The sequence below is a fragment of the Alnus glutinosa genome, chromosome 10 (genome assembly GCF_958979055.1).
Source record: "Alnus glutinosa chromosome 10, dhAlnGlut1.1, whole genome shotgun sequence".
Taxonomy (NCBI): Eukaryota; Viridiplantae; Streptophyta; class Magnoliopsida; order Fagales; family Betulaceae; genus Alnus; species Alnus glutinosa.
The window spans coordinates 18,086,741-18,158,829 of NC_084895.1; the positions used below are offsets into that span (position 1 = coordinate 18,086,741).

Here is a 72,089-nt window from a genome sequence, read left to right on the forward strand (position 1 = left end):
AGGTTGCACTTAATTTTCCATCACATCAATCATTTCCACACATAATGTGATCTTGGCTGTTCATGTGGTCCTCGTCCGAACAGAACATATCTATGTCTGAATGCATGCAACTCAATAGATTCATGTCCTACAAGCTTCTCGAATGTTTTGTCCTGACAGAAGCTTCAACTCGTCCAAACGAGGTGTTCTGCCTTAAATTTCTGAGTTTCCTAAAGTCAAAATTGTGACTTCTAATTGACCTGATACACTTGGGTCAAACTATACTTAGACCATTTATTGTTCCTAACATATTTATTTATCATTTTTCTTTTTCTTTAAGTTTTTAAATTTATGAATAAAATTACTATTTTATTCTTCTGGAGTTACACCTAGGGTATTTATGGGGCCATGAAAGACTATTGTTTTCAAGAAAACTGAGCTTGGCCCACGGTTTTTCAATCCTACATGGCCAAGGGTGATTGGAGTGTTGGAACTGGTGTCCAAAACTCCAATTGCATTGATGTTTCTTTTCTATAATTGTATAATATTGAACATTGGACATATATATTATTGTTTTACATGTATATATATGTTTGAATATTTTCATAATGATATACATGTAAGGTCCCTAAGTTATATTGTATTTGACTAAGGTGTGAGTAATGAGATTATCACATAGAAGATTATGTCATAGATCCTTGTAATTTATAAAAGATCGTACATAGTCATAAATGGAACTGAGAAATCTATCTAAACTATAACATGTCAACATTAATGATCCATCTTGATTAGGAGAAGTAAGAAGGGCTTTGGGTTGATATGTTGGTGCAAGTGCAAAGTAGTGCCATGCACCTAATGGACTATGTGAGTCATCATTCTTTCAACATTGTGATTAAGAATGATGTACGGGTATGACGACTTATAACATAAACTCTAAATCCTGAGAAGATTGTAAACTCGGATGTAAAGTATAGGTCACTTTGATGTATGAGAATGAGATCAAATCGCTGGTCAACACTTTTGTGCGTTGGGTGATCGCATGTAGCATTATAGGAATACCTTATTCGAGAAGGAATTCGAATCCTTTATCATGGAACAAAGCGATAAGGAATATTCTCCTTGATATAGATTTAATAAGAATGATTATCCTAAAGCTCGGGCTTGAGTGTTTTAGTGGTATTTATTGAAACTTTGATTTATGTAAGGTGAGATGAAAATCTCACAAAGTACAAAAATGATATATCATGTAATTAAATCAAGAATATCAAGGAAAATAGGTAGTGAACAAAGTAGTGGTGTATTGACTTTGGTTCGACTACGAAATGATTTCATGGAGGGGTAATAAATAATAAATAAGTACGTCGCAGGGATTGATTCATTAATTTTAAAATACATATTAGAGTGCAGTCACATTTGTTTAGTGGAATCAATTGTGATTAAATAAGGTCCTGTGATATTGTCACACATCTATTTAAAGCTAATTGTATTTTTTTTCCTTTATGTCATTTTTTGAGCTGATGTAAATTGACCATATGCTATGTGTCTCGGTTATGTATTTATTTATTTGGATTGTTTTATTTAATTAAACATGGGCTAAAGGAATATGATTCCTAAGTGGCTTATTACTTACAGATGATTGAGCTTAGGAATTAATTTTCTATGAGCTTAAGTAATTAGAGTTGTGGGCTCTTGGAATTAATTCCAAATGGCTTAAGTATAGATAAATGAGCATTGGGCCGAAGGTATAAAACCCAAGCTCATACTGAATAGTTGGTAGCAATGGGCTAGGGTTTAAACCCTAGATAGTAGGGATTGGAATTGTAGTTCTCCTATGACTCAAGCCCGATCTCTATATCCTAGATAGTAGGGATTAGAATTGTAGTTGTCCTATGACTCCAATTCTATCTATGCTATAGTTCTATCCTATCTCCTAACCCTATCGTAAGTGTAAATCGAAGTCTATAAATAAAGGGCCGTAGCGTAGTATTTTTATTAAGTTACTACTTCAAGTTGTGAGTCCACACTCACGGTCATATTCAGTCATTCGAAAAGAGAGAAGATCTGGAGATTGAATTAAGAACACGTTCTTCACCATTCAACATACAAAAGCCAAATCAACCAAAGTAAAGCCCATTCAACATGCAAAGACCAAATCAACTGAAGTCAACTATCTCTAGTAGCCTAGGAGAGGTCAGTTTCGATTGTAAGTACCCTGAACAAGTTAGTTTAATTAATCTAGCTAAGTTTATCTTGAAGGAAATTTTTCTGGGATCGGTATTTTGTTGCACATAATTTGATTAGCTCATAATCTCCAACAAGTGGTATCAGAGTCAACTTCAAGAAAACTTGGTTTTGATTTAATAAATGTTTTTTTGTGTTTATCGGCTTTATGATATATTGCTTGTGTTGAATTTTAATTCAACTTCAATCGGAGCAAGTTTAGTTTTTTTTTTTTTTTTTTTTTTCATTACTTATATTGTACCAAACTGTGTTGCTGTAATTTTACAGTAATGGCTGCTATAATTAAGAATTTTTTAGGATGCTTTAAAGAAGTCGTAATATTATTTTGGGATTGGTTTCGGAAGGAAAAAATCGTGATCGACGTAATGGTTCAAACGGATTCAAGTTTTGATGAGAATCGAAAGAGATATGAATCATTCTTCATTCATTGACAGATCTAGAACTTTCTAAATTCAAGTAGCAGCTTCTGTAAGTTATATTTTTTAAAGATGCTTTAAACAAGTCTTAAAATTATTTTGAGATTGTTTTCTGCATGCGAAAATTGTGATTAATGCAATGCTTCAAATGGATTCAAGTTTCGATTAGATACAAAAGAGATATGATTCGTTCTTCATTCGTCAATGAATCTACAATTTTCTAAATTCTAGCAGTAACTATTTGATTTGGAATTTTTTTAACATGAATTGTGATTGTTTAAAAATTGAAGTGACAATTGATTTCACATGTAAAAAGGCTAGTTAACACATTGGGAAAGTTGAAACTGTGTTTTTAATTTTTTTTCTCAACACATTTCATTATGTTTTCTAATGCGTACCAAGTCTAGAATTTTGAATTCCTACATGTTAAGAACTTATACATTATCTTGTTGATGCATAATCAAGGAATTAGAAGTCTGGATGTGGTTTTTAGAAGTTCTTGGAATTAGATTTCAAGTTCTTGAAATAAAAATACATGGAATGAAATCAATCTTGTCTAGATTTATTAGTGCATGGTATTCATGTTGTCAATAATTTGAAAAATGTTTCATATTATTGAAACATGATTGCATTCATAAATATTTTTGGATGCATAGTGATTTGATCACCACATGAATTGACATGAATTTTTGCTCGTGATCAACCAAATGAAGAGCCATGAGTCTTATCCATAACTATGGCATCGCTTAAAATTTTTCCCATGCAGAAAACAATCCTAAATTATAAAATATATTTTTAAATGTATTTATTTATTTAAAAAATTAAAATAATAAAATTTAGGGTTTTACACTTTTATTTCCATTTCAACTTAGGCCAAAAAATGTTGAATTTTTTTTTTTTTAAAAAAAAAGTCTAAATTAAGTCCAAAAGACCTAATTTTTTAAAAATTTTGTTAACCGATTATCCGAACTAGTATAAAAAAAACAAAAAAAAATTAAAAACAAAAAAACAAAAAACAAAAAACAAAAAACAAAAAACAAAACAAAAAATAATAATAATGAGAAATGCATTTGGTATTCTGTATTTCCATTTTGTTATTTATTTGAAGAAAAAAGAAAAAGAAAATGTCAGAGATGTTAAATTTAAAATATTTGTAAACTTGGATATTAAATTAACCAAATGAAAATTGAGATCTGAAACGAAAATCTGTAAAATCTCGATGAGGTTCTAAAATATATTCTCAAATTATAAACCCCATGCCTTTCTCCCTACCTTAGTACCTTTAAGAGATAAGGTGGCCGAGGCTGTCACTAAAAAGAAACAGGCAAAGTTGGCAAACAGCATCATCTGAAAGACGGTAATCAACAATATACTAGATGTCTCAAAATAACAAGCCCGGTGTTCAAAACAATCAGGTAGGTTCAATTTAAACACAAGCAATTTCACACTACTGCCACCCAAAAGGTAATATAGCACCGGTTGGCCTTTTCTGTTTTTGGACACTGGCTCCTACAAAACAACTTAATCTGAGGCGGCAACTGCACCATCAGCTTGCTAAGCCACCATGCCTGGATTATTCCGGGGGTGCCATGACGGAGATATCTGACTCTACATTCTCACTTTTAGTGTTGGTGCTCAAAGAGGCTGGGGCTTCAGACTCTGTGCGGACAGGCTGCGGCTGAACTTTGGCTTCGATCATATCAGTATTTTGAATCTGAGCTTCAGGTATATGCCCCGAGCGTTGAGTCCCCAAGCCTGAATGATAATGATTTTCAAGACTTGATCCCGATGCCAGTTGTGCGGATAATGGCAGTGGCTCCAGCGTGGCTGCTGCTGGTTGTAGTTGGGCTTGAGAGAGCACGTAAGTCATCAACAGCTGAGCCAAAAGGACCTGGGGGTCATTAACACCTTGCTGTTGGACTTGAGGGGTTCCGGAAGTCGATGGAGCATTGAAGTTGAGAGGGTAGACTGCTTGATGCCCTGCTTGTTCATGCGCTGATGGAGCATTAAGGTTAGGTGGATAAAGTGCTTGAAGACCTATTTCTCCGTACAAAGCACGGTGGCCATGAAACCTCTTAAGGTTTGCAAGGTGCTTTTTACCAGTCAAATGACTTTCAAAAACAACCTGTGAGTCACACTTGACATTGCACAACTCACACATTAAAGGAATCACCTGTTTTGATTTGGAGGGCTTAACTGGCCTTCTTGCTCCTTCATAAGTTCTCATATACTTACCACCTCGGCCTCCTCTCATGTTTCGCTTCAAACCACGCCCTTGAGCTGCAAATTGTTCCTGGTGCTTCTTCTGAGGTTCGGCTAAGACTTCAGAATTCCCTACTGTATCTTTCTGCTGCTCTGTTTCATTTCTATTGTCATCAGTAACAACAGCTTCAGAGGTTAGATTTTCAGGAGGGGGTTGTTTTTCCTGAAATTCCTCAACCTTTTCAGACTGAACAACTTCAGGTTTCAATTCAGAATTTGGCATTTGCACATTCTGCTGTCCAGTAATGACTTTGTTGAGTCCCTGCAACTCCTCATGTTTTTGCAAATTCTTTTTATGTCGCTTTCCATTCTTATGCTGCTCAAGGATTTCCGGAGTATTGCAGTCAACCCTACAAAGTTCACACCATGCCATACGGGGAGGTGGCAAGAATGGAGCAGCAGGCACTTGTCCTGGTACAGGTAATGGTGCCTGCCCAGACACCAATGCTGAAGGTGGCTGCACTAAAACAGCTTCACCTTCAGCTGGTGCAGATGCTGTAGTTGTAGTGATTGCAGCACCATGTTGTGAGAAGTGCCTACCACCACCCTGGCCACGTCCCCTGCCACGAAAAGGGGGTGCTGAGCCATCTGGTCTTGCGCCAACATGGCCCCGACCACCCCCTCTGAAGGGCCTACCTCCCCTTCTACCTCTACCTCTATATGGAGAATGCCCAATCTGCAGAATAGCATTCAAGGATAAAGTGGACTATGTACTGATGTATTTGCTAAATGCTTTTAGATCAGAGAGAAAACCAACTGGAAGAATGTGCTCAATAAAAAATTAAAAAAATAAATAAATCTTTGGAAATAGCAAATTAAGCATTGAAAATAAAAATAGCTAATACACAGATCAGCGGCAATAAAATGTCACAACATATACATAATGAGTTACTGTGACAACAACCAACCAGACTGGAAAGTTAAAGTGACTTGGAGGTATGACTGTGAGACACCAAAAGAACAAAAATCCTGTCCGAGAAAAGCAGACCAACCATGTGAATCAGTAAAATAGCTGCAAACCTCATTCACTCAAGTTTGCTGGAGTATAAAAAATACATGATATTAAAAACCCCTATAAAAATAACATGACGAAAAAATGTTCATGAAAGGAGTTATACAAGAAAATATCAGAATAATAGTAAACCTTTATTAAATGCTATGGGATAAAAATTGTCCTTCTTTGGGATAAGATTAGGTATGGGTTATGTCGGATACTTTTACGTTGAAGCGAAATCGTTCGAGTTTCGGTCGGATGTCTGCGTTGGGGATGGAGTTCGGCTAGCTGAGTGGAATAAGGGCCTCTTTAGGGCAGTGTTCCTGAATACGTTAAGTGTAGGATGGTTTAGGAGATCGATGGAGGAACTGAAGCAGGTTGGGGAGATACGGGATTTTTGCAAGACATATCGGGTGGGTTCGACGGTGTTTATCCTGCAACGGAGGGGGAACGATAACGGAAGATTCTTGGAACTGTCAAAGTATGCGTTTGGAGGAAGAAGATCGTCTGTGATGATACCAGAGGGAAGAGTTGGGTGTGGGTGGGCTAATTGTCTAGCGCAACTGAGAAGATTAGAGAAATCCCTCGAGAGAAAAGTCACTGGGGGAAAACCAGGCGGAAATATACCAAGTGCTGCAAGAAAGGATATGAAACCGGCGTTTCGTGATGGCCGTACGTTTGCGGCGGCGTTGATAGGGCACGGCACTGAGCCGGAGAAAGGAGAATCAAGCAAGGGTAATCTGGGTATTTCAGGAGAGCAATCCTTGTCTATTTTGGCAAGATCGGAGAAGCAGGCGGTGATGACGGAGGGAGGAGATTGTACAGCTATTGGTGGAGCGCATTCTTACAGCTGGCAGAATTCAAAAAATTGCTAGTCTCCATTCGAGAAGAAGTTACAAGATGGCTGGGTCGGCTGGAGTTGGGCCTGGTCAAGTCTATCGAAAGCCCAATCAAAGGTCAAACAGACAACGAAGTGGGTCGGGTTGCTCTGGGCTTCATTGCGCAGGACCAAGAGGGGAATAAGGATAAAGGAAAAGAAGCAGCTGTCCAGGAATTTTGTGGAAGCCCACAGTTAACCTACAAGCGTCGGGTTCTACTTAGGCAGAAGGTCCAAGCTGGATCGACAACGGAGTCGATGGAGGAAAAGGCCGAGCAAAGGCAGATATCACCGATGAGTTCGCTGGAGGTAAGTCCCGATCCCGTCCATCCCGGTTCCGGGTCTGGCAGGTTGGGGAGGCGGGATGCTGTGCATGCTGGGAGCTCTATGGAGGATATTGGAGCTGGTTCAGAGGGAGATGAAGGGGTCATCGGAGGGTTGAAATCGGCCACAGAGGAGGCTACACCGATTGAGAACCAGGTTTCGCTCGTCTATAGTCCTGGACCGGCGGAAAATCAGGAGGAGGAGGAGCGCTTTAACAAGGGCAGTGAAAGCGGGAGGCTGGGTAAGCTCGGACCGGATTCTGGTTTGAGTGTAGAGGCAGGAGACGGCAGGGAGGTGGGGGAGCAAGGGTTAGAAAGTCCGGGTTAGAAAGTCCGAAACAGGCAGAATCTGAGATTGGACTGGGAGAGATGGCAGTACAGTGCAGGGGCCTAGAAATGATTGAAGTGAGTGGAAAGGGGGATGTTGTTACGAGTGATCTTGATTGTCGGGAGAAGGGTGAGGGGGTAAACAATTTAGCCTTGATGACTAGCATAGAGGAGAATTTGGGGGATATTGAGTTGCTGGATGTTATGCCTTTGGCAGTCTTGGAGAAGGATTTAGGAGTTGAGTCATCGGATTGGGTGCTTGAGAGAATTAGTGGTTTTTGCAAAGTTGTTGGAATTTCTTGTCCAGGCCTTGAGGAGAAGATGATGGAATTATTCAATGGTATTGAGGCACAGCGGTTTTCTGATAGAGTGAGGCATAACAATAATAGTAGTACTATGGGGAACCGAGGACAACGTGAAGTGAAGAGGTTAGAGTGTTCGGTGAATTATGATGGGAAAGGAGGTCAATCGTCTAGGTTGACTAGGAAGGGGAGGGTAGGCAATTGTTTATGTTGAAGCCAAAGATAATTTCTTGGAATGTGCGGGGCATGAATGAGTTTGAGAAAAGAACGAAGATTAGGGGGTTGTTAAGGGAATGGAAAGCAGACATTGTATGTTTACAAGAAACAAAATTGGAGTTAATTACCAGGGAGTTGGTTTATAGTGTTTGGGGCTGTGCTTATGTGGATTGGGTGTATTTGGGCTCTAGAGGGGCTTCGGGAGGTATCTTGTTGATGTGGGATAGAAGACTAGTTGAGAAGTTTGAAGAGTATGTTGGGAGATATGTGGTAGCCAGTGCTTTTCGTAATGTGTCAGACAATTTTGAGTGGGGTTTTGCGGGTGTTTATGGGCCTAATGATGATTGTGATAGAAAAGGCCTTTGGGATGAATTGGCGGGTGTGAGGAATATTTGGGAGATGCCGTGGTGTATGGGGGGGGATTTTAACGTTGTCCGGTATCCGAGCGAAAGAGGGGGGGAAGGGAGATCTACCCATGCTATGGTTGAGTTTTCTGAGTTCATTTTTGATCAGGCTCTCATTGATCTTCCTTTGGTTGGGGGGAGATCCACTTGGTCTAATTGCCGTTCGTGGTCCAGAATAGATCGTTTTTTGCTGTCTCCAGATTGGGAGGAGTATTTTCCTGAGGTTTCTCAAAGGCGTTTGCCTCGGCTTCTTTCGGATCATTATCCTTTGCTTTTGGACTGCGGCATCGGTAGACGAGGCAGGGGGTCTTTTAAGTTTGAGAATATGTGGTTGCAAGTTGATGGTTTTGAGGAGCTGGTAAAGGGTTGGTGGAGATCTTATGGGTTGGAAGGTTCGCCTAGCTATGTGTTCGCTCGGAAATTAAAAGCTTTGAAATTTGACCTTAGAAAATGGAATGAGGAAGTGTTTGGGAATGTAGGGGCTAATAAAAAGAAACTTGAGACTGAACTGTGCGAGCTGGATTTGATTGCAGAGGAGAGGCCGTTATCTGATGAAGAAAAATTAAAGAGGGTAGAATCTTCCAGAAAGTTAGAGCAGCATGTCTTTCTTGAAGAGGTCAGTTGGAGACAGAAGTCCAGGGCTCTGTGGTTAAAAGAGGGGGACAGCAACACGAAATTTTTTCACCGTGTGGCTAATTCGCATAGAAGGCATAATATGATTGAGGCACTGGTGGTGGATGGTCAATTGACTGAGGATCGTGCAGTTATCAAAGATCACATTGTAGACTTCTACGCGAAGCTTTATAGTGAGCAATATCAGTGGAGACCAAAGGTAGATGACTTATCTTTTTCTTCCATTGAAGAAGTAGATAGAATTTGGTTGGAACGTGAGTTTGAGGAAGATGAAATTTGGGCGGTTATTCAGAATTTCAAAGGGGATAAGGCTCCTGGGCCTGATGGTTTCTCTATGGCATTCTTTCAGAAGTGTTGGGAGATATTGAAGAATGATATTTTTGCGGTGCTTAAGGAGTTTTATTCTACCGGTAAATTTGAAAAGAGCCTTAATGCTACTTTTGTGTCGTTGATTCCAAAGAAGGCCGGAGCGGTGGATATCAAGGATTTTCGTCCTATCAGCTTAATAGGTGGTATGTATAAAATCATCTCTAAGATTCTGGCTAATAGGTTGAAGGTGGTTTTGGGGAAGGTTGTTTCTCAGTCTCAGAATGCATTTGTAGAGGGGAGGCAAATTCTGGATTCAGTGTTGGTGGCTAACGAATGTGTGGATAGTAGGATTCGTTCAGAAACTCCGGGCATAATTTGCAAATTGGATCTGGAGAAGGCCTATGATCATGTCAATTGGGAATTTCTGCTTTACGTTCTAAAAAGATGTGGTTTTGGGGAAAAATGGGTTGGCTGGATTGCTCATGCTATTTCTACTGTTTCTTTTTCCATCAATATAAATGGGTCGCCTTCAGGGTTTTTTCGTAGTTCTCGGGGTCTTCGTCAAGGGGATCCTTTGTCTCCGCTCTTGTTCATGATGGTGATGGAGGTTTTCAGTCGGATGACATATGCTGCAGTGGATAGTGGGCGGCTATCGGGTTTCTCAGTGGGATCGAGTTCCCAGGTGGCCATGAAGGTTTCCCATTTATTATTTGCGGATGATACGTTGATTTTCTGTGATCCTGTTGTTGATCAGGTCCGAGACCTGAGGTGTTTGTTGCTTTGTTTTGAAGCAGTTTCGGGCTTGAGAATCAATTTATCCAAATCTGAGATGGTTCCGGTGGGCGAGGTAGGGGATGTCGAGGAGTTGGCTTGTATCCTTGGGTGTGGTGTGGCATCGCTTCCGATTAAGTATTTGGGCCTTCCGTTGGGTGCTAAATATAAAGATACTAATATATGGAACAATGTTATTGAGAAGATGGAAGCTAGACTAGCAGGGTGGAAGAAGGTGTGTTTATCTAGAGGGGGGAGGTTAACTTTGATTAATAGCACTCTCTCTAGCCTTCCTACGTATTTTCTTTCTCTTTTCCCTATTCCTGTGGGTATGGCTAATCGGATGGAGAAACTTCAGAGAGATTTCCTTTGGGGTGGTGTTGGTGATGAATTCAAAATTCATTTGGTTAATTGGCGTACGATTTGCTCTTCTAAAGCTTCGGGAGGGTTAGGAGTGAGAAGTTTTGGTTAGATTCAACAAAGCCTTGATGGGTAAATGGTTATGGAGATTTGCTATGGAGAGAGATGCTTTTTGGAGAAAGGTGGTGGAGGTCAAATATGGAAGCTTGAGGGGTGGTTGGTGTTCTAAGGAGGTTGGGGGTTCTTATGGGTTTGGCGTGTGGAAAAGCATTAGGAGGGGATGGGATGATTTTGCTGCGCATGTGAGATATGAGATCGGGAATGGCTCGAAAGTCTTGTTTTGGCATGATGTTTGGTGTGGGGATATTCCTTTGAAGATCCTCTTTCCTGAGTTGTTTCTTATTGCTAGAAGAAAGGATGCTTGGGTGGAGGATATTATGCAGAGACAAAATGGCATCATCTCATGGAATATATTGTTTGTTCGTCCTGTTCATGATTGGGAGGTCGAAGCGGTTAGTAGGTTTTTTGGGATTTTGTACAACTTCAAAGTTAGCAGCGAGGGAGAGGATAAGTTGTGTTGGGTGCCAACCCGTAAGAAATCTTTTGAGGTAAAGTCCTACTATCAATTGATGTCGAGTCATTCTCAGTTCTCTTTTCCATGGAAAAGTATTTGGAAAGTTAATGTTCCCCCGAGAGTGGCTTTCTTTGTTTGGACGGCTACTCTAGGGAAATCTTTAACTTTGGATAATCTTCGTAAGAGAAACTTTATCGTAATGGATTGGTGCTATATGTGTAAATCCGCTGGAGAATCCATTGATCATTTATTTCTGCATTGTATGATGGCTTCTGAATTATGGAGGGCACTCTTGCAACTGTTTGGGGTGGAGTGGGTAATGCCGAAGTCGGTGAAAGACATGTTGGGGAGTTGGAGGGGCCAGAAGGGTAATCGGACCTCGTTACAGATTTGGCGCATGGCTCCGTTGTGTTTGATGTGGTGCATCTGGAGGGAACGGAATGCTCGCTGCTTTGAAGATTGTGAGACGGATTTGTCAAATCTGAAGAGAAAGATGTTTCAAATGTTGTATATGTGGAGGGATAGAATTAAGACTATGCATGAATGTTCCTATCTTGATTTTTTAGATAGTTGTTCTCTTTCCCCCTTACCTTAGGGGTTCCTTGTATACATCCTGTGTACTTTGGGTTGCACCCCTTTGCGCCTTTTCAATAAATTTTACTTATCAAAAAAAAAATAACATGACGTTTGTGACAATGGGTAACGACAGGTTTTTAAAATTCAAACAAAAGAATTCTTCAAAATTATGAGAAACATGCGCAATCATGCAAAAGTGGCCATGAAGCTTTTTGAGACAGTATCTTTGAAGTCGTTCCTATCAGTATTGACTAATGCAATGCTAATTATATAGAAATTTCCAGGAAAGCAAGCATCAAGAACTACCTTTCCAGGCAGATCTGAAACAAATCTAAATATCTATGTCCAAAGACTGGTTTTGCTCTCACTCTCTCTCTCTCTCTCTCTCAGATTAGACTTTTTTACTAACAAAAAGGCCCACAAGAAACTCCAATCCACCAAACAATTATCACTTCCCTCATTACCCACATCTTTGGCACCACCAAGATGCATGTTCTGACTTTTTTATTAACAAAAAGGCCCACAAGAAACTCCAATCCACCAAACAATTATTACATCCCTCATTACCCACATCTTCGGCACCACCAAGATGCATGTTCTCTCTCTCTCTCTCTCAAATATTAGACTTTTTTATTAACAGAAAGGCCCACAAGAAACTCCAATCCACCAAACAATTATTACATCCCTCATTACCCACATCTTTGGCACCACCAAGATGCATGTTCATCTAGAAAATATAGGCGACTCTTATTGAAGACCCTGAAAACAGGTTTCAATGGTTAATTAAGCCCAAAACAGATATGAAACACCTGGTTCAAAAAAGTAATGCCATAAAGAATCATATCAGATAATGGGCCAAGCACCATTTCTCCTTCCTGCTTAACTGTTAAGGTGCAACACATACTTCAGTCAAAATTACCAGTCAAGCTGAGGAACAAGTATAGAAACAGCCCCAAGAAATTATAATTATGTGCCAGAATACTAAACCAAGCGATAACAGTAAAACCCAACAATGTGAGCGAACAGAATGACAATGAACACAATTTTGGTTAAGAATGATCACTTTATTTATTTATTTTTTAAAAAAAAGAAAAAAGAAAAAAAGAAAAAAAGCAAATCTGTGAAGTATGCCAACATGCCTACGTGAGCTCTAAAGCAACCAGCAAAGACCCACCAGTATGCATCAATAATATAGCAATGAAAGCTATAGCCACAAAAAAAAATTGCTAAATAAGCAAATTAATGGACCAATTGTCTTTATCTGGTCACTTTAGGAATTTGTGGCCAAGTTTACAAAACTATATCAAAAAGAAGTTTTATTACGCCAAAGCTGAAAATTTAATGCCTATAGTAGGGGTCAAAATGTGGGTGAATAATAACCGCCAACATCCGCTATTCGCATGTCCAAATGCGGATATCGGTTTTAAAGTAATGCGAATGCGGTTAATAACCACATCCACATTCCCTTTATATATAGTATATACATATATATTTAATATAAATTCAATTAAATTCACTAAAACGACGTCATTTTGGATTTGTTAAGTTTAGAACCTTTAGGTTATGTTAGGTTTTTTTGACTATCATCTCAAAGTCATACCACACTACATTTACTTTCTTTATTTATTTTCTTTGGGTAATCCGAATCCTGATTATTCTATGAGACAATGATTCTCTATGGTTGATAATCATGAATTGTGTAACAAATGAAATCTTAATGATGGAGTCCCACGTAGGACTCCACATCTACGCCAAGCTAACCCACGTTACTTAGCCGTGGAAGTTGCAGATCATAACCATGTGAAGGACCATCTAGACATGGGAAGTGGAGTGCTGCAGTTATGACATGGGTAGTGGAGTGCTGCAGTTATTTACTTTGGTTAGAGTCATTATGTTGTTAAGAGTTATCCTTTTGTGTCCTTGTTATCCACGACTAGTCAGCGTGGGTGGAGTATGATAGGAGTAGTTTCCTTATTGCATGGGTAGTTATTTCGTAAGTTAGTATAAGACTAGGACTAAGAGTAAGGTTTGGTATTGAATATTGTATTGACATTTGTCATTGTGGTTTGTATCCAGCCCTAATTGGATTCATTATCTATCATTGTGGTCTCTCCTACTTGAAAGGAGTTCATTATTTATCTATTTCTATTAAATTAGTCATGGATTCCTATCACTTAATTTATTTAAGCTTCTATATAGTAATAACCGCATTATTTAAGCTTGCATATATATTTTGATAGTAATCCAAAACGGCCATTACCTCAAATGCAGATAGCGGATAATAATCGCTCAGATGCGAATAGTAATCACATGATGCGGATACCTAAAAGTAATAGTTGCATTATGCAGATGCGGATATTCCTAATAACCGCATCCGCGTCCACATTTTCACCCCTAACCTATAGGCTATATTTCCATAAGGTCCAGAGGCAGGACAGCAAGGTATGCACTCTAACAGAGTACCAAATGTGAAAACCATTTCAAACAATTGTATAGTCTTCAACACAAAGAACCCTGTAAACACAAAGAACCAACATTTGAAGTTTGACAGCAAAACTGAGTGAAGCCAAGCCGAGCATCAGGCTGATTGAGCTCAAAGGCCACCATCACCAATAATGATTTTGAGCTCAAACCTACTTGAAGGCAGCCAAGAAGCAACCAGCAGTCAGCGTGTCTCCAGAAAACTATTTTGAAAAAATTCATTTAGAAAAGACAAACTTAGGATAATAGGGTGCTTCAGGATTTTGTTAGCATATTAGCTAAGTATCTTATTTCTGTGGTACTGGTTTCCTAGATTTAAGTTAACAGTAGCGAGTTACTTAGGAATGAAAGTGCTTCACCCAGAAGGAGCTTAAGGGTGAACAGAGCTAGTTGATCCTAGAAGGCAGCTACTATTTTTTAATCTGTCCTGGCAGCTAGTGAGCTGTAGCAGTTGCCTTAAATAGAACTTAGAGAGTACTTATGAAGTAATCTGTGCTATAAATTATCAATCCAAACTCTTCTCATGTTGACAGATATGGATTGAAATAGAGTTTGCTTGACTTTACCTGGAATTTCCCCCTCCCTCCCCTCTCTTTTCCTTCTGTTTTCTCTATTCTCTATTACTTGCTGAATTTTTAGCAGCGCTTCCACCCTTTCTTGCTGATATTCTCTCCTATTTTTTCCTCTCTCCTCGATGTATTATCATAAGGTTTTTATTTCCTTCTTTCTTGCTTAAATTCCCAGCAATCTCATTTCATTAATCACTCCTAAGCTTCCATTACTCTTCTCTAAATAATCCATTTCATTCTCACCACCTTCCTAGCAAGACAGCCTTTAATACCAAATTTTCAAAGGTTGTCCTGCGTCAATGAGATATGTAAGAACCAAAATTATGCAAGCCTCGTGAATTAGAAACCCATAAAGCCAAAGCAAACAGAGAAATTAATAGCTGTAACGAGATTCAGCGCTGTAGCTAATTACTCATCAATGAATATACAGTTATTCCATAACGTGAAGACCAAGTAGTGATCCACATTTTGAGAATCAAAAGGTAACTTATTCATATGAAGTCGCTTCCTGGACATATAATTCCTTACTGCCTTAACCTTAGGGATTGGGCATCTGTTTGTTTTTCAGCCTTGCAGTACCAATTAGTCCGAATATGGATGCTCCTCACAGAGAATTAAGTTTCGCTATGGCCAGTGTTCAATTCAAAACTCTAGCAGTCACTTTATGCCAACTTGTTTGGAAACAAATAAAGCAGAGAATATGAGCAAAGCTTTTTGGATTGACAACTGTTTTTTTGATAAGTAAATAGTTCTATTGAAAGCGTAAGGCACCCCTTAGTACACTGGAAGTATACAAAAGGAAACACCTAACTAGGAATAGAAAAACGAACAAGAAAATCAGAATAGCTAATCGACACGGGTGACAAAAAGGCCACCATCCAAAGATACAGTGTATGAAAAAACGAAGTTAAAATATCCTCCATAGAATTCTCTAGATCTTTGAAACACGTAAGATTTCTTTCCTTCCAAACACACCAAAAAATGCAGATAGGCACCATCTTCCAAACCGCAGCACTCCTTGGCCTTCTAGACTTCCACCAACAAGCAAATAAATCGATAACTCTTTTAGGCATAACCCAAGACATACCAAACCAAGTAAAAACGTGAATCCACAGAGCCACATCACAGTGAAGAAGAAGGTGGTCTACAGTTTCCCCAGCTCTTTTACAAAAGCAGCATCTATCCACAATGATGATATTCCTCTTCCTGAGATTATCCACCGTAAGTATCTTGTCTAGGGCTGCCGACCACGAAAAAAAAAGCCGCTCTTTGAGTCCGCCACACACTCTTCTAAGGAAAACGTCTACCTTCAGAGCCAGCCAAGGAGTTAAAGTATGTCTTGACCTTGAACACACCTTTCTTGGAAGGAACCCACCAAAGTCTATCTGCACGATCTCTACTCATTGTGGCTGAGTGTAGCACCTGAAAAAATGAGGCCAAGACATCCACTTCCCAATCATGCGTCTCTCTAACAAATCTCACTTTCCACTGAATAGACCTACCCAAAATCCCCATGTTATCTGCTACGGAGGCATCCTTCACCAGAGCAATACCAAAAAGAACAGGAAAATCTTCCTTTAAAACCATATCCCCGCACCACAGATCATGCCAAAATTTTGTCCTAACCCCATCCCCCACCTCAAATCTAGTAAAACCAGAGAAAATCTCTCACCCTTTCCTAATATTCTTCCACAAACCCACCCCAAAAGCATCAACAAGCTCGCGGGAGCACCACCCACCCCACAAACTGCCAAACTTGGATTCCACCGCAACTCTCCACCAGCATCTCTCTCTATACCAACCACCACAACTATTTGCCTAACAAAGCACAGTTGAACTGCAACAAATTCCGAAAACCCAGCCCCCCTTCTGAAATTGGGGTACAAACCTTCGACCAATTTACCAGGTGATATTTAAACTCTTCACCCATCCCACTCCATAAAAAATCCTGTTTTAACTTCTCAATGCGAGTAGCAATACTCCCACGGATAGGGAACAGAGTAGGCACATTGGCAAGGGTACTCTTAAGAAGGGTGAATCTACCACCCTCAGAAAGGTATAACCTTTTCCAACTAGCCAATCGATGCTCAATCTTCTCGATGACCCCGTCCTAAATAAGAGTGGACTTATAGGAAGCCCCCAAAGGAAGACCAAGATACTTCGCCGGCAAAGAAGCAATCCCACACCCAAGAATGTTGGCTAACCTTCCCACTTGATCAACATTCCCCACTGGAATTAAGTTTGACTTTACCAAGTTAACCTTCAAACCTGAAGCAGCTTCAAACAGGAGGAAAAGCCCCCGCAAATGACGCAACTAAGAAGAATGAGCACTACAAAAAATCAGAGTATCATCGACAAATAGAAGATGCAAAAAAGCGGCATTACCAACTTTGAAACCTTCCAGCAAACCCCCATTAACTGCAGCAGAAATCATACGGCTTAACGTCTCCATCACAAATACAAACAAAAGGGGTGACAGAGGATCCCCTTGTCACAAGCCTCGAGAGCTACTGAAGAACCCATAAGGAGAGCCATTAACTAACACCGAAAACCACACAGAAGAAATGCAATAAGCAATCCAGGAACACCATTTATCCCCAAAACCACACCGTCTCAGCATATACAATAGAAAGTCCCAATTTACATGATCATATGCTTTCTCCAAATCCATTTTACACATGACACCCGGCTCCCTCGATCTTATTCTACTATCAAGGCATTCATTAGCAATAAGGATCGGATCGAGGATCTGCCTCCCTTTGATGAAGGCACCCTGAGATTTGGAAATAACCTTCTCCAACACCGACTTCAATCTATTAGCTAGAACTTTAGTAATAATCTTGTAAATGCTTCCCACAAGACTAATAGGCCGAAAATCTTTTAGGGAAATGGCACCGGGAGCCTTAGGAATAAGCGAAATGAACGAAGCATGCAGGCTCTTCTCAAACCAACCTCTATCATGAAAGTCATGAAAAACCTTCATAATGCCCAAGCTCAAGACATCCCAACAAGTTTGGAAAAACGCCATAGAGAAACCGTCAGGACCCGGTGCCTTGTCACCATTCATTGCAGACACTACCTTCCTCACCTCTTCCTCTTCGAAAGCTCTCTCCAACCATCTGGTTTCAGAATCCAGAATAGAATCAAAGGATAACCCATCCACCTTAGGCCTCCACCGAACCGGCTCAGAAAAGAGCTTTTGATAGAACTCGACCACATGCTCACCTATTTCTGACCGATTAGAAGAAAGAGTATCTCCAATCAATAAGAAGTCTATAGAGTTGTACCTTCTAATAGAGTTGGCTATGGAGTGAAAAAATTTGGAACATTTATCCACTTCCTTTAGCCACATCACCCTCGATTTCTACCTCCAACTCACCTCCTCTAAAAGAGAACACCTCTCGATCTCGCTGACAATCTCTATCTTCTTTAGTATCTCCTCCTCAACTAGAGCCCTACTACTTTCAATGGCTTCAAACGCCTGAAGTTCTTCAAACAGCTTCCTCTTGTTTCCCTCTACATTACCAAACACCTCTTCATTCCATTTCTTCAAATCCTATTTCAAGGCCTTGAGTTTACAAGCTAAGACATAACTAGGAGAACCTTGAAACAAATGAGAATCCCACCTACCCATACCTGCTTCTCCTTCCATATCAGCCGAATTACCCAAACCTTCTTCTCCTTCCATTTCAGCCAATTCACATACATTGGATTGACAACTTAAGCTAGGGTAAAATTCAGGATCCCATAGCCGCTGGAGATAAGTTACCTATATTTTCTAGAATGCAGACATTTCTTCTCTGTTATTGTTAGTTACTTTAATTGCAAATTACAGCAAACATGTGACATGGCTTCTTAGTATGTTGAAAAAAAACATTTCTGATGACACCTCAACCTCTCCCTCGAGCTTATTAGTATAGTGAATCTCTTAATCTCACATATTTCCTCTACATATCAATATCTTTTGATCATCTAGATGTTATCTATTTCTCAGTCTTTGATTTCTTATGGAGCAGCCATTTCTCTCTCTCTCGCGCGCACACACACATGTATGCAGGAGCACGCAGATGAGCTTGCACACACTCACACAAAAACATAAGCACACAAATAGACATCAAAACAACCCATAAGAGTAAGAAAGCCACAACCTAATATTGGGAGAATTCAGCCTAAAAGGAGTATAATAAAGTATTGGTACAAACTGCTAAACTGAATCCAATTCTCAATACTAAAAATTCTACAAAAAAAAAAAGAATTTGCTGTTTCTGTTGTATCTTGCACCATAGCCAGATAATCAAAAGCAATGGAAATTAAGCGCAACAAAGACACACTAAATGCCTATTACATCATTAGTTGTCTCTTTTTGTATTTTGAAAGTCGTATCACATCATCACTTATCCACCTCTCTTCAACTTCTTTACCCACGGACTCCATAACACATTCGGTAGGCTATATTCCTAAAGATTCATTGTTATGCACTTTATATAAGATTTCTTCACAGAAAGCTTGAACAGATACCTATTTTTTCTTTCAGTGAGGAAGCTTCAACAACTTTAACAACCCTAATCTACATAGTGCAGATGCATGGACCCAACATAATTCAATAATTTGTTTTATTTTATTTTATTTGTCTGTACATATTCACACAATTCACATTCCAATAGATATTGCAATTCATACTCATTATCATTTCTGATACTTATATCAATCATATATGTAGTTCGTAGTAATTTCTACAAAAACTGAACGAGACCACATGCTCCACAAGTTCCACCTACAAAACCCATGTGATAAAAAAACAAAAACAAGCATTCAATTCTCGGTTTACCACTTTTCTTATCATGCCAAAGACATATAAAATGTATAGAAATAGAGTTTACTATATCAATCAAATGCACCCTTAAATATGTCGAAGCAAATCAAACCGACATACTAATAACACCACAAAAACAAATACTATCAAAGAGATAGCATGTTCCCTTGCACCTGATATTATTCTTGACCAATTTCCCAAACAAAAGGACCAATACAAGTACATACACATGCGGCTATATTCACATACTCATCAATTAAATTGGCAACAAAATCAATACGGAAAACCCATTACCGTAGGTTGCACATTGCCGGCGAACTGCGTAAGCTGCGACAGCCTCGCCACCGCCGCCCGGGCAGTAGCCGGATTCACTTGCTGCTGATTCTCCACAGCCCCTTGTTGTGGGTAATACGCATTCTGCTGGCTCTGCAAATGGGTTTGCTGCTGGGACGGCACTGGGACCCCTGGAGGGTGAATGGAACTTGTGGGTTCTTCCGCTGGCTGGTATTGTGATTGGGATTGGGATTGTTGGGTATAAGAATTGGTGTTGGTGTATTGATGGGTAGAAGGGTAATAAGGGTAGCTTTGGTCATATTGGTGAGCGTAGGAATAGTAGGATGAGTAATCATAGGTTGGTTGATTTTGAGATGAATCGTAAGCTTCTTCTTGCTGCTGCTGCTGTTGTTGTTGTTGTTGTTGAGATTGCGGTTGTTGTTGGTACTTGTGGTAGTCATAAGAGGAGAAATCCATTGCTGTTGACAATGGCTGCAGCGTTTGTTTTGTTTTAAGGATTTTTGGGTTTTTGAGGGATTTGAATGCTGTAATTGCTATGGATATTCCCTTTTGGTGAGGCGTGAGGGAAAGGAGGAAACCGGAAAATAAGAGAAGCGCAGATAGCGTGCAGGATTTTGATGGGTGGGTGAATTCTATGATTGTGCTTTTGCAGAAATTGCACAAGCGTCCCTGAGGCTTTTTGAATTGGTGAGTGAGTCCCCCAATCTTCAATTATTACGCATTATACCATTCTAGAAAAGAGTAATGCTATTTAAAGATTATTTGGATTCCGTTGGAAAATATAACTTTTCTTTATAGAAAAAGCGTGAAATTGTTATGAATGCATTTATGTATTTGGTGGGCGACTAGTTGGCTCCACCTATTGAAATTCTATACATTTATGTTATCTTTTAAAATTCATATAATATTTGTGTAACACATTGATGTGCATTTTTTTATTCATGAACTACCCTATCATATTCTTGAACCTCATATTATGATTCTATGTCTATAAAAAGGGTCGGAGCATGGAGTAGTTTGTAAAACACACAATAATATAGAAGAATCATACGTAGTTTCTGAAAAACTATTTTCACATATTGCAATCTTTTTATCCTATCTTGTTATTTTCTTTGATTTTACAACATAAATAACCTTTTTTTTTTTTTTTAAATCCTCATTTGTAGGGTTCGTTTGGGTTTGCAATTTTTAAAAAACAAAATGTGATTCGAAAATATCGATTTTAAAACGTGCGATTTGAAAATACGACTTTTAAAAATGCCAATAAGCGTTTGGTATTGGTTTTTAAAATCTTAGTTTATCCTTTAAAATCGTGCGTTTTTAAAATCGCATCCCCTTACCTGCTATCTAAAAACGCAGATTTTTCTTCGTTTTCAAATCTCAATTTTTAAAAAACATACTCCCAAACGATACAGTTTCTGCTATTTGGTTTAAGTTCTGGAGTTCCCACTTTGGTCTACAAAATCATAATGCCAAACGCAAGTTTATCTCAAAACGCAATTTTGGACTTTTTTAAAAAAAATTTTTTACCAAACAGACTCGTTTTTGCTTGAATAAGAGTAATTTTATTTAGTAAACTGTTATACAATTATCATACAATTTAATGATGTGACAATTAAATTAGCCTTTGATTTTTGATTTTTTTTTTTTTTTACAAATATTGATTTAAAGACTAATTTTTACTGTCACATCATCAAATTGTATGGCAGTCATATAATATAACAATTACTAAATATCATTTCACTTTGTCCACACATTTCACAAGAATGGCATGTCTCCAATTTTTGCAATGGGAAAAGCACTATTAAACCACAACCATTAATATATATATATATATATATATATATATATATATATATTCCTTAGAACATTCGGAATTCCTATGTTCGTTAAAAAAAAAGAAAAAAAAACCAAATCATTCTTTTTTTTTTTATTATTCTCAAACGAAAATATTAATAAACAACACAAAACACTCTTTAAACCACAAATGTTGTAAAATCAAAGAAAATAACAAGACAAGATAAAAAGATTGCAATAGGTGAAACTAGTTCTTAAAAAACTATGTATGATTCTTCTCTATTATTGTGTGTTTTACATACTACTCAATACTCCATTTTATAGACATAGAATCTTAATGGGAGGTTAAGGAATATAAAAGGATAATACATGAATCAAAAGGCTATATCAATGTATTACATGAATGTTTTAAGAATTCTAAAAGATGATATAAATGTGTAGAATTCCAAAAAATAAAATTAAATGGTCATCCACCAAATGCATGAATGCATCCATAACCAAAAAATAATTTTCACTTTTACATTACATCAAAACACTTTTTCAATCAAAAATAAAATAAAAAATAAAAAAATCTCAAAACACATTATCAACCCATACGGCCATACCCTCAAAACGGATGATAGAAGGGAAAACATTACTATATTACATGATGCGAAGCGCTTCGTTTTGCTAATTATGGCAATATTGGTTTTATAAAACAATCATCAAAAGAACTTCAATAACAAATTGTTTGGCACTTTAAATGAAGTATTCTTTATTTCCTCCAAATTTCTATGGCCTCTTTAATTCTTCAATCATAATGTAATCCTGGACAAACTTTGTCAATAAAATTAAATATAAAAAATAACCAAATTTCCCCTTGATATTGAACATTTATTTTATTTTTTCTATTGTGACTATAGTACGAATGTGGATTTAAACCCTTTAAACTGCATGGCACAAGAGATAAGAGTCATAGCCTGACCTCGCTTCATTAGAACATTAGTGAAACTTATGATGGTTTATACTAATCGTGGCATAGAAGAAGAAGGCTTTTTTAGAGAGTTTTGGCCAATAGCAATGAATAGCCAATGATGAGTAGGTCTAGCTTATGACCTGCGCACCAAGGTTCTTAATTAAGATATGCTACATATACTATCACATGCTTACTTTCAATTACTTATTTTATAATGTGGCAATGAAAATAACAGTTACATTTTGGACATGTTAATCTGTATATGATATATAAATGATGATTTTTACTGCCACATGAAGGAGTAAGCACTTGAAAGTATATGTAACATTTCTTTTGTTAATTATATCAAAAGAAGAAAATCTATTTTATGGTTCCTATTACATTTTATACCATAATGATATATATATTGCCACGTCATTTAAAAATTTTAAATGACTTAGATTTAATAAAACAAAATTTTAACCGTAAAATAGTTTCTCTTTATTTCTAGTGCAAAAAATAATAAATTATTGTTTATAGTGGGAACAATGAATTCATTCTTCAAGAAAAAACTATATCTTGTCTATTATGCTGGAGAGAGAGAATGAATTCAGAAAAATTATAACTTGTCTATTATGCTAGGGAGAGAGTAATAGTCAAATTTAACTATTACTCAGCCTATTTTGTTAGAGATACTTTAAGTTTTGAGAAGAGTTTTATAATTTATTTTTGAAACTCGTGCTAGTGAAAATTTCCAATATTTGAGAAGTAAAGGGAGTATTCAAAGAGTGTAGATTTGTAATAAATATCACTATAATGATGTGTAAAACAAGGACAGATCTAAAGAGGAAAATAAAGTTAAAGCATTATGTCCCTCAAAAGCAGTAGCCGGCCCAGCTTTGATAAGACGTTAGATATGAACAGTTTAACTTCCATTTCCAATTCTAAAGTTTCCTACCATTCTACTATTTCATTGTGCTTTGACAACTTTCGATAATAACCAAGCCTAAGCAAAAGGATACAACTTTCTTTTTCTTTTCTGATTTTTCTGGCAAATTTTTGGTAAGCATTTTTAGCCTTGACAATAGAAAGAAGGGATGCTATCTTCCATACCCTCTTCTGTCTTTCTCCTCATGACATCTGGTCTCAAAGAGATGCTACACAAATTCTCTTTTACACTTTCAAGTGCTTACTCCCTAAAGTAATAATTACAGAAAGAGAATAAGCATATAATATTAAAAAACCTTGTAGTGGGAAGCTGGCTTGGCAACTGCCACATTAGAGAGCAAGCAATTGAAAGTGTGAAAGAGGGAGTTTGTGTACTATTTCTCGGTCTCAAATACATCAACAATGGCGAAGGGGGAGGGGGCACCAGCAGGAGCATTTAACACCATATATGTTGATCTAAGATGTATAACATTGTCCAATGTAGAGAAGGGATTTCACCGAAAATCTGAATTCCCCGTAACTGTCATCCTCCATCTCCAAGCCTTACAGCAAGATGAGTTGACTAGTGATCTCTTTGACATGCTTTAGTTACAACTATCACTAAACCTCAAAGTTCAACTTCATGAAGATCATCCCCAGAACTACTACGATTTGATGGGAGCATCATTGATGAAGGATCATGAGGCCTATACAAAGATGGCGACACCCTGTGCACTTCTTCTCCTAGAGGTCTTGTTGCATTCATCATTGAAGGATTACTTGCATCACTAAGGCTTCCACTCCATGATGCTGCACGCCGGGACGGAGGGGGAACTAAGAAGCTATTGTCATTAGCCATTGGTCCTGTTCTCCTTTGTACGATATTATCAACACTAGGAAATCGCTGTAGACTCGTTGATGATGAAGTCGACGTTCTTTGCGAAGAGAATGAATAATCCTTATATGAAGAAGGGGGACTGTCATTGCTCACAGTAGTCTCTCGAATGCTTTCTCCTGGTTTTTCAACTGTCTGTTCAACAGCAAAAACTGGAGAGGGGATAAAAAAAGTGGGGTTGGAACCACCCCCAGGTTTAACAGCTGCAATAGCAGGTGATGGGAACAAGTTTGATGGGCTCCCACCACCCTTGTTGAATGTGTCAACATACCTGAAGAAATTGCAGTCAGTTTTACATACATACTCGGAAAGATCGTGAAAAAAGCTAACCAAATATATTTCTTAGTGGTTACTCTATTATAATCATGTTGAAGGGGGAGAAAAACTTTCATGTCCTAACACTGAAACATGCAAACACAAACACAGAAACAAATGGAGAGAGAGACCAAGCAGAGAAGTTTCCCACAGGCTATACCTTGAGTGAACGCCCACCCGGCCCCGTGCAGAGAACTGGTTTGAACTGGGTGGAATGGGTGGGATCCCAGAACTCCGTTCAGAAGAGAATGGGCTTTTAGTTTCTCGCCCATCATATGAGTGAAAAACTCCGGTTTTTTGTGCATCTTTCATGTTGTAATCTTCCATTCCATTCTGAAAGGCTGCAGTTGTTGGGGGAGGTGGTAACACTGCCTCCTCAACTGGAGGAGGTTCAGCACCTTCCTCAACCCATCGCTTCAGCTTTTCATCATAATAGAATCTATTCTTCTCACCCAATCTTGCCTTCAGAATAATATTGCAGATATAAATAGTCAGGTAGAGTAAGTAAAAATGATCTTCAAGGAGGAAGTTGCTTCATATACCTGTCGGTCTGGTCGGGATCTTAAGACCAATCCCACCGTCTTTTGGAATAGCTGTGAGCCAAAACGACCAAAGCGAGATGACCCACCTGATGCCAATGCCTTTTGTTGCGTACCAGAGGAGTTTGTTTCCTTGGACGAATCAGCCTAATTGAACACAAAACAATAGAGTAAAAGGTATTTGGAAAGTGAAGGTCCCCCCGAGAATGACTTTCTTTGTGTGGACGGCAACTATAGGGAAAATCTTAACTTCGGATAATTTACGAAAGAAAAACATTATTGTGATGGAGTGGTGTTTTATGTGTAAGATTTCTGGAGAGTCCATTGACCATTTGTTTCTGCATTGTATAGTGGCTACAAAATTGTGGAGGACGATACTGCAAATGTTTGGGGTGGAGTGGGTAATGCAGCGGTCGGTGAAAGATATGTTGGGGAGTTGGAGGGGGCAAAAGGGTAATCGGACATTGATACCGATTTGGCGCATGGCTTCATTGTGTTTGATGTGGTGTGCATGGAGGGAACGAAATGCACGCTGTTTTGAAGATTGTGAGACTGATTTGATGCATTTGAAGAGAATGATGCTACAAACGTTGTTTATGTGGAGAGAGAAATTTCAGTTTATGCATGAGTGTTCTTATTTTGAATTTATAGATAGGTGCTCTCTTTTTTCTTTGAATTAGGGGCTTCATGCATACGTCTTGTGTACTATGGGTTGCGCCCCTTTGCGCCTTTTGAATATACTTTACTTATAAAAAAAAAAAAGAGGTCCGTCTCCCTCGATTATGGAATCAACTTGATTTAAGAACTTTTCCTACGTTCCCTTCCCCCCACCCCAAAAAAATAAATAAATTAATTAAAATAAATAAATAAACACGAGAAAGCAGGTAAAAAACTTTTTCAAATCCCTTATTGTGTATATATATCTATACACACATATATATGCCACTCGAAATTTAGACCCCCATATGGAGCCACCCTACCCAATTATGACATGGAATTTTTACTCTTGTATACAAGATTGGGGGATGCTCTGGTCCCTAGAGATTACATAATTGACAGAAAAGAGAACAGTAGCTGGCAAGAAACATAACATTTTTACCTTTGTAGGTGCGCTCCCAAAGACAGGCTCCGAGATGCTTCTGTTAGGCATTTTGTTCTCACCAGTCCATTCACTTATGGGTTCCATCGAAACTGAAGGCATTAATGAAGACACTGCCATTGTTGATTGACTGTTAGATACTTTTGGGGCTCCTGGTTGATAAGCATGTTCATTATGTTGAGCACTGTTATTCGAAGTTGAAGGTGCAGGTGGAGGTAGGCCCCCAACAACACGATGGGCAGTACTATCAAAGAAGGTAAGCAATTTACCAACCAGTTTGGTTGGAGCCAAATTTGTGCCATAACCACCCTGGAAATAATATCTTCACAATAAGTCAAACGTCTGGCTTAATTGATGAAGAGAATAAATGTAGGAGAGATACCTGCTGATGGGTTCTAATTCGCTCCTCAAGAGAAGATACTAACTGTCTCCACATATCCACTTCTGGTGCTCTACCAGTCTTTAGAGACTTCAAAATCGCTTGGCAGTACCTAAGCCAACATATTATGTGAAACGTCCAAAAGTGAATTTGCAGAAACCATAGTTATTTATTTGTTTAGAAGACAAAAATACCAGTGTTCAAACTAAAAGCAATCATACATACTTCAGAGCATCCGTAACTTTTCCAACTTCAGCAAGCATGTAGGCATATATAAGCTTATATGGCTGAAAAGGTAGGAGGAGAAATTGAGAATTACCGAGCACCTTTGAGTACTCATATAATTCTGTCCTCTGTGCAAATATTCAGAAAGCTCAGTCATTTACGTTATTCAGAAAAGTGGGTGACAGAAAAATCTGTGAATACAAAACTAATTTCCAAACAACTGGGTAATAATGACCATGATCCACAACATATTCTACAAGCTACCAAATATGCTTCTGGGTGAAAAGACTGAAATTCAAAACATAAAAAGCTGAATACAAGTTGCCAGGAAGAGTCGAAATCATGCATTTGTATATAATCAAATCCTGCATTAGCATTGAAAATTCCTAGTTTAGAATAGATATATGTGACAAAGGGTAATGTAGAACACCTGAATAGCCTCAGGACTAGCATATGTACGTGGGAATTTCCAATGATTTGCACCAATAAGACAAAGTCTTGCACCATCTGAATATGTTTCAAAGTTGGCTTCTGCTACTAAATAGCATATGTGTGCAGCAGTGATCTGTACAATAGCTTAACAGTCAGGATGAGATGGCGAACAAAAAGATCTTCGGAGAAACGCAAACAGAAAAGGCTCAATATACAAAGAAACCACATGCAACAAACCTCCCCGTGCTCCTTCCATAGGCAATCTCCAAGATGAATGATCACAAGCCCATCATCTTTCGTTCTGTTTGCAGTTATGATTGCTAGATTCTCTTCCCATTCATCTAGCATGCAGTTAGCCCCAATCTGTGAATACACAACATATGATAATTAAACTAGCCGAGACAAAAATATGTTGAAGGAATCTTAAAAACATATAATTATAACTAGTAGAATTTTGTTTTCATCGTACTCTTAGGGTTGGGAAAAAAATATTAGAAAACGAAATCAATTTGAGTATTAGATATTATCAGCACTACTTGTGGCTAAAGCACAGGATATCATATGTTTAACATCCATTTGAAGCAACATAATTTCATTCTCTTTCCTCTAGCTAAGCAATATATTGAGTAAATCCATTGCCGAAAAAAAACAAATCAGATCCAGATTGAGCTTACTTGCCTTATTTCTAATGATAAAAAAAATGTCACAGAGGATGCTAGGAATCCCATCCTTACATTCAGAATCCTTCCCCAACAAAACAGTAGCTTTAACTATTTGTCCTACCTACTGCTAAGAACAGATGGAAAAGTCAAGCAATGGATCCAAGGGTCTCGCATCCATCAGCACCCCGTCTGCTGTTTTGTTCCACTACCCAAGACTTCAGCCTCAATATCTATGTAATATTATAGTTGAGCAGTCATAATTTAGAATTAACTGATATGATCACATCATGACCTACTGTTCTAGATCAATGAGAAGAAATTGACCATAGGATACTCATTCCTGCAGCTTGCTTCTTCATTCTCCACAAATTGTGGCTATTTAATTGCCTCTTGTCACTGTATATGATATAACTTTTCCTCTTTTTTTTTTCCTAATGCAGTTCTGTTTCCAGTGGAGTGTTTTGCACAAAGAGCATGAAGCCAAAGTGAACTTTTTTTCTAATAAGTACTGAATATATTAAAGAGAAAAAACAGAAAAGAAAAAGGAGATCAAGCTATAAGTGGCAAGGTAAAGCTAGCTCTATTGCTCAAGATATGGATGTTTCAGATGATGGAGAGCTATCTAGGGACCTTGCTTAGTTAGCTGAAGTTGACCAAGAAATCCTTGTACAATTTTTCTAACCGATTAGCAACACCAACTAGGATGGGGAAGAGGAAAAGAAATAGATAGGAAGGTTGGAAAGCATGCTATTAATCATCGTTAGTCTACCACTCTTAGATAAGTAGTCTTTTCCACCCAGATAAATTTCCCTCCATTTTCTCAATGATTATATCCCACATAAATTTAGCCTTCAAAGGAGCCCCCAAAGGGAGGCCCAAATATTTCATGGGCAAAGACGAAACCCTAAAACCCAAAATACGAGCCAGCCCCACTCACATTCGGCACAATACCCACATGAATGAATTCACATATTCAGCCAAGTTAATCTTCACCCTTGAAGCAGCTTCACAACAAAGAACACATCTCAGATAATGAAAATAATCTAGAGTAGTCCCACAAAAAATGAGTATCATCAGCAAAAAGGAGATGAGAAACAGATAAAGAATCATCATTCCTAGCCCCCACCAAAAACCAAAGTTAAAGCCTCCATTCACAGCAACTAACATCATTCGATTTAAAGCTTCCATAACAATCACAAAAAAAATGGGGGAGAGAGGGTCGACCTGTCTCTGACCACAAGAACTATTAAAAAAACCATTGGGTTTACCATTAATCATAACAGAGAACCGAACTGTGGATATGCAGTGCACAATTCACCTCCGCATTTCTCCCCAAAACCATCTCTCCTTAACATCTATAACAGAAAATCCCAATTAGCGTGGTCATAAGCCTCCTCTAAGTCCAATTTACACAAAAATCCTGCCTCGCCTGATTTGAGACGGCTATCTAGACATTCAATTTTTTTGTAAGTACAAAATTAACAATTACACGCTAGGAAGGGGTTAAGGTATTTAGACATTCATTCATGATGAGAACAAAATCTAAGATCTAACGACCTCTAATAATAGCATTTTAAGTCTTAAAAATGATATTCTCCAACACAACTTTCAATCCATTTGCTAAGACCTTCGCAATAATTTTGTAGACACCACTCACCAAACCGATAGGACGAAAGCCTTTGACCTCAACAGCCCCCACTTTCTTAGGAATAAGAGTAATGAAAGTAGCATTCAAAATTTTTCAATCTTAACACGCTGATGGATTTCAAGAAAGACTTCCATGACATCTACTCTGATAACATACCAACAAAATTGGAAGAACGCCAGGAAAAACCATGTAGACCCGGAGACTTATCCCTATTCATGTATTTCACCACCTCAAAAGCCTCCCTTATCCCCAACTAACCCTAAACCCCTTTAAATCGAATCCCAACCAATATCTCATCAAGAAACGAAAACTAAAGTGTTGAATTCCTAAAAATCATGTATTGGATTGGGTAAGAGAACCCACTACAGCTACTATCCTGCACCAGGCACAACATTCCAAGCAACAAAACTTTTATGACTATCAAATGAAAAACGAAAAGACCCTTATGACGGGCAAAAATGCAATTATACTTATCATAATTGAGTTACTATATCACCTTGGCAGCCTGCTGATACGCATCCACAGAACCAGGTAAGCTGCTACCAGTAGTGGCACTAGAAAACACATCAGCAGGCTGCCCAGCAGCAAGCAGGCACAAAGTCCGCAATGGCGATCCTGCTATGAATTGGTTAAGTGCCATTTTCTTCACAGTATCACCATAAAACTGCCAGCATTCCAAAATGGAAAAAGCAATTGTCAGCATAAAGTACAACATGCACACTTCTGATAAATTGTATCTTCCATCAATGATTCTCAACAGGTGGAAGAGACAGGTGAAAAAAGCTAAAATATGATGGCAAAAACCTGATCACCAAGCTGAGATGCAAGAACAAGTGCTGGACCCCACAATTGACCTTCCTGTGCACATTGCAAAGCCTCTTTCTTCCTACCAGAGACAAGAAGACTCTGTACCTCAATAGCAGTAGCCTAGGGCAGATCAATTTAAAACCCATTAATATAGTTCTATGTCCAAAAAGACATCACCTATAAAAAAAAGGAGAAAAGGAAAAAACAGGGAAACAAAATATGGATACCTGAATCTGTTCTTCAGAAGGCAAGTTCTGCAAGCAGAATGCAAGTGCACCATACTCGCTTTTTCTTTTGACAGAAGCAAAGAGCTTAGCAACAGCCGACTCAGGGCAATCACTTTCCTAATTTAATTTTAAAGACCCAGAGAAAAACAACCGCCACAAATCAAATCCATGAGAAACAGTTGAAATTGATTTCTTGAAGAGAAAAAGAAAGGGCTCCAACTTACACTCTATCATATATGTATCATCTAATTACTAAGAAATAAAGGTTGAAAGAAATATGCTTTATTTTAAAAGTTTTTTTTTTTTTTTTTTTTTTTTTTTTTTGATAAGTAACGAAATTCATTAAAAACCAAAAGGCACACCAAAGTACACAAGAAATATACAAAAGAAGTACCTAGCCGAAAAAAAGAAAAGAAATTAAGAAAGTCATGAAAACTTTTTTTTTTAATAAATAAATAAATTTATTGAAAGCGTAAGGCGCCCCTTAGTACACTGGAAGTATACAAAAGGAAACACCTAACTAGAAAAAGAAAAACGAACAAGAAAATCAGAAAAGCTAATCGACATAGGTGACAATCATTGGCAAACATACGAAAACAATCATTGGCAAACATCTTTTGGGAGAGGGTATAGATTGTCCTCTCACTTCCTTTAAAGCTTCGGACATTTCTTTTTCTCCGAATACACCACATCAAACATAGTGGAATCTATTCCAGATAAATAAATAAGTATGAAATGCCATTTTATGATCCTATAAAATTTGAATGGCTCCCTTCCTATTCTACAGAAAAAATCCATCATCTTGGATGAGGCTATAAAAAAAGTTAGATCAATCACCATAATGGATGGAGACGTATAATTTTAGAAATTCTTGACATACCCTTGTATGGCCCGATTCATTAAGATAACTTCTTTCACAACTTATGCTAAGTTTTTCCAGCTGACATCAAGACAGGCTGCATATAAATGGAATTAAATAGGAAAAATAGATTGTAAATCTTACCATCAATGCTTGGTCAGTTCCAAAGGGTGATCGAAGTTTTCCATAATATTGACACGCTATTTTCAGCAAAGAAAAAAGCAATCTTAAAACTTCGCCTTTCCTGTAATCCGCGTGTGGAGATTCAAAGTTAGCAATCTTTTCATCAATCCATTTGTTTAACTCTCTATTTCCAACATTTCCGCCAACCAAAGGACCAGGAAAAGATTGCTGGCACAATGCATGGAAATAATCACAAACACCCCATCCAAAGCTTGAAGAATCATTTTGGTCCATGACAACTTCCATCAATTTGAGAACATTAATCGTACCTCCTACCGACTCCTTGACATGAAAATAAAACATTAACATCGATTATAGCAACAGCAAATCAATGAATTATGTATTTCTATAGCAGGAGAGAAGAAGAAAACAAACAAACAAACATCAGAAACTGAAACCAGAAGATAAGGCCTGACCTGGCTCCCATAGGAGTTTGTGCTAAAGGAACTATTATCTTTCATGACTATAAGTTTTCCACCAAATCCAAAAGTAACTAGAGCATGTGGAGGTCGTCCTGCAGATGACCTCTCCTCACTGGGTGCATAAGAGAACTGAGTCCCACTCTGGAGCGGCTGTTGTGAAAAAGTTACTGGTTTCTGACTATCCAAGTGAGTAGGTAAGAAATGCACAAATTGATTTAGCTCCTTCTTGGACTGACTTTGATGCTGAGGAAAATTGTCATTAGGAATAAAGCTTTGAAACCCCAAAACTTTATTGCTATCATCAACACTCTGATTTGACTGTTCATATTGAACAACTGATCCAACTGAATTGAACTGCGATTGATGATTCACAGAATCAGTGAAATGGCCAATGGAAGTGTAATGGTTCCCTAATTTTTCATTTCCATTGAATCTAATTGCATCATTCTTGGCAACATTCTGAGTTTGCCACATATTCACAGTTTGCTGATTGTAACTGCTCACAGAACCATCCCAGTTTGCAGCATGTTCTTGACTAACCAGACTTGTTGACCCATGATTCTCAACATTCTGGCTTACATATTGCTGATTATTATCTACACTTTTTAACTGATTTGAAATTGGAATATCAGATTCCAACAATTTCCATTCATTAGTGATTGTGTCATAGTACCAACCAGGATACTGAGGATCAAACACCATATGAGCTGGATATTGCATAGTTCCTTGAGATTGCTGATTCTGGTGAGAGACACTGCCAGTTGTACAGCCCTCAGCCACAGTTCCAACAACAGACTGTGCCTGAGCTGTTTGCTGCTGATAATAAGCACCCAATGCATGGTCTGAAAGAACCCCATCACTCATTGCACAAGCATTTGCATTCGCATTAGTATCAGTGTTTGCGTTTGCATTTGCATCATTACCCTCCAACTGATACCATTGCCCAGTGCTCACATCATACTTCCACCCGGGATAAAGATTTTCCGAATAATGACTACTACTCAAATCCTCACCTTTTACATGCTGCCCCGTACCCACCCCATAGTTTTGGCCTTCTTGATGTTGCCCGTAACTCGAGGCCGCCAAATCCACAACATTAGATTCTGTCCCCGACTTGCCCATATTCGCCACACTCGCATGGTCTGAAAGAACCTCATCACTCATTGCACGAGCATTTACATTTGCATTCGCATTAGTATCAGTGTTTGTGTTTGCATTTGCATCATTACCCTCCAACTGATACCATTGCCCAGTGCTCACATCATACTTCCACCCAGGATAAAGATTTTCCGAATAATGACTACTACTCAAATCCTCACCTTTTACATGCTTCCCTGAACCCACCCCATAGTTTTGGCCTTCTTGATGTTGCCCATAACTCGAGGCCACCAAATCCACAATATTAGATTCTGTCCCCGACTTGCCCATATTCGCCACACTCGCATGGTCTGAAAGAACCTCATCACTCATTGCACGAGCATTTGCATTCGCATTAGTATCAGTGTTTGTGTTTGTGTTTGCATTTGCATCATTACCCTCCAACTGATACCATTGCCCAGTGCTCACATCATACTTCCAACCAGGATAAAGATTTTCCGAATATTGACTACTACTCAAATCCTCACCTTTTACATGCTGCCCCGTACCCACCCCATAGTTTTGGCCTTCTTGATGTTGCCCATAACTCGAGGCCGCCAAATCCACAACATTAGATTCTGTCCCCGACTTGCCCATATTCGCCACACTCGTAAATGGGTCTCCAGTGACATCTCCCAATTCACTAAAGAAATCTGAGTACGAATCAAATCCACCACCGCCAGCATCCACCTCCGAGCCAAATGAACTCCATTGAACCACTTTCACGCCCATACCTGAAGGCACACTATTCTTACCCACTGTACTATCCAATGCACCTTCCTCTCCTATCCCCACTTCACTAACCTCATTTGTATTACTAGGTAGTGATGAAATGCTCTCTTTGCCAATTACACTGTTATACTCATTTGCATTTCCAGGGGTCAATGAATCACTCTCTTTACCAACCATAGTGTCCTCACTGGCATCTAAGGATGCAGACACAACTAGATCATCCAGACCCATTTCACCATCAATCCCAAAACCAACATTGCCGCCAGAGTCTACTCCGGTGGCACCCACTTCGGCAATGCTTAGATTAGATAGCGCTTTTGCCTCATCTACAAAATCATTCTGCACAGCACTAGCCCCAGATCCAGTACAGTCAATCTCATCATTAACCAATCTATCAAAAAAATCCTCGTCCGTCTGATCCTCCAACTCAAATGGAGGAGACGCCATATACAACAAACCCTAATCCCCTCCAATAAACCCCACAACAAAATTAAACCAAATCCAATCCCCCTATCCTTCCAAAACGAAATTCATCACAAACGCATTGACAAAACTAGAACTGAGAATTACTTGGTACTCACTCCAAAATCATCAAAAACATTTACCGCTGACCATCTAAACCAAAAACAACAACAAATTAGGTTTCTTCCACTACACCACAAACGATCTAGGGTTCACACAATCTCTGAAACTCTATTTTGACTTTTCTGGCATTCAAAATTTTACGAAAACAAAAAACGAAAAGTGAGCGCTTGAGATTAAAGCGTTTGACTTAGCGATTAACTGCAAATGATGAGAAGAGACACTGACTTACCTGTCAGATTAAGGGCCTGAGAATCACAGTTCAGAGAGAGAGAGAGAGAGAGAGAGGAAATGGGCAATTGAGACAAAACACGGATTCGGCACCGGTGGGAAACGACTCAGAAAGAGAGAGAGAGAGAGAGAGAGAGAGAGAGAGAGAGAGACCACTGCTCCAACGACCCAACGAAGTTGCAGTGTTTTGGGTTTTATATACAGGCCACGTGCCAACGGTTTAAGACTTTATTAGGTGCACGTGAATGGGGTCTTGACTCTTGTATAATAATGTGTACCTTTGTCTTGTCTTAATTGGGCAGGTAGTAGATTAAGATTTTTTCCTTTTCTTTATTTACTTATTTATTTTACGAAATAACAGTCTCAATAAAAAAAATTTAAAAAAAAAATCGATAATAATAAGATTACAGTTGAATTATATATGTTTTTTTTTTTTTAAAAAAAAAAAAGTAAGACAAAATTTCATTCAAAGCAATTGAGAAGCAAAATACACAAAGGGATGGATGGAGAACCCCAACAATGACTCTATAACAATCTAGACAGTGTCATAATAAAACATAAGAAAGTTGAAATTGGCCAAAGAGTTGATTCAATCCAATACTTTGAAAAGGACGTTGGAAATTGACGGTTTTTAAAGCAGTTCAAAGGTTGGGATGCTTAAGAACACATGCAGCCGATGGCAGCAAGGGAATTGGTTGCTACAGAAAGGAAGGTTGCATTGAAATCAACTAGACTAGAGCCACTAAAAAGGAAGATAAGTGTTTGGCGATGGATGTATAGGGACATTAGTTTTGCAGTCTCCACAAACAAAAAAATGACACATGTTATGGACAAGGCTTTAAAGAAGGGGGATGAATAAGGTGATCAACAAATAATATGCCTTAAATATGTTGCTTAGGCTGGGGACACACGGAGGTTATTGCACGTAGGACCCACAACATGCAAATTAAAGTTTAGGATTTAAGTATTTTCATGGTTGATTACTTACTTTGAGGGCTAATCTCGAAACACAAGCTCTTTGTGAAGATCCTAGCTCCTTACGCTGCATTACATTCTAACATTAGCCAAGGTTCTAAGTTTCAAGTCATAATCTGTACTTAAAACCCTAATTATTACATTTTTCTATAAAACCATTCGGACCATACGAAAACCCTTAGAATGATTTTGACACCATTTGGACAGTTTCAGCACAGAATACATATTCGATTTTTTTCCTCCACATAAGCTCTCATTTTTTCATTCTCACTCGACCCTTAAGTAGTCTACAACCCTAAAGGTGCCATCTTTACCCAATCCAACAGTATTAAAGCCTCAATGATCGCAACTTTATCACCAAGTCTTAAAGATCCTAGCTTTCCTCTTCATTTTGCATTTTTCCCCTTTCTAAATGACCTAAAGGTGTCTTATTAGACAAAACTTGTATGGTCATGCATTGATCTAGGTTTAAAACGAAAACTAAACTCTAAAGTCTCAAACTTCTGTACAGTCTAGGTTTTTCTTTATAGAACCTATCTTTTTTTCATTTTCATGTGATCTAAGCCCAACACACAAAAATACAAAACATAACTCTAATATAAGAACAAATCATGAAATATAAGACTATCGTTAGCTTCTCTTACCTCAAAGACTGAGGCTTTAGTACCTTAGGGTCTATTTAGGTTTACGATTTTAAAAAGTGCGATTTTAAAATAACGATTTTAAAATGTGCGATTTTCAAAAAGTGATTTTTAAAAATGCAGTTAAGCGTTTGGCAAAATTGCAGTTTGGTCTTTAAAATCGCATGTTAGCCTTTTAAAATACTGCGTTTTCAAAAAAGCACCATATTGTCTGTGGTAGTAGCTCGGGATCAACCGGCTATACGTGAATTTTAAATTTATAAGTTTACCACTCGCAATAGTACGTATCGATTGTACTATAGTAAGGGTGATCGAACCACAGAGATTATTGGATGTTTTGCGTAATGGAATATCTAAAGAGCGTATCTAACTTAATTTATCAACAAAAGTAAAAACAAAAGTTGTAGAATTAAAGCTACAACGACAAGGTGAAAGAAATGAAAACGGAAATGAAATTGACTTAAAAGAAAACTTAGAGTGTTGATCCTATCCAATCCTCAACCTATGCAATGCTTAAAGTCTATATGGATTTTCCTAACATGCTTGATATGAGCGCGTAATGGGCGTCAACCATTACGACGACATCGACGTGAAAACACTCTAGTTAAGATGGAATCATAAAGCACCTAGGTTTACATTAATCAACTCCACATAAAGACTAAACTATAATTGAAAAGACATTTACTCTACCTAAGGTGTGGAGTGACTAATGTTCCCTAGCTTACTACTCTATAACACATCCTAATGAGTATACACAATACATGAAAACCCTAACTAGGCCACAATGACAAAATATTTAGTTTCACACCAAATCATTCCACATAAAGTTAAACTACAATTGAAAGACAATTAGACTATCAAAGGGGTGAAATGACTGGTGTTCCCTAGCATACCCTATAAGGTGACTCTAATGAGAAATCATACATCATGTCAAATAGCACCATTGAAAAAGACATCATTCTTGTTTCCAAGAATGTTGATTTTACTCAAGACTTCAAGAAAAACTCATAGACAAGTTAAACTCTTTTTCATGAATAAATTTGATTGGAATCTTGATACCAAAACCTTTTAGCATGGGTTTTGATATCCTCTAGCCCTTAGCAATCATCAAACATCTAAAGAGAACCCTAAAAACCTCAAGAACACTTCATGGTTTTTGGATTGGATTTGGATCAAACCCTAAGACTAAATTAGCTAGACATGAATTTAAACTAATCTAAGCATGGAAATGAATGAAAACAGTAAAGGAACAAAGGAGAAATGAATTGAAATCACTATATTAAACTTAAAGAAATTCGGATTACAAAAGAGGAAGAAAATGAAGAACAAGCTAAGCTAGAACTTGAAATTAAGGAAAGGAAATTGTTCTCTGGAATTAAGCCTAGAAAACGTGCATCAAAGTAAACTAAAACATGAAGAATTAAAGAGATACACCTGAGAAAATCCGAACAAACCCCAAAAGATGCATGTTCTAACCTAAAACCCTAATCTCATATATATAGAGAATTGGATTTACAAAAGAACATCAAGAGCTAATCCTAGCCACACAAACAGAGCTGGTCGGCGTCCATTTCTGTCCACAAAATCCAACTTATGATTTGAATTGCATAAAGAATGCAAAGATCTGAAAACATCTGATTTTCTGGAAGTCGGCGAATTCGATCGATCGAAAATATGTCGATCGATCGAAGAGTCGATCGATCGAATTATTGCTGTACAAATAATCGATCGATCGAAATGCCTTGGATCATCTTCTCAGGATCTGCCTCGAGCTCTGGAAGTGACCAAAATGCCCTTGATGTATTTCCAGGTCTAATTCAAGAGTTTTGAATTAGATTTCAACTAAGACCTGAAAATAAGATAAAACACAAAAACTACAACAAAACGTTATATATACAAATACGAATTAGGTCTAACAAATGCAAATTAAGGGGTCTTGAATCGAATAATTCAAGACTTATCAGTCTGCGATTTGAATAAGCGCTTTTTTGCGTTTTGAAATAGCAATTTTTTAAAAACACAATTTCCAAACGATTCATTTTCTGCGATTTGGTTTAAAATCGCATTTTTTATCTACGAAACCGCAATCTCAAACGCACCCTTAGTCTCCAAGGCTAAGCAAAACTCCACATTTCTCTCTCTACCTCTATTTCTCTCTCTAGGGTTGCTGGGTGGAACGTGCTAGGGTTCCTAGCCTTTAAATAACACCCCCCAACCAGTTCTATACTTTTGGACATATTATTCTCACATGCAAAACGGTGACCGTGTGGACGATCACCTAGAATCATTGGGATGATGTTCCTAAAAATTATGTTACCTCTCTTGTCATCATCCGAACGTTCTTTGATTTGTCCTTTAGTGTTGATGTAGCATTGTTCAAACGTTACACGCATCATCTAAATGTTTTTTCTAATTCCAAAAATCTCTAAATATTTTCTAAGACTAAGTTTCTAAGCCCCTAATTTTAGCGTTATCTAGTTAATCATTCATCCATTTTGGGTTATCATTTTGGTTATTAATCAATTATTTCCATTTTTTTTTTGCCACGTGTTTTATTGGGCTATTACAATTTGGACCATTTGCAACTTGTTTTTACTAGCCTACAAGAGCACTCATTATTTGTTAAGAAGTTCAAATGTAATTTTGCAAGGGCGGAAGTTGAGCACTCAAGTAATATTGTGTTGTAGGATGGCGTGGGAGTACCCGTTTTCACTAGCAGCAGAGACTACCTCTGTTAGTTTTATTGGCTACATTCTGTTGACAAAATCATAGTCATATAATATTGTTGTCTTAACAGGGAAACCATATTATTTTAGAAGTCTTCAGATATTCAAATTTTTATTTCTCTAAAATGGAAAGGATCTTATTATGACAAATTTCAGTGTCACAAGCTTCAAGAAGGCAATTTCAGAGTTCCAATAAGATTCTGCAAAGTTCCCAACTTAACAAAAGTCGAATCCCTTGTTCTAGTCCGGACGGTCCAGTGAAGTGTCCGGACGCCCTCGTATGTCGAGAAGATTTTGACAGCTCAGCGTTTATCCGTCCAAACGTCGGGGCAATACCGTATGGACGCTCTTTAAAGTTCTAGAAGAATCCAGACTCCTTTGCGGACATAGATTGGAAAGACAGCTTGCAACCGTCCGGACGTTAGGGCAACACCGTCCAGACGCGACCTAAATAAGGAAACGCATGAAGCGCGTTATGGAAAGGCGGTTGCACAATTCACCATCCAGACGCTCTATGCCTCTGTCTGGACGCCGCCTAGAGAAAATCGAATCAATATTAATTTAGGTCTTCTTAAGCCTATAAATATAATCCTCTAGGCATGTATTATTTATTGGATTCAATATTGAATTCCTTTGTACTTAGAGAAGGTGTTTAAGCAAATATTGTGAGATTAGCTAGCTCTTTGAGGGTCGTTGAGTGATTTGATCAGTTTTGAAGTCTAACTTTGGAAAAAGCCATAAGCTAAAGGAATCTATTGAAAACCCATTCAAATAGGAGATCTGGTTGGAAAACATTCGTGTATAGGTAAACGTCAAAGTGCAAGGTACGATCACTACATCGGGGTATGTGAGTGTTACTGCTTTGAACAAGTTTTGCTTTCTGAGTAGTGGATATCCTATGTTTGGCTGCCCCGAAATGGTTTTTTTCTTAATTGAGTTTCTACTTCGTTAACAAAATATTTGTCTTCTTTAAATTCCGCAAATAGATATTTAGTTACAAATCGATCACACACACACGGTAAATTAGGAGTCTTTTATTTTTCAATCCCTTCATTCAAAAAATCGGCAACAAATTCTATTCCAAAGTAGGTTATGTATAGGGGATATGCAAAATGAAGTCACAATAGTGTTAAGTGGTAGTTAATCCAACGGATTTAAGAGGTTGACTGGTCAAATGTTAGTTATCATCCATGCAGTGGCCAAATGAAGCCCTATTTGATCAGACAATGTTTTTCATATACGTATTGATCATAGATGCTTAAAAAGCTATAACAAGATCTTTTTATTATTCAAAGTTTCTCATAGCACACAGATCACTTGCGCTATAAGGGACGATTAGTTTTAGCTTCCGACTCTTCTCACAAATCAATTGTTTCATTGGAATGTCATGGGTCACCTAGTGTTAGACATTCAAGGTTCCTTCAAACTTACAGGCATGTTACTTGAGTTTTCTATTGGAAGGGCATGAAGGCGAATATCAAGTAATTTGTCACTGAATTTGAGACAAGTCAGCGCTAGAAAGGGGAAATAGTGGCAAGCCCTGGACTATTAATTGGCAATACCAAAGGAAGTGTGGACAAGCATATCCATGAATTTCATATATGTTACCGCCATCACAAGGTAAAACTACAATTATAGTGGTTGCGGATTAACTCATAAAATATGTTCAATTTTTTTCTCTTTTTTTTTTTTTTTTTTTAATTTTATTTTAACATTAGCACATCCCTACATGATGGTAAATTGTTGCTCAAGTATTTGTGGATAATATTGTGAAGTTCCATGGAATTCCCCAATCTATAGTAAGTGATCGAGACAAGGTATTTACTTCAAATTTTTGGAATTAGCTTTTCCAATTGCAATGAACACAAATAAGGATGACTATGGCTTATCATCCACTAACAGGCGGACAAACTGAAGTGGTGAACCGATGGTTAGAAAATTATTTGCAGTATTTTTTAGGAGATAAAACCAAGAAGTTGACTCGTTGGCTTCCATGAGCTGAAAGGTTGTATAATACCACTTATCATTCAACAATCAAGATGATTTTGCTTGAAGCAGTATATGGTCGAGTCCCACCGGTCATCCCTACTTATACTATAGGAATTTCATCGGTTGAAGAGTTGGACCGCACCCTTCAAGATCAAACTAATTTCTTGCGGCTCCTTAAGGACAATCTCAATACTGCCCAAGCCCAAATGAAACAACGTGCTGACAAGCATCAAAGCAAGCGGGAGTTTGAAGTAGGGATTGGGTATTTCTCAAATTGCAACTTTACCGTAAAATCTTTGTTAATGTCATCCATCCAAGAAGTTTTCACCTCAATTTTATCGGCCTTCTAAGGCACGGGAACATATTGGTCATGTTGCCTATCACCTCGATTTGTCTCAGGAATCTAAGATTCATTCTCTCTTTCACATCTATTTCCTTAAGAAGAAGCTAAGAGAACGGGTCTTTTGTCAGCAGTAATTGCCTGATGTTACGTCTACTAGGATGCGCGTCTTCAGCCTGCTATAATTTTGGATTGAAGGATGGTCAAGCGACATAACCATGCTGTTGTCGAAGTTATTGTCCAGTGAGCCACATTTACCAAAGGAAGATGCCGCCTAAGAGTCATATGTTACCTTGAAGGCCCTATTTCTTGAATTCTTTAATCATAAACCTTAAAGGCAAATTTAAATTTTTTATTTTTATAGTTTCCCCCCTTCCCCAATTTTTTTTTTGCCAGCTTGACCCCCCAAATTGTAAACTCTAGCTCCGCCCTGTGGGGGATGTTTGGAACCTCAAATTTATTTTCCTTAATAAGCTATTTGTACAATAAGTTGTATGCTGTATGGCTATTTAATTAGAGAACAATTTTTCAATCAATTGCTTTTAAACAATTTGTGAAGGTTAGACTCCCTCAAAGTGGTCAATTATTCTCTCCCACTTTCCAATCTCTTCTCGTTTTCGTTTGATCACTCAAAAAGACGAGAAGTTGAGGATGTCTTTATGCCGAAATTCCGGGTGCAGAGCAATATTGTTGAATTCCGGAATTCCGGGTACTTGCAAGATATGTCACATACCAATCCTCAGGTCTAGTAGGCTAGCATGGTCCCCTCTTTTGAAGGCAAAGCCCCATAGACTTACTACTGGAATTCTTCAAAAGGATCAGGCTTTGGGAGGCCTCTCAAATTGTGAGGCCCAAATTGTTTTTTTTTTTTTTTTTGTAAGTGCCCAAGTAAGTTTAGTTTTTTTTTTTTTTTTTTTTTTTTTTAATATACATTTTAGGAATAACTTCACTTAAGGATCGAACTATTGGCCTATTTGACTTAAGTGTACTGAACTTCAAAACGTCTCAAATTAGGGTATCCAATTTTCTAAACATCTCAATTACAGGTATTCCTTTAGAATTTGTTGTTAAATCCTGCCAAAATTTCTAAAATACCCCCTTTTTTTTAGCAAAAAAAAAAATTGCTAGGACTTAGGCGTTAGTTAGAATTTAACGGAATTTGTAAAAATACTCATGTCAGAATCTTTGAAATTTTTTTAAATTTTTTTTTTTAAAAAAATAAACACATGGCTATTTTAGAAATTTTAGCAGGATTTAACGGCAAATCCTAATAGAGTACCTATAATTGAGACGTGTTAAAATTAGATACTCTAATTTGAGACATTTTGAAGTTCAGTACCCTTAAGTCAAATAGGATGATAATTCGGTACCCTTAAGTGAAGTTATCCCTACTTTTTAATATTATCTTTTCGTTAGCATTATCCCTACTTTTTTGGGTTGTTTTGTTATTTTATTTTTCTGTTTACAGTCTATCTCTGGGATGATTAAATGTTGTTAGACTATTTGTTGGCTTAGGTGTCAGATCTGCCCTCTTTTATTAGTGATTGTGCTTAATTGTAAAGAGTGATTCATTGTTGTCCCTGTAATGTTTATGACTTGTTTAGGTTGCTGTTCAAGTCAGATTTATCTGGCTTAGGGTGTAAGGGGTTTGTTACCTCTTGTATTTGTCCATGCCCTGGGGCTTTCTCTAGTAATATTTGATAGCACATGCTATATGTCCCCCCAAAAAAAAAAAAAAATTCCAGAAAGGTCTAATATAATTGCTGAACATTGCTCAGATGGCCTAAAGTATGCCCCAAAAGAGAGAAATCGACCCTCTTTGGCACTTGTTAGTCAATGGCCAACTTTCAAATTCTCCCGAAAACAAGAAAAGGACTCCAAGCAGGATCCCATGATTTCTTTTTTTCAAAAATCTTTTCAGAAAATAGTGTAATGATACAGTTTGATAAATCGAGTATCGATTTCATAAGTAAATCTTATATATCACTCTTGTGTTCCTTTAAATTGATGTGATTTTTAAAATTATCATTAAATTTATGATAGACCAATCTAATACTAATTTTAAGAGGTACATCAATTTTAAAAGACACAAACGTAATATATAGCATTACTCCCATTTCACTGGCCCAAATTGAGAATGCGGGCTTGAGTCGGGATGGCCGGGCCCAAACCACAAGCCCCGATGAGCCATAATTAAACTCCATGCACTTATAAAATGTTATGCATTTTCTTACATACAGTGAATACATGTGCCACACGGTGGTGTAGAAAATAAGAATACAATCATGGACAGCAATATACAAGATATTTCTTGCTTTCAAAAGCCAAACCACTTAGGTAGTGGTTTGGGTAGGTTACATGTATGGGTTTAGTCGTTCACATGAGGAATTAGTCTTCCCATTAGGCCTTAGTAAATTTTTATAAGATTTTCGAATTCGATACAAATTTAATGTTAAATTAACGAATTAGGGTTGAAGGGTCTAACTCGTTTAATTAAATGAATCGAGTGAAAACTAACCTATACAATCTTACACTCATGCTCTGACAAAACACGCGACACTAGATCCGAAATCTTTTGACATTAATGAGTTAACGTTTAAGAATTTGATCTATTTATTTTATGTCAATCTTCGATCAAACCAAACCCGATACGCAAATACGAACTATGGCTCCCAATTCAGAGTGTGAAACGGTATGGCATTGGTATTGCCGTCAGCTGAGTCGGTGAGAGGAGGACGTCGACAAGACAATATATATATATATGTTTGTAGTTGAACAAAAGAGATTTGACCAGGAGTATCCATTAGCACTAGGGTTTTTGAGGTAACATTTTTCTATCACTCATAATGGTTGTTGGCACTTGGTGTAGGGTGGCTTTGACTTGTCCATTAATTGCGCCGTACGAGAGAGATGACAAAACAAATAAAATAAAATAATTAATACATTTATTTTTATTTTGTGACACACGATTCCTGATTTTCTCAATCACAATTATTAGCTTACCGTTAAACGGGTGTTACCACTTGTTCACACTTAATGAAATGTTCTATTAAAAAGACAATAAATAATAAATAATAAAAAAAATACATATAACTCATTCAAAGTTTCAAACTATTACCTCATTATTAATGTACCTTATAAACAATTAATTGTGTCAATATCCTTTCCTAAATTACCAAAAAATGGTAATGTGACTAATGTCCCCTTAATAACAAAAAATACCCTTTATATAAAATAAATACTAAAAAAATTATTAAAATAATAAAAAATAACAACAATTTATACCAAAAATAAATAAATAAACTGTTTTTTCTTCTCTCTTTTTTTTTTTTTTTTCATTTTTTTAAAAATAATTTTCAGTTATTTTTTCTTCTTCTTTTTTTTTTTTTTTTAAAAAATAATGTTCTTTTTCGGTTTTTTTTTTTATTTATTTATAATTTTCAGTTATTTCTTCCTTTTTTTTTTTCAAAAAAAAAGTTCTTTGTCGTTCTTTTAGTTTTTTTTTTATTTAATTTTTAAATTTGTATTTTAAAAATTAATTTTTTTAGTTTTTATTTTTAATTTATAAAGACATTTTTGTCTTATTCAAAAAAAAAAATTAGTCTCAGTTTTGTCTTTTTGTTGGTCTTAGGGGGGCGTTGACATTTTTTGGTAGTTTGAGAATGAACATTAACACAATTGGTAGTTTATGGGGTACATTGACAATTGAAGGATAGTTTGAGAGAGATATATGTATTTTCCCCTAAATAATAATATTAATATTATACATAGCGTCATAATCATTTTGCTTAGGACAGAAATTTCCTACAAATCAGTTTATAGAAAATTTTATAAAAATCATATTTAAGATTGACATGTGTCCCTTAGCATATGAGAAGCACATGTTGTTTTAATAGCATGTGCTTCTCACATGCTTAAATAACACATGTCACTTTTATATGTGGGTTGTAAATTTTTTTTTTATAAATTGGTTTGTAGGAAATTTATATCCGTTGACTTAGGTTTCTTAATTTTTTTAAAGAGTTTAGATTTTTTATTTTATTTTTATTTTTTATGGAACAATTGAAATTAAATTTGAACCCTTAAAAAACTACAATATAAGTGTTGTTTTTATTTTTCATAACACATAAACCAAATTTCATACATACAAATTTTTTATAATTCTTTAACAATTTTTAACACTTGTAACCATGTAATTGTAGTCAAAAGTTGTCAAAAGTTTTAATATCCTCTAATACTTTTCAATTACTTGCTGAAATGTATCAAAAATTATAAAAGTATTGAGTATCTATTATTTTTAGTATTGAAAAGAACCTATTAAACCAACATATATGGATTTTGCAAGAACAATGTTGCTATTGTGATTAATATGGTAAATAGACCTTTGAAATTCTTGAACAGCAACAACAATCTTTTTTTTTTTTTTTTAACAAAGTTTTTTTTTTAATTGAATCGGAAGAATTTTCTTTGACCCAATCTATTAAGCGTACACGTGTTTATAATCAATGTAATTTTACATGCATTTTAGACACGAGTAATGCTACACATCATCCTCTTGTCCTCCTTTTATCCCCCAAAATTGATGTGGCTCTTAAAACCACCATTAAATTTATGATAAATCATCATTGGATTTTGATCCAATGGTGGTTTTAAGAGCCACATCAATTTTGAGAGAACAAAAGGAGGATAAGGGAATGATGTGTAACATTTCTCTTTATTTTTTTGTGCCAAGTAAAGGCTGATCAAGAAAACTCCATGACGACATTGTGGAAGGTATGGGTTTCAACATGTAATTTGTGGGCATGGCAGAAAGCAGTGGGCAGAGTCTAATTGGTTAAACCATATACCAACCTCAAGTGAGGACACCTCTAAGCAGTCGAACCTTTTCTAAAAGGTGCAAGTTGGGTAGTGCCAAGCTACTAACCAAGGGGGGGCTTTTCAAAAAAGGGCAAGTTGATAGCCTAATTTCAAGGTATTTTTTTTTTCCAAAAAAAAAAAACTTGAAAGTGGTTTACGGTATTAAAAAACGGAAAACATTTTACGAATATTAAAGAAGGTTTTCTTGGTCAACCGAAAATGTTCTCGGTTTGACCACGATTTTTGATCGTACCAAACACTAGAAAACATCAAAAACTTTTTTCAAAAAACATTGGACGTCGAAACAAATGGAGTGCATATGAAAAAGAGTAATGTTATTTAGTAGATTGTTATATGACTGCTAGCGCTATATGTGTCAGTGAATATTAGCTCTTGAATCGGCACTTGTAAAAGGAAAAAATCAATGTTTAATTTTTACTGTCACTTCATTCCAATTGTGTGACAGTCGTATACTCATAATTCTAGCCATTTGTTATACCATTGCACCGAAGAACCTAATGCAGAATAGAATTTTTGGCAATGCCTATGTTAGAATATATTGATATTTAATGTCAGATTTTATAATATTAATGTTCTAAAATTATTATAGAATTATGTCTTTATTATTGTAGATTATTCTTCCATATTTCATAAACCTCGCTCAAGTATAAATAGGTTGGACTTTATATAGTCTTATCAACTCAAAGAATGCGATCATTCTTTTTTTAGAAAAGTATACATACTCTTTAAACTACCACTTATTGACAAGGTCTTCCTCAAATTATTAATTGTGTCGATCTTTATCCTAAACTATCAAAATAATATCAATGTCCCTCTCAAGGCCAACAAAAAGACAAAAATATACATTTAAATTGAAAAAAAAAAAAACTTAAACAAAAAAAAAACTAAAAAATTAAAAAGAATAAAAATAAAAATAAAATGATTTCCTTGGCTTTTCATTTTTATTTTTGTTAAAAAATTAGCTTTTCAATTTAGAAAAAGAAAATATAAAAAACAAAAATGAAAAGGGAAGCTTGCACATGGTGAAGATGCCTATTAATTGTCTTGGTGTCTTTTTTTTTTCATTTTTTTTTTCATTTTTTTTCATTTTTTAGTTTTTTGTTACAATTTAAATAATTTTTTAAAAGAAAAAGTACACATACCCCCTCAAACTACTACTCCATTGTCAATGTGTCCTTCAAATTATCAATTGTGTTAATATCATCCCTAAACTACTAAAAAATGTCAATGCCTTCCCAAAAGCCAATAAAAAGACAAAAATAACTCTAAAAAAGTTCAAATAAAACAAATATATCCTTACAAATTCCAAAAAAAAAAAAAAAAAAGATTGAATTTTTTTAAAAAAAAAACAAATAAAAACTTTTTTTTTTAAAGAAAAAAAGAAAAACCTTGTTTTTTTTCGTTATCTTTTTAAATTTTAATTTTTTTAAAATAATATTTTGTTTTGGACAAAAATTTCCTACAAATCGGTTTGTAGGAAATTTCATACAACCCACATATAAGATTGACATGTGTCCCTTGTCATGTGAGAAACACATGTTATTTAAATATCATGTGCTTCTTACATGCTTTTTTTAATAACATTAATAAAAAAATATGTGATTCTCACATGTTTAAATGACACATATCATTTTTATATATGAGCTGTAGAAAAATTTTCTACAAACTAATTTATAGGAAATTTATATTAGTTTGTTTTTATATAATTTTAAGAATTTTTATAATTTTATGAAAAATATTTTTGTCATTGAGAGACATTGATATTGTTTTTGTAGTTTAAAATGGGAGATTGACACCATTGTAATTTGAGAGAAACATGGGGTCGAAGTTTTTTTTTTTTTTTTTTTTTTTTTTTTTTTTTTTTTTTCTTTTTTTTTTCTATTGTGATATATATGTGAAGAATAAAAAGTCTTTTAATTTCTCAAATTGCATCGGCCCTTTGACCTTTCCATCATCCATGACATTTCCACACCTTAAGAACTTGTGGGGCGGCATTAATTCTAGACCATTAAAAAAACTATGTTTATATGGTTCTTTGCGAATCCCCAAATTTATAGTTAAAGGAAAATAACTTTTCGTAAAGAAGATAAGCACCTAAAACAATTAATAGAAAATCATTAATTACCAAGTTCCTGCGTGGTATTGCTTGTTAAAGAGTTTTGGATCCAAAATTTTTTAAAAATAAAATAAAAAATTTCCAATTTATGTAAAGCAATATTAGTCATTGTTGGAAAAAATTCACGGTAGTTAATAAATGGGCTTATTAAATTCCTATAAAGCCCATTATCATATACTCAAAGGTTAAGGCTCATTAAGAAGCCCATAAGAATCTCAGCAGCATCACATCCCGGGATACTCGGACTGCTAGGATTCTGGGTATGACGAGAAAGAATCTCGAAGTCAAAAAATCAGTTCCCATCTAATTCGGAATGAACAGTTAAAACCTCATTTTTTAAATAAGTGCAAACCACCAAGTATGAGACAAATGATATTATTATTATACAAACATGATCTGAATTCTCTCTAAAAAGACTGACTTAGGCATCAAAGTGGGTCCGGCTAGCACCCCAATGAGCTCTTTTGATATTTGTTATTTTATAGAAGATAAAATAAGATTTCACAAAAGCTTATGTCACCGTACCGAAAATTGTATTAGCAGGTGTGAACCAAAATTTTCAGATTTATTCTAAATATTACTACAAATATGCAATATAAAAAATGACGAGGGTGAAAAATAAGATTAAAGCGCACGCGCATACATACATACATATATATATATATATATATATATATATATATATATATATATATATATATATATATATATATATATATATATATATATATATATATAGTTTTTAAAGCTAAATGAATATGACAAGATTGGCCGCAAAGGTCATCGGTCAAGGAAATTTCTTTTCGGTATCATTTGGGAAGGGAAGTCAAATATTGAATCAATTTCAAAGGGCACGAAACTGCACGAGAATTCATGTCGACTGTCGACATATGACCCCAAAAACATTAACAAAAGGAAAAATTCAAGTTCATGTATATATATATATTTCTCAATTTGACTACAATCATTTGAATATGAAATTCTTTTGAGGTGCCAAATATGAAGAAATTACACAGGCTTTTCTTAGTCTTGCCAAAGCTGTTAAACTTGTTTTGGTCAATTATATGTGGACATTTATTTCATATCTTCGATCTTTAAAATAAATAAATAAAAGCTAGAGAATCCTAAATTTTCAAAATACCCTTGTGTCAATTAATCATCAACTATAAGCTTTTAGGATGAGTGACGATTTAATATGGTATTAGAATTGAGGTTCTAAATTAAAATCTTGACTCTACACTTTTCCTCCATTTGCCACTAAAATATGTATTTGTTGAATTAAGCTTAGGGATATAAATTTCCTACCATCTGAGTTGTATGAATTTCTCAAACCCAGTACTTAAAAACGTTGTATGTTTCTTGAGCATGTGAGAAGCACGACTAATTCTATTCGTCATTCTCCCATCTCATCAAAGCTTATGTGACGTGATTCCCCAACTAAAAAATCAATCTTCATGCACCAAATGCTACGAGGAACCACACCACATAGGCTTTGGGCGATGGAAAGGAGATGTCGGTTGATATATAGCATTACTCGAGAAGCGCTTGTTTTTCTACACATGATATTTTTATAAATTGGGTTCGATGAATTTTCGTTCAACACAATTTATTGGAAATTTATGTCCTTTAACCATCTAAGAGACAAATAATTAATCTTTGTCCTAATCTTACTCCACTTAAGGGAAACTTTTGTGGGGGTATAGGTGTATAGATAACTCTAATTGACCTTAGGATAGCCTTTCAATTTTCAAAGATAACCACTTGAGTCTTGGAACATTCAGAGAGGAGACAAGTCAAGTATATATTCCTTAACCCTCTCTTACTCCAAAACAACTCCCCAATCCTCTCCCTAATTTGTGAAGGAAACTTTTGGAAAATTAAACATTTTGGCAAGGAAGATTAAACACAGACTTGGGAAGTCATACCAAGTTTATCCTGAGGGATATATCCTGAATTTCCCTGGATAAGAGGAAATTTTCATGGCCAAGGCCTAACAAATGCCCTACAAGCTTCAAATTTAGTGGCAACAATTGACTTTCTGGAACTCAACCAGCAGCCTTCCATATACCAATAAAGATACAGTTCATATTTTATTTCCTCTACTCATGGTGCTCGTTGACAAGGATTTACAACAATTTACTTACCCAAATTTTGGATAGGTAATGTGAAAGTCGACCTCAAATGAGATTCACTTGTTTAGGTAGGTGGCTGAACCGCTCAAAATTTATTTGAGCATGCGGGTCTCATATGGGGTCTCCCACATTAAGCAATTCGGCCAAGTAAGTATTGTGGATGCCGATCCATGTTGCTTGTACTCACACCGGCTTCCTTATAACATCTTATATCCTCTGATTTATTAGGCTTTAAATATTGAAAAAATAAAAAAATAAAAAACCACAAAAAATCACATGCAGCAGCTTCCCTAAACAATGGGTATGCTACAACGCTATCCAATATATTGAGTATCACTTTAGCTTCTTTATAGCTTTCATATTCATTATTTTAACACAAAATATTTATTTCTCATTTTTATTACTTTCTTTTTTTGCCTTTCATTGGGGACGGTGTTAAACTTTTATAAAAAAATGTAAGGGTAAGTAGGAAAATTGTATTTTGTAAAGAAATAATATTTGAATAGTATAGTGACAGATAAGGAAAGTTATTGTGAACTGTATTTAGGTAGAGAAATAAAAAGTAGTATTGTTTAGTAATTTTTTTTTTAAAAAAAAGAAAAAAAAGATCAAAAGAAAACTGTTGTTGCTGAGTGCTCTTGCTCTTAAGTTTAGGGATATTTTATGGAACCATAGGTGGGTTTAGAAGTGGCTAAAAGACAAAGAAGACTAGGGGGAGTCCAAAGCATCTTTTGTAAATGGGTTGGAGGGGGATCACATGTGAGACACGAACCCTACTTGGTAGTGTGAGGCTTTTGAGTATGTATGACTTAGGAGAAAGGGCATGGAATCATGGTGTTTGTAGCGTGAACCAATGGCAATGCCTACATTTTGCATCAAAAGGATACCATTTTGCAATAAAGAAATAGTTTTCAATTTGCAAAGAAAGGTTCAACAACAAGGAAAGGAAACAAAAAAATGTGACAAGGAAGGCAACCCACGGAAAAGGTTGGATAAGCTGTCTTCAATGCCAGATTGGGTGGTGGGGGGGCCATTTTTATGGTTAAGTCACAAGTAAAGCATTGAAACCCTTTGGAGCTGAGCTGCTGAGCTACTGAGCTGACTGCTTGGTGAGAAAATCTAGCCAAAATAAAAGAAAGATCTTGGGGGGCTTTTTTGGGAACCCAATATTGAGCATCTTTGTCATTGCTCTCATTTTTTGTGCTTTTGGAGGTGGTTACTTGTTAGGTAATAGAAACCTGCTTCCAATGTGTTTGAAGCACTTTTTTTTGACAATCAGACTGACGATGCGGCACCAGAAGTCCACCGATCACTGAGGGGATCGAAAACATTCTGATGCTTAAATTATTTCATTTTTTGAAAATAAATTAAATGGAGAAGTTTCGAGTTAGAAAGAGAGCGTATTTGTAGGGATAGTTATCTTTTACGTAGTGGGCAGTTATTCTTCTTAGAGAAATTATATAAATACATCTCCTTATAGTGGTATATTTGAGGGACCCATAATAAATTTTATTCCTAACATAATGGAAATCTATATAATTCGAAGTGGTATTTTTAAAAAAAAAAAAAAAAAAAAATCAATTTGAAGTGGTAATTAGGTGTGAATATGCAACCAAAATAATAAGTATTAAGTTTTTAACAAACATATTAGAAATGACATTTTCAGTAGGATCTAGGGTTATGATCACAACCATTATAAATTCAAGTGGATCTGTTTGACTTTTTTTCTCACGTCGTGCTACCAAATGTTCATGGCCAAAAGTGGACGCAATACTATCACTCCATTTATTTGCACTTAAAATTTTTTTGTCACCATGTGATAATATATACGCCATTACACATGAAATGGAAAGAATTTTCTAAATTTTGCATTAACTATATCAGTATGGATGCAGTTTATTTCTTTTAGAAAATGGCTTTGAGACCCCAAGCCCCAATGCCTTTCCCAATTCTTTTTATAATAATAATTATTATATTTTAAAATACTTCTATCACTCTTTTAAAATCAAATTTTTACCCCATATCTAAAATTCTAGTTCACTCGTTACACCTGGCCCTTCTCATAATCTTAATTCTCATCTTTACGCACCGACCCCAGGAGACCAGACGAGAGAGAGAGAGAGTGTCTCCAAGGAAAGTTGGTTGTTCCGCCGCGCCGGGGGGTGGGGTGTTTACACCTCCCTCCTCCTAGTGGTGGTTTTCACCTAGCTCTCATTGGGTGAGGGAGGTTTTTGTTCTTCCATGGTTAAGGGTGCGTTTGGGATTGCGATTTCGTAGACAATAAGTGCGATTTTAAACCAAATCGCAGAACATATATCGTTTGAGAACTGCGTTTTTAAAAATTGCGATTTGAAAACGCAGAAAATCTGCTTTTTAAAATCGCAGATAAGATGGTGCTTTTTTGAAAATGCAGAATTTTAAAGGTAAATTCGCGATTTTAAAGGCTAAACTGCGATTTTGCCAAACGCTTAACTGCGTTTTTAAAAATCACTTTTTTCAAATCGCACATTTTAAAATCGTTATTTTAAATCGCACTTTTTAAAATCGCAAACCCAAACGGACCATAAATCTAGTGGAGGTTAGGTGTCTTGGAATTTTTGTTCCACCCAGGCTTTTCGGAGGTGGCTAATGTCCCCTAGCAGAAGATTTCAAGGGACTTTTGTTGTTGGGGAGCGACTTTTTGGTGTGTCTCCAGCAAAGTTTTTGACCATACTTCCTTCGGATGAGTGTTTTCTTTGGAGTAAGATCTACTCACTTCGGTTGGGTCTTCCACGACATGCTCCTCTCCACGGTGGTCACCGGCCTCTTCGGGTCCTGCAACCCCCAGCCTCGGCTATGTCGCACGTCCCTTCTCGGCGCATTGCCAACACGTGCCAGGGAGGTCAATCCTTGGACCGGCACGTGAGGACCACAGCTTGTCTCCCAGGACGCGACTGGTGGTGTTTCGGTGTTTCTAATGTCTCTAGCGATCGTCTGCAGAAGAGGGAGGTCCCTGGTGGTGGCGCGTGTTCTGCACGCGCCGTTTCCGGTGACGGTGTTTCCCGACGCTAGTACCGTTTTTGGCTTTTGTTTTTTGAATTGTTTTGCTATTTTATTTTCCTGTTCACAGTCTGCCTCTGTGATGATTAAATGTTGCTGAACTATTTGTTGGCTTAGGTGCTAGATCTGCCCTATTTTATTAGTGATTGTGCTTAAATGTAAAGAGTGGCTCCTTGTTGTCCATGTAATCTTTATAATTTGTTTAGGTTGCTGTTCAAGCCAGTTTTATCTGCCTTAGAGTGTAAGGGGTCTGGTACCTCTTGTATTTGTCCATGCCCTGGGGCTTTCTTCAATAATATATGATAGCAAGTGCTATTTGTTCAAAAAAAAAAAAAATTCTAGTTCCACCCCTAGAGACCGGCTAGAGAAATAAAGCATAATATATCAGTCTCTAAGAAGTAGCTCAATCGGCTGGGAACTACGCCTCATAAATTCTAGTTCCACCCTTAAAGACCGGTCAGAGAAATAAAGCATAATATATCAGTCTCTAAGAAGTAGCTCAATTAACTTGGAACCACACTTCATAAAATAGAGGTTACTAGCTTCAATAATCATTCCTCTCCTTCCTCTTGAGGATAACAAATTTCTTATACATATAAAGAGAAAATATATATATATATATGGAGCTTGAGACTTGTTTGGAAGACGTGGGTACGTAGTGGTTCAGCTATACTAGTATTTTCATGTGCTAGCCAATGCTCCTTTAAGAATACCGTAAACATCAAGTAATTCACATTCATTCGTTGATCTCATTTTGCTAGTAGAAATTTCAATTCTTGCACCAAAGAATTAACTTATTAATTGGGTGGGGATGATAATTGACCTTAAGCTTTTTCTGGTCCTAATTTCTTCTCGATACAACAATTGGCGTGACCTCATTGGTGGTTTTCACCTTCCTCCTCCCAGTGGTGGTTTTCACCTAGCCCTCATTGGGTGAGAGAAGTTTTTGTTCCTCCATGGTTAGATCTAGTGGAGGTTAGGTGTCCCCCAGCTATTAGGGCTGTGGAATTTTTGTTCCACCCAAGTTTTTCAGAGATGGCTAATGTCCCCTAGCAGAAGACTTCAAGGAACTTTTAGTGTTGGGGAGCGACTTTTTGGCGTGTCTCCGGTGAAGTTTTTGACCATGCTTCCTTCGGATGAGTGTTTTCTTTGGAGTAAGATCTACTCACTTCGGTTGGGTCTTCCATGACATGCACCTCTCCGCGGTGGTCACCGGCCTCTTCCGGTCCTGCAACCCCCAGCCTCGGCTATGTCGCACGTCCCTTCTCAGCGCATTGCCAACACGTGCCAGGGAGGTCAATCCTTGGACCGGCACGTGAGGACCACGGTTTGTCTCCTAGGACGCGGCTAGTGGTGTTTCGGTGTTTCTAATGTCTCTAGCTTAGCGATCGTCTGCAGAAGAGGGAGGTCCCTGGTGGTGGCGCTTGTTCTACACGCGCCGTTTCCAGTGACTGCGTTTCCCGACGCTAGTACCCTTTTTGGCTTCTGTTTTTTGGATTGTTTTGCTATTTTATTTTCCTGTTCACAGTCTGCCTCTGTGATGATTAAATGTTGCTGGACTATTTGTTAGCTTAGGTGCTAGATCTGCCATTTTTTATTAGTGATTGTGCTTAAATGTAAAGAGTAGCTCCTTGTTGTCCCTGTAATCTTTATAATTTGTTTAGGTTGCTGTTCAAGCCAGTTTTATCTGCCTTAGAGTGTAAGGGGTCTGGTACCTCTTGTATTTGTCCATGCCCTGGGGCTTTCTTCAATAATATATGATAGCAAGTGCTATTTGTTCAAAAAAAAAAAAAAAAAAAAAAATTCTAGTTCCACCCCTAGAGACCGGTTAGAGAAATAAAGCATAATATATCAGTCTCTAAGAAGTAGCTCAATCGGCTGGGAACCACGTCTCATAAATTCTAGTTCCACCCTTAAAGACCGGTCAGAGAAATAAAGCATAATATATCAGTCTCTAAGAAGTAGCTCAATTAACTTGGAACCATGCTTCATAAAATAGAGGTTACTAGCTTCAATAATCATTCCTCCCCTTCCTCTTGAGGATAAAAAATTTCTTATACATATAAAGAGAAAATATATATTGTTGGGGATAAATCCCACTCAACCCAATCCAAAGAGAAGATTCAAAAGTCAAATAGGTCCAAACAGATAAGAATAATGATAAGATAAGAATAATGATCATATCAGAGGTCTAAGAAGATATCAGATTAGAAGTCTAAGAAGATGTCAGATTGGAAGTCTAAGAAGATATCCAATTAGAAGTCTAGTAAAGGATTGAAGTCCAATTAGAACTCGGACAGCAGTTCTAGATCAACAAGGAGCAGGAGTCCTAATCCAGGTTTGACTCCACCTCTATGCCTATAAATAGGCCCATACCCCAGGTATAAACTAAGACTCAGTTTTTATGCATAGAGTATTATTTCTCTCACAGAAGCTAACTTAGGCATCGGAGCAGGACCCCCGGAAGGGTCCCTAGGTTTTGTTGTTTTGCAGAGTCATTAAGAAGCGTGAAGAACATCAAAGGAACGTGCAGATTCACACCATACCGGAAACTGTACCAACATATATATATATATATGGAGCTTGAGACTTGTTTGGAAGACGTGGGTACGTAGTGGTTCAGCTATACTAGTATTTTCATGTGTTAGTCAATGCTCCTTTAAGAATACCGTAAACATCAAGTAATTCACATTCATTCGTTGATCTCATTTTGCTAGAAGAAATTTTAATTCTTGCACCAAAGAATTAACTTATTAATTGGGTGGGGGATGATAATTGACCTTAAGCTTTTTCTGGGCCATTTTCTTTCTGGTCCTAATTTCTTCTCTATACAACAATTGGCGTGACTAATTAAGCTAAACATGAATGAGTAATATTCGAAGTCGTATTTTTATATTCTATAATACTGACGTGTTAGTCTCGACTGATTCTTGAATTATGTTTTAATATTGACTAATTAAGGATTAGTTGAGATTCTTATATCAGCATTGTCAAATAATTATAAAATAAAAATGTAATTTCTAACATTACTCAACACGAAAGGGTGAGAAGTCAATACACAAGAAAATTATTTTTAATAGAATGGAGTTTAGCTTTATAAGATTGATGTGAAGGCCTCTCAACTACATTATAGATAGGAACTATGCTCATTAATACTTTTAAACACCCCCAATAAATATTTAAAAAATAAAAAATAAAAACATGAATAAGGGGCTATGTTTGTCAACATTACTTTTCTTGTTTTCTGTTTTCGGTTTGAATTGTATAATCTTCTCAAATACATTAGCAAACAACTAAAACACTTTATATAAAACTTTTCACACCTTTTTTAAGAAATATGTTGACCAAACAAGTGCTTAACTTTTGAAGTGGTAGAAGCTGACTTCTTATTTAAAAAAAAAAAAAAAAAAAAAAAAAAAAAAAAAAAAGAAAAAAAGAAAAAGAAAAAGGGATTAGGGTGGGTTGTCTATCCAATTAAAAATACTTTTCATTTTTATATCACATCAAAATACCTTTTTTTAAATATATATATATATATAGCAAAATACACTAACAAAACATAATAAGGAGCTTCAATGTTGTTTGCCCTCAAGAAGAAAATTGAACTCCTATCTGTTTAGCTCATTTCGATTGAAGTACAATAACCCACTTAAATAGACTAAATGACTAAACCCTAACTTTAATTTGACCAACTTTGGGTCAACCCTATTATTGAATTACAAAATAACATACTTTTAAAATTTAAATAAAATATAAAATTAATCTAAAATAAAATTACACTACCCAATAAACTCGTCTTATCCCTCATCACATAGAATCTTTTTGAGAGAATCAATCCAAGTCCTATAAAATCTTTTGAGTTCATGCTTCTCATGAAGTACCCATAAAAGCTGTCTTTATGATTTGCTTGTTAGTACCAAACCAAAAATTGTGTTGATGTGAATCACTCTAGAGCTCTCTCTGACCAGAAGTTAAAGCCCCAAAAAAAAAAGAAAAAAAAAAAAAAAAAGAAAAAAGAAAAAACTTTTCAACGATGATGGAGTTTATGTTGGAACTTTGAAGATTGGAGTGGAAAAAGGGTCACATTGTTGACCGGTTCTTTTTGGGGGCCTTTTTGAAGTCATGAGCCGGAAAACTGAGAGTGCTTTTGTTGGTTTCTATCTTTCCATTCAAACCCACAATCCCCACCACTTGGGGGGTGAGAATATGGAGTGGCACTCACTCTCACAAAAACCTTACCCTTTTCCTTTACCTTCTAAAAATCCCTTTTTCGGTTCCTACCTATCTTTTTTATTTTTTTCTTATCTTTTAATTTGAATGGAACAAGAACCGACCCACCGACTGAGATAAGGCCCTCTCAATTCTCAAATACTCAACTATTGAGGCTAGCCTACCCAAGCTGTCCTGCCAATAGCAATATTTGGTAGCTATTATCCTACAGTTTCCCGATCTGTCTGCCTCATTGGCCGCCATTCAAGATAATTAGCACCGCACAATGGAGAGGAATAGAACATTCATAGCATGTAATTCTATTCAGTAGACTCGGGTTCAACTGTTATAGAACTGGATGTCGACTTAGCAATAAAATTCAATCCTTAGATCAGCACTTATTTCATTACCTGATTTTTACTGTCACGTCGTCCGGTTATCTTCTTCTTCCGTGTTAGAACATTTCCAGCTATATGATGCAATATTTTAGTTTATTAAAAACGCAATGTTAAATCACCACTTATTGTAAAAGCTTAAAGTTTCGGGATAGGTGGTAATTTAACATGATATCAGAATCAAAGGTCATAAGTTCGAATATTGACTCCATCGTTTACCTATAAAAAGAGAGTTTGAAGGGAGTGTTAAAGTGTTGTCTTTCTATCAACTTAAACTTTTGGGATAAGTTATGATTTAACACATGCACAATTTTCTACTTTACCTTCTAATTTTTTCAATACAAACTTCAATAGATTTTATATTCTATTATTTATTTTCTTTAAATATTATTTCCCAATGTTTTTTTTTTTTTCTTGTTTTCTTAAAACACCAAGAGAGAAATGATTAACATATGTGTTTTAATTAGATAAGGAAAAGACAAGCTGCTGGACGTAATTTTGGCCACAAATTATATAAATATACACAAAATAGAAATTTTAGAGCATTTGTTCGAGATGCTTTTTAGTATGGTTAGGGAACACTCACTCAAAAAGCTCTTGTTGAAGAAGATATTTCCCCTTTTTCAAATGGAAAGTGAATCATGGGGAGTGTTATATATAATTGGAAGCTCATCATAATCAACTTACAAAGTGGAAAGAAGAAGAAGAAGAAAGAAAGAAAATGGGAAGAAAAAGCAGAAGTAATTAGCATTACCAGTTGCCACTGTTTTTAATGGGGGGGGGGGGGGGGGGGGGGGGAGTTTAATTAAGAGAATATATATTGGCATTATTCAGAGGATATTATTAGTATGATAACTTTGACTTATAGGGGGATAAATGCACGGTTGAAATAGATTAAGATGAAAAGGAGAATAAGATGATCTTCAGCACGCTATCTCCATTTTGCCACAGTTTCACATGTAAAGAAAGATTCATTCATTCTAGCCCCAGGAAAGTATATGCCTTTTTCACATAATATAAAAAAGATAAAGATTAAAGATACAGCCTTCATCGGTAGATGCCTCTAAGAATATGTGTGGTAATATGTTTTTTTGTGAATATAAATAAAATAAACAAGAAAAAGAAACAAAAAAGGGCTTCATTGAGATCTCATTTACAACGGGAGATTCCCTACAATTGGGCATGCAATTGTAAGTGCGTCCTGATGAGGCTCATCAGTCTCGACATTTGTTCGGGCATGTGAGTTTTATTGAGAGCCTCTCATAATTGCAGAAAATTCTTGCAGTCATGATAAGAGAAATGTTATATACTGCACTTTCATTTCACTAAGCTACAGTGTTAGTGCCTGTTAGTACTTATTTTTTTTTAAAAAAATTTTTTTTTAACAATGGTTGATCCTAGAGCTAATGGGTAGTGTCGCATCAGCTCAATAAGATGGGGGTGTAGTATATAACATTAATTAGAGACAAAATAAGTCCAAATTTAATAGGATTACAAACCCTATTCTAAAAAGATAAATGATGGATCTAGGGTTTCAATGAAACCTTAGACACAGGGACGGAGCCTGAAGTTTTTATGGGCAGGGGCCAATGGCCAAAATTGTTTTTTTTTTTATAGGGGCCAAATAAGCTAAATTTTGATTTTTACCTTATATTTTTTAATTTTTTAGAATTTTTTTCTTTTTTTTCTACCTAGGAATTTTTTTTTTTTTTTAAAAGGAAATTGTGGGGAGGGGGGCCATGGCCCCTACCAGTCCCCCCCTCCCTCCGTCCCTGCTTAGACATAAAACTCTAAAGGAGGCTGCACCCTTTCATTTAGATTTGGCTTAGATGCTGTAAAAAAAAATTACAATATATGTGTTATAAACTTTTTTAATAAATTAGATTTAGTTTTAAATTTTTAATGAGAAAGAGTGATATTAAATCTAGACCGTCGAAAAAACAACAGCATATATGCTACCCAAGCCAAATCGCATTCATTCTTATTGAAAAGAGCAAGAAACTACCTCAAATGCCTTGGATGAAACCAAACATTCAAAACAAACTTCATTTCACTTACATATGTTTTTTAAGATTCTTTTTGTAAATTTCTTGCAAGTAAAAAAATATGTAAGTAATGGACACAAAACTAAAGAAAAAAAAAAAATAAAAAAAATAAAAAAAAATCATACTTTTCTTCCTCCAGCTGAAATCATGGGGGGCATCCCGTGGATAAGACTTGCATGAAGGTCTGTTTGGGTTCAGGCAGAGCTTTCATGACAGGTGCCTATCATTTGGCAGTCCACTGTCGACACATTTACTTTTCTTTTTATTTTTCCAAATAAAACGAATTTTTAAATCCAAAAATAAAAAAAAAAAAAGAAGAAAAGTCTGTTTGTATTTGTAATTTAAAAAATTGCCATTTAAAACTAACAATATTAAAACGTGCGATTTAAAAATGTAATTTTTAATATAACAATTAAATGTTGGGTAAAATTCCAATTTAATCTTTAAAATCAGATATTATTCTTTAAAATTGTGCATTTTAAAAAACACACTATATTGCTTACGATTTAAAAACCCAATTTTTTCTACATTTTTAGATTGTAATTTTTTAAAAAGCACACCCAAACGACACCAAATTTACAATTTGGTTTAAAATCATATATTTTGTCTGCAAACTCGCAATGACAAACGCACTCTTAGATGCTTATCATATACTCTAACGCGGATAGAAGAATGTAGAATAAAATAGTCTCGATGTTAGAGCATATGATAAGCATCTAACACTTGAAATAGTCAATTCTCTCATGGGCAATAAGAATGGCTATTTCAAGGTTATTTCATTCCATATTTTTCTATTTTCAATAAAAATTATTAATTTTCTTAATGGAATAGCCGTTCTATGTACTAAACGTAACCTTAGTTCACTAAAACACCCTTGTATGACAAGAATATGATGTTCTACGTTTCAAGTGAGATGGGGTTGAACCATTTTATGTTCTCAATTAAATTTTACAATTCATCACCGTCACGTAATGAATATATTATCATATCATTTAAAATTAAATGTAGCAAAATAAAATTTAAAGCCTAAAATAATTGCGTTCCATTTTACTTATAAAAGGTTATGAAATGGGCATATCCCATTATAAAATTGGACAATATGGTTTGGAATATACTACTGTTTGCATTAAGAAATTAGAAAGAAGGAATAGATCGATGAAGAAGTAGTACACACAAACTCAGAGGGCACTGGGTAGGTTGCAACTTTAAACAAAGTTTCTTTGCTTTTCTTTTTCTCAGAATTATTTTCTTTTTTCTTTGTTAAAAAAATAAAAATAAAAATAAATAAATAAATTCTTAAAGAAGTCCAAAGAAGATGTCAGAGTGACAACCACCTTTTACGCTAACTCTCTACTTGGATACCTTTTTTAATTTTTCCTTAGTAGCTCTACATGGATAGCAACAGACCAGCATGCTGGCCCTGCTCCTTAAAGGAGGATTTACTTGATTCTTTTGCCATTTGAGCACCCAACTGTCATTTTCTTTTCTTTTAAGATACATGTATTTTTGTGTATTAATTGCCAAAAAACCCTCAAATATTAACTTAAAAAGGTAAGAAAATAAAAATAAAATACAATTTCATTTATTACAAATTTAATGAATGTGACTGAAAGTTACCATATATTTTCAGTAGGTCTGATCTGTCTGAGCAGAGTATGCCTTGGGTCACGCCCAAACCAAACAAATTTTTTCACTCTTCGCAAAACTAGGGATTCTGCTTTCTCTTACAACCCCCTTTTGCAGATTTCCCAGACATATATTGATGGAAAATTTTAAAGAAAATCAGATTCACCTTCAAGGCTTTTATTATAGTCATTAAATTTTATTTATTTTTTGTCTTAAATAAAAATAAAAAAAATAATAAAAAAAAAAGCCTTATGATTCTCTGCTGATTATGCAGACCTGTAAGTGAAGCTTGAAAAAGTCTGAGATAGAAAGAGAACAAAAAATGATGAGAGAGAAAAGAAAGAAAAAGATTTGTGTAGAACAGTGGCAGGTAGGGGCTGGAAGTTGGCATGTTCTTCTTCATGAACTGTACAATGCAAGTAGCAAGAGCTAGAAGTTACTTTTCTATTAGAAACAAGTACTGGTTGTTTTGAAAATGACTTTGTAATAAAGAAAAGGAAGAAAATATTCAGCAAAAATGAATGGTGGAACAGGTCACTTAAACCACTTGGAAGCTGATTTCTTTTCTAGCTTCTACAAAATTCTGCAGTAACCCAATAGAAAAAAGAAAAAAGAAAAAGAAAAAGAAAAAGACATTTGTAACAGTGAATGTTGCTTAAAAATGAAGCAAATTGGAAATAAATATGTGGGTTTTCCTCCATGAATGGATGCTCTGAATCAGTTGTTACAGAAACAGGAGATAATTTCCGGGAAAAGAATAACAGTTTTAGAACGTAGAGACATCATATATAACTCAAATTTGCGTAACAACAAGTTTGACATAATAGCAGATCCAAAAGGACGGGAAAGACCAAAATTTGTTACCTTTGGAGTCAACCAATTTGTGCAGGAAAATTCAATGCTGAATTAAGTTCATTGTCTAATGGGGTTCACAAATTCTGCATCAGAAACAGCAGAGAGCTCGATTTGGCTGATGTCATCGTCATCCATTGGAGCTGGGAGATTAAGATCTATCAAGGCTTCACCAAGCTTGGCTGAGATTTTAGCAGAAGGTGGTCGATGTGCCGAGCCAGTTACATGGGTTCTCTTATGCCCACCAAGTGCTTGTCCAGACGCGAACACTCTGAAACAAACCGGGCATTCATGAATCTTTTTCTCTTGCTCAAATTCTGGCTCGTAAGCAGGACCGGAATTCGCAAGCTTGATCTTCTTGTGGCTCGCTCTGTGGCCACCTAGTGCTTGATAAGATCGAAACGTTTTGTTGCATGTCTCGCACTTGTACTTCCCTCGCGCGCGAGCCTTGGACAACTTAAGCTGTTCCTCGGACTCTTCGCTGAGCTCCAAGGATCTCTCTGCTTCATCTTCTTGGTCTTCTTGGTCTTCTTGTTCTTGTTCTCGTTCTTCCTCCTCGTAGTCTTGTTCTTGTTTCTTCTTCCATTGGTCCCTTGAGAGCATCATGAGGCAAAAGGCCACATCTTCCTCTGTGGTTGTGTCGGAGATCGAACTCACCGGTTCAGGCTCTTCTTGCTCTTGAACTTTCAGCTGCTGCTGATGATGATGAAGATGATGATGGTGAAAGAGGAACTTTTGCTCCAAATTCCGAGTCCGCTTGGATCGTCGCCGAGTCGGGTTCTTGGATGACTCGGTCTCGCTCTCTCTGTCTTGAAGCACGACAGACCCAGCATCCACAGCAAAGGAAAACTCAGGATCTACCAACCGAATGCTTCTCTTTGGGTTCTCTCTCAGCTCATAGAAGACACCCTTTTCTTCTTCATCCTCAGAAGACGATGACGACGAAGCAGACTCTGTTTCACTTAGCTGGTCGTGTGGTGTCTGTGGTGTCGGTTCTGGTGGTGATTCTTCTGGTTTTTCAGGAATTGGAAGATTCATCATGTGAGACCTCATGTGACCCCCCAAAGCTCTGCCATTGGAGAAGCTCCTCGAGCATAGCTTACACTTGTGCTTCTCCATCACCCGAAGAAGAACCCAAAAAAAAAAAAAAATTCAAAGCCCAAAAACCCAGAAAGCAGAGCAAAGAACAGAGCAAAAACAGAGCTATATGCCTATTTGTCTCTCTGCAAAGCTTGTGAGCCCTCTGGCATTCTCTTCCTTTGTGTTAGAGAGAGAGTGGGAAACTAAAAAAAGGAGTAGGTGACAAGCATTCCTCCACCAAGTGATATATACAAAGACACCAAAAAAAAAAAAACTAATTAATTAATTCCATAAATTGAAAATAAAAACACTAAAAATGGTATTTTCTTTTTTATTAGGGACTAACTAATCCTTCTCATTAAAACGGAAGAAAAGAAAAAAAAAAAAACACAATAAATTAACAATTCAATTAATTTAACGCGTACGGCGTATCCATGAAGGAAGAAATGGCGACATGTAACATGCGAGCCTCGCCCGTTTTTGTTATATTTATTCCTCTTTTCACATTTCCCAAATTACCCCTCATCTAAAACAGAAAAAAATAAAAACTAAATAAATTTTTGTACTGAGAAAAGAAAACATGTGGGCTTTTCCATTTTCCTTTTTTTTTTTTTCTTTTTAATTTTAAAAATTGGAACGGAATATTTGTTAGTTGTAAATATGTTGAGTTTTTTTTGTTAAATTTAATGAAGGGCATTTTCGGAAGTACGAGGAAATTGCCAGAATCAACCGGTGGTTTGCTTGTACAAGTCAAAGAAACTGCTGGGGTTTGTTGTAACGACGAAGCGGAATGAAAACCCCGCTGGGTTAACCTCACCGGCCTGTAAACTCGGGAGATATAACCTACGATCACTAGCGAATAGTATCGTGCCACGTACTCCGCGTGCTCCACTTGGCACCACCGCAGGCAACGGTGGATAAACAGTACTCTTGGTACGGTTTGCTAAAAAATTCACCTAAATAAAGACTGAATCGGTTTTGTTTATTTGGAGATTCTGTTACTACCTTTATGCCGGTGATATTAAGGCCAACTGTCAGTGTTGGTAGCTTTAGCATGCCGGCTGGTCCTCTCTTTTTATTCAAATCTTTTCCAAAAATAATTAACATGATTTACTTGTTCTAATTGTAATTAATTAAAGTTTTTTTTTAATTTATGAATTTGCTTTATTTGGGTCATTTCTTTGCCTTTAATTTTGGATCTTTGGTTGAAATGTACAAAGAAAATGAAGGGTGGGAAATGAGTTGGAAACTAACCTCCCTTTGAGAATGGAGTTTTCTAAGGGGTAGTAAATGCCGTTTTGTTAGGGGATGGTAGACCCAGTCCTAGTCCTAGTGCTCCCCACCCCATTTGATTCTAACAAGCTTGGTCCATGTGGTTTAATAAATTACACATAGGTCACTAACCACTAACCTCTACACTTTCTTCTCTTTCTCGTGCTTCTTTCTTAGTCTTTTTCCCCACTTTTTTTTTTTTGGTTCTATGGATCTAACTAGGTGCGGTCGTTTGTGATGGTACGTCGGGTTCAAGTCGTATCGAGGTATAAATGTAAGATTATATAAGTCAATCTTATCTCGGCTCCTTTAATTAAACTGGTCAGACCCTTCAACTCTAGCCTACTAATTTCATGTGGAGTTTGGATTACGTTAAGGCATTAGGTTAACTTTAACTTGAACCATTTAATTAAAGGAGTCAGACATCTTAACTCCAACTCACTAATTTCATGTTCGATTCATGGGTCGTGTCAGAAATTACCAACATTATATCTAAAATTAAAAATCAAGAGGTTAAGTGTAATGGCGGAGTCTAAAATTTTCTTTTATGGCAAACAACTGAACAAGTAACTAATTTCCGTATAACACAGGAAGAGAATCAGTTTGTATACAAATTTTGCACAAATTAAGTACAAAATCAACATGACTTACACATGTTGAACCAAAAAAAAAAAAATTGGATGAGGGTCTTTAAAAAAAAAAAACAAACTATATTGTATGTGTTGTAGTTTTTTCGACCGGCTAAATTAAATTTCATAAAAAATAAAATAAAGAATGAATGAAGTTAAATTTGGACCGTTGAAAAAACTACTACACATATACTATAGTTTTTTTTTTTAAAAGAAACAACTGTTGTAAATGCTGAGCAAATTATGTCTGATCATTTATAATATTTCAATTTCCCTTCAAAATAAATAAAAAAAAAAAAAAAAAAAAAAAAAAGAAGAAGAAGAAGAAGAAAAGAAACACCTGTTGTCTGTATAATGATTAATTACAGTCACGGAATAAGACATTTTAGTTGAGACTCCACGAAAATTAAATGTCAAGATTCCTGTCTTTCTCTGTACGTAAATGTAAATATTGTTAAATTACAAAAACAGTGCACTTATTGGGCTTGATTTTTAGGCCAAGTACAAAGTATAGAGAGCTCAGAGCTTCCCTTTATTTTCTTACCGAATTAGGGTTTTACTTGGTAAGTTAGTATGAAAATAGTTTTTTTTTTATAGGATTTGGTTAGTTACTGTAAAAAAAAAAAAAGTTAAAATAAAATAAAATAAAATTACAGTACATACGTTATAGTTCTTTCAATAATCTGTATTTAATTTTAAGTTTTTTATGAGAAAGAGGAATAAAATTAAATATGGACAGTTAAAAAAACTACAGAACATACGTATTGAATAATTTTTTTACAAAACCTAAGCTAAATCCATCCTAGATGCCATTAACAAGTAGCCTTGGAAACATTTTCCACATGATTAATGTCTATACTTCTTTCTACTTTTCCCTAGGGTTGGGGGAATCAGATTCTCAAGCTAAGCAAAAATCAGCATGACTTTCCCGGATACTGTTTTCCTCCAGCACCAAAAATCAAACCTAAGATCTATTCCATTTAAATGACATTTTTCCTATATTATTATGGCATTAACATCCTATTATGCTTACTTTTTAGGCCAACTAAATATTGTAATTAAACTGATTCTTTTTTAAATTTTACTTGTATTTTTTAATTTAGTGAGTATATGAGTTAAATTAATGAGTGGGTTCTGTGTGTAGGCATCTACTCGAACGGAATTCTCTACAATTAAGGCGTTGGAAATTTATAGAAATTTTGATAGCACCCACAAATAGGGAGGCTACGGGGCTCACTTGCCCCAAGTCTCGCATCCCGCTCTCATAAAGTGCTTGAATTTTAATTAAATTCTAAGACTCCAATTATAAAGAATCTCTATTCGCATCCACTTGCAACAAGCCTCGGTTATAACCATATCTCAAAACGCATTTTCTTCTATACTTTTTTTTTTTTCCTCAGCTAAATGAATTTTCATAAGTTTTTCTTTTATTGAAGCTAAAATATTCATATGATTGGCTGAGTACCTAAGATGAGGTGGCATTTTTAATTCAAGCTATTTATTATACCGATTAAGGCTCCGTTTGTTTCAACGCAAAATATTTTTTTGAAAACGTTTCATTTTTTTTGTTCACTCTTTGGCACGATCGAAAATTGTGGTCAAACCGAACACGTTTTCGGTTGACCAAGAAAACAGTCTTAATTTCTGTAAAATTATTTCCATTTTTTAAAACTGTTAACCATTTTTCGAGTTTTAACTTCTCCTTGCACGCACTCTTTGCCCCAGTTCATTCTCTGGAGTTCGTCGGAATCCACCACTGGTGTTTACCGGAAGTTGTCAAAAGTCGCCGACCGTTTTTCGCTGTTGTTTATTTCCGTATGGGCCAAAACACCAAAATGTATTTTTTTGATAAATAATTTCGTTAAGAATATTTTCTAACAAAACATTTTACATCAATACAAACGGAACCTAAGCTTTACCATTGAGTATAGTATCACATCTTCCTAAAAAAATCCACTTGATCATCCTCCCCCTTTTTTTTTTTTTTCTTTTTTTTTTTTTTTTTTAAATAAAAAAAAAATCCCTCGGATTTAACTTTTTTATTTGGTTTATCCTTATGTGAGTTTAACCATGTTATCAGCATAGATTCATAATTTTTCTGTATTTTTTTTTTTAATTAAAGTCGGTCGTGATCATATTTAAATTGGATATAATATAAGACACATATGTGTGTTTATTTATTTAGGACTTCTCGGCGTTGAAGGGACCAGTACGTAGTGGTGAGTTCATCACGTACAGCTAGCTAGCTTAATTTTATCGAATGCTCACCATCTCTCTCTAATTTTTATTTTTTATTTTTTATTTTTTTTATTTTTAATAAAAAAAAAAAAAAAAAAAAGGTCCCTTTCTTCTTTCTCTAAAAGTTAAGCTTGTTGCAACCCTTCACAAATGCAGAAATGGAATATATTAGAAAGAGTCCACTAGTTCCACCTTAGCATGACTTCAAATTTATCTCAAAACTCAAAACATTTCCTAGTTCAAACTAATTGTAAATCTATAAAATGTGCCCATGACTTTTTTTAAGGGTTAAATGCATGAAGGTGGCCTTAGCCATCTTGAAAACCTCAATGAATGATGGTTAGGCTATGCCTCCACCACTCCAAAAGCTAAGTTAGAGGTATCCGAACCAACCCCTCATCGAGGGGCGGAGCTACTCCTGGCTTTGGGGGGCCTCCCCCACCGCCAAGGCCAGGGGTTTCTCCAAAAAAAAAATCTTAAAAATATAAAAAATTTAAATTTTACCCATAATTTTTATTTTATTTTTTTTAGTTTTGGCCCCCTCAAGTTATTTTTTTTTTCAATTTGCCCCCCCCCCCCCCCCCAAATCCTAAATCCTAGCTCCGCCCCTGCCCTCACCTGAGGGTACTTGAAACTACCACGGAAAACTCCCTAACGGGGTGTCCAAGTCCTTCTCCCCCCAAGGTTAAGGGCTCCAACCACTCTCAAAACTTTCTTTCAATGATGGTCAAACCACCCCTCAGTTGATGAGGGGTTGACCTAGACCCTCCAACCCCTAGGTGGAGCGATGGTCCAACCACCACCAATTGGCGGAATGGGGAGAGCCACCCCTTCCGTCACTTATTTTTTTTGAGTTTTTTATATTCTTTTTTAAGAGTGAATATACTTTTCCTCCATTTCATTGCCTTGATATCTACAAGTTCCATCCTTTGTTTGTCTTGATGACGTGGTGGTAATTTGATAATATTTTATGCTCTTTATTTCGCTGTTTTATTTTACTCTTCCCTCTTCCGTAAGTAAACCCTTCAGTCCTGATAAAAGAATAAAAGCGACTCCAAAGTACTTAATTTTTGATTGGTTGCTTATATCTTGGTGTACATATATATTATCGTATCATTCATGTAATCAAATAGCAAAAGAACAAAGAAAATGAGATATAAGTTACTTCGAGGGAGTCGTGACTTCCAAGACACCAAAAAATTAATGTTATAGGATTTTTGATAATATTCAGTATGAGTCTTTATTCATTAGGGTTTATTGGGTATGAATTCCACTCAACCCGATCCAAGGAGAAGATAGACATTCAGCAACTACTTCAGAGAAATCATGTATTAGTTATCTCAGTAAATTCGGATTAGGACTCTACTCCAAGTTGAATTGGAGTAAGTAGTCGTAATCCGATCAGTACGTGATCCTATCCCCAAGAGAATTGGGATAGAACTCTAATTAATCAAATAAGAGATCAGATAAGAAGAATGATTAGATTAGAGGTCTAATAAAGGATCAAAGTCCAATTAGAACTCTAGCAACAGTTCTAGATCAACAAGGAGCAGGAATCTTACTTCAGGTTTGACTCTATCTCTTTGCCTATAAATAGGCCCATACCCTAGGTATAAACTAAGACTTAATTTTTATGCATAGAGCATTATATTCTTACAGAAGCTAATTTAGACATCGAAGAGGACCCCCGGAAGGGTCCCTTAGTTTTTGTTGTTTTGCAGAATTATTAAGAAGCGTGAAGAACACCAGAAGAACGTGCAGATTCACATCATACTGGAAACTGTACCAACAGTTTGGCGCTGTCTGTGGGAAAAGATTATTCGTTCCTTATAAAAAAAAAAGAAGATCTAGCATGGTAGTGAACACACGTTTCGGAAGCCAGACCAATCGAGAGCCCATAGTCCGAATGGAGCCAATTATTCAGAATAATCCGCAGCCGCCACCGAGCCCTCCCCCAAGGGGTGGAGATCAAGATCGCATAGCAGCGTTGGAAGCCCAGATTGAATCCTTAACACAACGGAATGCTGAGTTGCTGCGCAGGAGGCCGGAACAACCCAAGCCCGAGATGAACAGGGATGAGCGTGAGGAAGAAGATCACAACAGCAACACTAATCCTCGGAGGGAGGATGACTGCCAAGGAGATCTGAGTAGAGTTATTGCCGAGCTGGAGAGAAGGTGCACATACATGGAGATGGAAAGAAAGGACAAAAGCAGATCCGTAGTGGTGGACAAGCTCCTAATGGGTACAGACTCACCCTTCACCAAACGGGTGGCAGACTATCGGCTTCCCTAGAAGTTTAAAGTACCCCAAATTCTAAGTTATGTAGGAGACGGAGATCTCTTGGATCACCTAGAGAATTTCCGAGCTCATCTAGACCTTCACGGGACACCCGATGAAGTAGCATGTCGGGCCTTCCCTCTTACTCTTTCGGGGAATGCCCGGGACTGGTTTAGGAAGCTGCCCCCGAATTTCATTGATCAATTCAATGAGTTATCCAAAATATTCCTAACGGAATTTCTAGCTTTCCGAACAAGGAAGAAGCCCTCGGGATATTTGCTATCATTGCACCAGCAAAGCAACGAAAGTCTTAAAGAGTTCATGGCTCGGTTTAACCGAGAGAAGGTAACAGTCGAAGATCCAACCGAGGATATGGTCTTTGCTGCCATTTATCAAGGAATTTCACTCGATGAGCCTTTGATGAAGAAGTTGGTATGGAAGCAACCGAGTACCTTGCAGGGCCTCATGGATAAGGTAGAAGAATTCATCAATCAGGAAGAGATGCTGAAGTCTATGGCCAGTTTTAGGCTACCCCGAGAGACAACCCCATCAAAGAAAATGAAAGAATTTAGGAAAGCTGATGGGGAAGAGCAGAGGCAGGTAAAGAGTTCAAAGATTACAATTTTACACATCTCAATGCTGAGATATCAGAAGTCCTTATAGAGATCAAAAGAGATCCGGCGTTTCGGGAACCACAAAAGATACCAGGTAATCCTCCTTACAGGAATGCAGGCAAGTATTGTGATTTTCATAAACAAGCAGGGCATTATACCGAGGGGTGCGTAACCCTAAGGTTGTTAATAGAAGAATTTATAAAGAATGGCAAGCTAGTTCGGTTCTTGGGAGAGCAACGGAACTAGCCAGGAAATAACAGGCCTAGGAATCATCGGGACTATCAGCCTCGAGATCAGCAGCCATGGGATTACTATCCCCGAGACCGTCATCAGCCAAACGAAAGGGATCAGGAGAATGATCCCCGAGATGACATAGAAAGAAGAGAGGACCGAAGAAGTAGAAGCCCAAGGCATAGAGAGCCGTGGAAACAATAGAATCTGCCTGTGATTAGGCAGAAAGGACTCTCGGAAATTTCAGGCTAGACTTTTATTTTTAGCATTTATGTTTGCAAAGAACTAGACTTTTATTTTTAACTCAGACATGTTATAATAAAAGACAGAAAATTCCCCAGATTTTGGGAATAAGTATTTTCAGAATAAAATAATAGAGTTGACTTAAGCATCGAAGTGTTCCCGGTCTAGGGACTGGGAACCCGTTGATGTCGCTTCTTTTGCAGGCAAAAGCCTCTCGGATCAATCCTAGCCGGGAGCAAGAAGAAAGCCTCTCGGATCAGTCCTAGCCGAGAGTCTCGGATCAGTCCTAGCCGAGAGTCTCGGATCAGTCCTAGCCGAGAGAAAGAAGAAAGCTCTCGGATCAGTCCTAGCCGAGAGCAAGAAGAAAGGGGGGTCGGATTTAACCCTCAGTTTTTGCAGGTTTTTCAGGAGTTAGCCATTCCAAGAGACAGGGAGAAAACCCTAAGCAAAAACAAGAAGGTAATGGGGGGTAAGATTTAACCCTCAGGTTTTGCAAGTTAGCAGGTTTTCAGAAGGAGACAAAGCTCGGGTTTCCTTAGACATAAAATTCACGTTATTCAAGCAAGCTTCGGATAAGGGAATTGGGGGGTAGCTGTTGGGTAAAAATTCCACTCAACCCGATCCAAGGAGAAGATAGACATTCAGCAACTACTTTAGAGAAATCATGTATTAGTTATCTCAGTAAATTCGGATTAGGACTCTACTTCAAGTTGAATTGGAGTAAATAGTCGTAATCCGATCAGTACGTGATCCTATCCCCAAGAGAATTGTGATAGAACTCTAATTAG

General features: G+C 36.6%; 3 protein-coding genes across 6 annotated transcripts; all 3 read right to left on the bottom strand.

The window, feature by feature from the left end:
• Positions 1–3,984: 3,984 nt before the first annotated feature.
• On the bottom strand, positions 3,985–20,319 carry LOC133878880 (uncharacterized). Of its 2 annotated transcripts, XM_062317436.1 has the most exons (3): positions 19,722–20,319; positions 4,810–5,574; positions 4,362–4,631 (listed from the first exon to the last, which is right to left on the bottom strand). In XM_062317436.1, the coding sequence occupies exons 1-3, from the start codon at positions 20,175–20,177 to the stop codon at positions 4,506–4,508; spliced, it is 1,347 nt and encodes a 448-aa protein (XP_062173420.1). In that variant the 5' UTR covers positions 20,178–20,319; the 3' UTR covers positions 4,362–4,505. The 2 variants fall into 2 exon arrangements, with proteins under 2 accessions (XP_062173419.1, XP_062173420.1); XM_062317435.1 differs by having other exon boundaries at positions 3,985–5,574; positions 19,722–20,317.
• Positions 20,320–23,468: 3,149 nt separating this feature from the next.
• LOC133880597 (protein transport protein SEC16B homolog) lies at positions 23,469–34,900 on the bottom strand. 3 transcript variants are annotated; one of them, XM_062319582.1, is made up of 14 exons: positions 34,755–34,900; positions 32,066–34,555; positions 31,611–31,931; positions 30,608–30,724; positions 30,378–30,500; positions 30,070–30,237; positions 27,501–27,626; positions 27,262–27,396; positions 26,832–26,959; positions 26,610–26,718; positions 26,228–26,536; positions 25,132–25,275; positions 24,750–25,051; positions 23,469–24,545 (listed from the first exon to the last, which is right to left on the bottom strand). In XM_062319582.1, the coding sequence occupies exons 2-14, from the start codon at positions 34,385–34,387 to the stop codon at positions 24,008–24,010; spliced, it is 4,842 nt and encodes a 1,613-aa protein (XP_062175566.1). In that variant the 5' UTR covers positions 34,388–34,555; positions 34,755–34,900; the 3' UTR covers positions 23,469–24,007. The 3 variants fall into 3 exon arrangements, with proteins under 3 accessions (XP_062175566.1, XP_062175567.1, XP_062175565.1); XM_062319583.1 differs by having other exon boundaries at positions 31,611–31,928; positions 32,066–34,647; XM_062319581.1 differs by having other exon boundaries at positions 32,066–34,647.
• A 27,226-nt stretch (positions 34,901–62,126) lies between these two features.
• On the bottom strand, positions 62,127–64,018 carry LOC133878865 (zinc finger protein ZAT9-like). Its single transcript, XM_062317420.1, has 2 exons — positions 62,729–64,018; positions 62,127–62,270 (listed from the first exon to the last, which is right to left on the bottom strand). Exon 1 carries the CDS (start codon positions 63,833–63,835, stop codon positions 62,777–62,779), a length of 1,059 nt encoding a protein of 352 aa, XP_062173404.1. The 5' UTR covers positions 63,836–64,018; the 3' UTR covers positions 62,127–62,270; positions 62,729–62,776.
• Positions 64,019–72,089: the final 8,071 nt, after the last annotated feature.

Coding starts and splice junctions, on each gene's coding strand:
- LOC133880597 (XM_062319582.1), bottom strand. CDS start 34,387: ATGGCGTCTCCTCCATTTGAGTTGGAGGATCAGACGGACGAGGATTTT. Junction 27,627..30,069: donor CGTATCAGCAGGCTGCCAAG/GTGATATAGTAA, acceptor GTGTATTCACAG/ATTGGGGCTAACTGCATGCT. Junction 25,276..26,227: donor TTGGGAGCGCACCTACAAAG/GTAAAAATGTTA, acceptor GTGTTCAATTAG/GCTGATTCGTCCAAGGAAAC.
- LOC133878880 (XM_062317435.1), bottom strand. CDS start 20,177: ATGGATTTCTCCTCTTATGACTACCACAAGTACCAACAACAACCGCAA. Junction 5,575..19,721: donor CCGGCAATGTGCAACCTACG/GTAATGGGTTTT, acceptor GCTATTCTGCAG/ATTGGGCATTCTCCATATAG.
- LOC133878865 (XM_062317420.1), bottom strand. CDS start 63,835: ATGGAGAAGCACAAGTGTAAGCTATGCTCGAGGAGCTTCTCCAATGGC.